General features: G+C 44.9%; 1 long non-coding RNA gene across 1 annotated transcript; it reads left to right on the top strand.

Moving 5' to 3' along the window:
- The first annotated feature begins 40,366 nt into the window (after positions 1-40,366).
- Positions 40,367-46,733, top strand: LOC309523343. The gene is made up of 3 exons (XR_014215313.1): positions 40,367-40,592; positions 45,750-46,073; positions 46,115-46,733. It is a non-coding gene; the product is annotated as an uncharacterized lncRNA (long non-coding RNA).
- The last annotated feature ends 25,356 nt before the right edge of the window (positions 46,734-72,089 follow it).

Raw genomic sequence — 72,089 nt, 5'->3', positions numbered from 1 at the left:
AGTAGGACTGTTTTCAGTCTCTACTTCCATTTCTTTGGCCTCATTTGGTGTTGAGCTCAGTGTGCCAGGTCTGTTGGAGGTCATCTTTTGTTCGGCAATGTTAGAGTCCTTTGTAGTACTTAAATAAAGGGTACCTATTTCGTTTGGAGCTAGTATTTGATATCTCAGCCAGGAATTTGTGGTCTCTTTACTGGAGTTTTTCCTTGCCATTTCATATTTTAAAGGAGGCTGGATTTGAAGCTCTGCATCTATAGATTTGAAAGTTCCATTAATAGCTCTCTTTTTGACTATGCATTTTGGGGAGAAGGCTGGTAAGTGTAAAGTTTGATTGTGTATTGTTTCTACTGCATTTTGTTGACCTTGTTGGTGAATTTCGGTCAATCTGGCCTGCAGTTTCGTCAATTTACTGAGTATATTTATTTGTTCTTTATCTGGTAGCTTGGTAAAATTACTCAGCAGATCTTCTTCTTCTGGGACTGTCCAGTCTATTGTGTCAAAAGCGAGGCTGTTGTTTGATGCTACAGTCGCTTGGTTTGGGAGCTCGGATTTTTCTTGCGTGATTTCCCGGGTAGCTGGCTGCGGTTTCTCCCATCTGCTGAGTTCTTCCACGGGGGTAGGGCAGATGTCGGCTTCTGGTGGAGTGGCCTTGTTCATCTTATTTTGTCTTTTAGATGCGATCAATGGACTGAGTGATATATCTTCGAAGTGTCGACGCGGAATAATTCCTTTCTGGGCTAAATGAGCCTTTTCCCTTAAGATTTTGGTTGGAATTTTATGACTACCAAATCTTAGTAGTACTTTTTTGGAGTATCCATCGTTAGTGAGCCTCTTGACTGCTTTTAAGTCAATACTTCCACCCTCAAGGCCTAGGAGCAGATTTAGATGGTGTCTGGCCCAGAAGGATGACTCCCAGTAAGGTAGAGGCCCTCTATATGGAAAAATGTGGAGAACAATCTCACATGGCTTCAATATCAGGTTGAATGAGTGAGGGGGGCTTCCTCTGGTTTTTGGCTGGTTTAGAGGTATAAATTTGTATTTGTTCTGTTTACCTCCAGGGCTTGTTAAGGATGGCAAAAAGGGAGTGAGTTGCCTCCTTTCATCTGGGTTATCCAGCTTCTTGGAGATGTTTTGTAATTGTTCAAAGATTTTTTGAACTGTTTGAGCAGTCAATAGGCAGCATTCCTCCAGCAGCTCCACCTTTCTACCAATTAGTGCTTGTGCCTCAATTATGGGAGTAGTAGCCTTGTCCTCATTTATCCCTAAGGATATCTCTTCAGCTGTCTTTCCATGTAAAGAGTTGGGGAAAGTTTTAGGAAGGAGTATGTGCTGTTTTTGAGGTAGCAGGTAATTATCTAGATTACTCTGTTTGAAGCCAGAGGGCTCTGCGTCAGTTTCTATATCAGGACACCTGAGTCTTTTGGCTCTTCTCGTTGCTAGATTCTTCTTAAATCAATGAGGTCAGACTTCTAAATAGAGTGATAAAGTGCTAAAATGCTAAAATTTTCAGGTCGCAATCTCATTCAATTCTCGTTCAGTCCTGGCTGGGCTGCTGCGAGGAGTTTTAAAACTGGGTCCAATTAGAGCACTCCTTTAAGGTATCCCCCCCCCTTCTTCTCGGTGTGTTAAAACAACTGGGATGATTGGGGGTCCACGAAGTTTGAGGTGGTGGGAAAAATTTGTGGTTTTATGGATTTGTAGTTTTTTAGGGTTAAAAGCCCACTAGAAGTCCTTAAAGATCCTTGGAGTAAGTTTGTCACGAAGAGTCAACGAGAAACTGGGAGGGAGTGCCTTAATGCCCGGGAGGGAATGATTGAGAGCCTTCGTTAAGACTTCATTAACTTCATTAAGACCCGGCACCGAGGAGGATAACATAAGATGTTCAAAAGCACAGCGAGGTAATGATAGGAAATAAGATCCAAAGGAAGGAGGGGAGACAGCAACAAAGGCATTTAGTTAAAAGAGTTCTTTGAGCTCCGATAAGAGCGTCTTACCTCGGCGCCATCTTGTGGAAAAAGCCGGGGCCTGCACTCACCGCCACAGCTTGAGGGCCTCCATTCAGGCCTCCGGGACAGAGCTGCTGCTGCTGCTTGTATGAGTGCTGGGAAGACCGCTCCCTTTTCTGCCAACTCCATCCGGTCTAGAGGGCGGGGCCTGCACTCACCGCCACAGCATAAGAGGCCTGAGAGAGGCTTCCGGGACACGGCTGCTGCTGCTGCTCACGTGAGTGTTGGGAAGACCGCTCCCTCTCCTGCCAACTACATCCGGCCTAGGGGGCGGGGCCTGCACTCATCGCCACAGTATAAGAGGCCTGAGAGAGGCCTCCGGGACACGGCTGCTGTTGCTGCTTGTGTGAGTGCTGGGAAGACCGCTCCCTTTCCTGCCAACTCCATCCGGCCTAGGGGGCGGGGCCTGCACTACCACTACAGTTTCGAGGCCTGAGCAGCCACCGGCAGCAATTGACAAAATGGTTTTAAATGTTTTAATTGCTTTTAATTTGCAGCACCTTAAATGGTGGTTGTTGTTTTTTATAATATTATATTATTTCATTATTTTATTTTTGCTTGGGGTGGGATAAGCATTTAGTCAGCGCTATTGTTTCTTGCTTTGTTTTGTTTTGTTCTGTTCTGTTCTGTTCTGTTTTGTTTTACTATTATTATTATTCTGTTAAATTATTATATAGTTTGTATTTTGCTTTTAAGGGGAAGGGTCATGGCTGCCTGGGAGTGGGCCTCAGCCAATAGATTGGGTGGGGCAGGTTCCACAGGGGGGGATGTATTGGGACACCCGATCTCAGTGATCACGGGCAGGAGGAGGAGTTATGCTAAGACCAGACCATGTCATTACCGAGGAGGCAGGTTTAGTCGTTGTTTGAGGACTATCCCTGCCTCCAGGTCTGGTCCTGACCGGAAGGATACAGTAATCAGCAAGGGAAACCCACATGACCTGAAAGTGTTGCTGTGCAATGCCAGGTCAATGATGAATAAAACCACTGCCATCCACGACCTGATTGTGGATGGAGGATTTGACCTGGCATGTGTGACAGAGACCTGGTTGGATGAAGCAGATGGGCCTGTCCTTGCCGCTGCTTGCCCACCAGGTTTCTCTTACGCACAGCAACCCAGGTCATGTGGGCGGGGAGGGGGGGTTGCAGTGATTTTTAGGAAGTCTTTAGTCTGCACCAGGCGTCCTATTGGGAAGACCCAGTTTTCTGAGTGCATGTTCTGGAAGTTGGTCAATAGGGGCAGTACAGGATTCCTACTGGTGTACCGACCTCTGCGCTGCACCAAGGATTCCCTGCTTCAGGTCGTGGCGGATATGCTCCTGGAGACACCTAGCTTGGTTGTCCTGGGGGATTTTAACATCCATGCCAACACGACCTTACAAGGGGCCGCTCGGGACTTCGTGGAAAGCATGGCCTCCATGGGGCTGTCCCTGAATAAGTTTGGCCCAACTCATAGCCGTGGACATGCCTTAGACTTGGTGTTCACCTCTATGGATGTTGGTGATCTGACACTAACTAAAAGCGAAACAAAAGAAGTGCCATGGTCAGATCACTTCCTGGTGCAACTGGACTTCTCCGCAACCCTTCCCCTCTGCAGGGAGGTGGGACAGATTCGGATGGTCCTCCCCCGCCACTTAATGGAGCCAAATGGCTTCCAGAGAGTGGTAGGGGATGCTTTATCCCAAGTTGATGGCCTTTCAGCTGATTCCCTGGTGGCACGCTGGAATGCGGAGTTAACCAGGGCTATTGACTGTCTGGCTCCGAAGCGCCCTCTCCGATTGCATGGAGCCCGGACAGCCCCATGGTTTCCCCCGGAGCTGAGGGTGATGAAACAATCGTTGAGACGGCTAGAGCGCCGGTGGCGGAAAACTCATTCTGAATCAGACCGGACACAGGTTAGAGCTCAACGTCGAGCCTACCAAGTGGCAATGGCGACGGCGAAGAGGGCCTTCTTCGCCGCCTCCATTGCATCTGCAGAAAACAGCAGCAGGAGACTTTTTCAGGTGGTTCGCAATCTATCGGAACCACCTGTACCACCAGGGCCTGGTAGGGACCCCAAGATCTCCTGCAATGCTTTTGCAAATTTTTTTTGCAGATAAAATCGCTCAGATTCAGAAGGAGGTAGACTCCACTGTGGGGCCAGGGCCAGGGCGGGAGAGTGCTAGAGTTCTGTCTGGTCCTGTTACATGGGATCAATTCCAATCTGTTACCTCCAAGGATGTGGACAGGCTGCTTGGACAAGTGAAACCGACCACCTGTCTCCTTGATCCCTGCCCATCCTGGCTGATAAAAGCGAGCCGGGAAGGGCTGGGCGATGGGCTCTGCGGGGTGGTGAATGCTTCCCTCTGTGAGGGAGCCTTCCCAGACCCGCTGAAAGAGGCGGTCATTAAACTGCTTCTTAAAAAAAGATCTTTAGACCCAGCCAATTTGGCCAACTATCGCCCAGTCTCAAATCTGCCATTCTTGGGCAAGGTGATTGAGCGGGTGGTTGCTGAACAACTCCAAGCACGCCTGGAGGAAACGGACCATTCGGATCCCTTCCAATCAGGATTCAGGCCTCACCATGGGACTGAAACTGTCTTGGTCGCGCTGATTGATGATCTCCGGCGGGCTAGGGACAAAGGTGAGAGCTGTTTCCTAGTTCTGCTGGATCTCTCAGCGGCCTTTGACACCATCGACCATAACATCCTTCTGGACTGTCTAGAGGGGCTGGGAGCTGGGGGCACTGTCATACAGTGGTTCCGCTCCTTCCTCCTGGGCCGTGTCCAGAAAGTGGTGTGGGGGATGAGTGTTCAGACCCCTGGGCTCTCACTTGTGGGGTGCCTCAGGGTTCTGTCCATTCCCCCATGCTTTTTAATATCTATATGAAGCCGCTGGGAGAGATCATCAGGGGGTTTGGACTGGGTGTTCATCAGTATGCAGATGACACCCAGCTCTACCTCTCCTTTAAATCAGAACCAGTGAAGGCGGTGAAGGTTGAATCCTGACAAGACAGAAGTACTGTTTTGGGGGGACAGGGAGCGGGTTGGTGTGGGGGATTCCCTGGTCTTGAATGGGGTAACTGTGCCCCTGAAGGACCAGGTGTGCAGCCTGGGAGTCATTTTGGACTCACAGCTGTCCATGGAGGCGCAGGTTAACTCTGTGTCCAGGGCAGCTGTCTACCAGCTCCACCTGGTACGCAGGCTAAGACCCTACCTGCCCGCGAACTGTCTCGCCAGAGTGGTGCATGCTCTAGTTATCTCACGCTTGGACTACTGCAACGCGCTCTAGGTGGGGCTACCTTTGAAGGTGACCCGAAAACTGCAATTAATCCAGAATGCGGCAGCTAGACTGGTGACTGGGAGTGGCCGCCGGGACCACATAACACCGGTTCTGAGAGATCTGCATTGGCTCCCAGTACGTTTCTGAGCACGATTCAAAGTGTTGGTGCTGACCTTTAAAGTGCATGTTCTGGAAGTTGGGCAATAGGGGCAGTATTGCTGTACCAACCTCCCCGCTGCACCAAGGATTCCCTGCCCAAGCTGCTTCAGGTCGTGGTGGATGTTCTCCTGGAGACACCTAGTTTGGTTGTCCTAGGGGATTTTAACATCCATGCCGACACGACCTTACAAGGGGCCGCTCGGGACTTCGTGGAAAGCATGGCCTCCATGGGGCTGTCCCTGAATCAGTCTGGCCCAACTCATAGCCACGGGCATGCCTTAGACCTGGTGTTCACCTCTATGGATATTGGTGATCTGACACTAAGTAAAAGCGAAACGAAAGAAGTGCCATGGTCAGATCACTTCCTGGTGCAACTGGAGTTCTCCGCGACCCTTCCCCTCTGCAGGGAGGTGGAACCGATTCAGATGGTCCGCCCCCGCCACTTAATGAATCCAAATGGTTTCCAGAGAGTGGTAGGGGATGTTTTATCCCATGTTGATGGCCTTTCAGCTGATTCCCTGGTGGCCCGCTGGAATGTGGAGTTAACCAGGGCTATTGACTGTTTGGCTCCAAAGCGCCCTCTCCAATTGCATGGAGCTCGGAGAGCCCCGTGGTTTTCCACGGATCTGAGGGCAATGAAACAATCGTTGAGACGGCTAGAGCGCCGGTGGCGGATAACCCATTCTGAATCTGACCGGACATGGGTTAGAGCTCAATGTCGAGCCTACCAAGTGGCGATAGCGATGGCGAAGAAGACTTTCTTCACCGCCTCTATTGCATCTGCGGAAAACAGCAGCAGGAGACTCTTTCAGGTGGTTCGCAATTTAGTGGGCCACATGATCTCCTGCAATGACTTTGCAAAGTTTTTTTGCAGATAAAGTCGCTCAGATTCGAGAAGAGGTAGACTCCACCATGGGAGCAGGGCCGGGGCGGGAGAGTCTAGTCAAGTCCTGTCTAGTCAAGTTGTGTGGGATCAATTCCAATCTGTTACCCCCGAGGATGTGGACAGGCTGCTTGGACGAGTGAAACCAACCACCTGTCTCCTTGATCCTTGGCCATCCTGGCTTATAAAAGCTAGCCGGGAAGGACTGGGCGATGGGCTTCGTGGGGTGGTGAATGCTTCCCTCCGTGAGGGAGCCTTCCCAGACCCGCTGAAAGAGGCGGTTATTAAACTGCTTCTTAAAAAAAACATCTTTAGATGCGGCCACAATGGCCAACTATCACCCAGTCTCAAATCTTCCATTCTTGGGCAAGGTGACTGAGCGAGTGGTTGCTGAACAACTCCAGGCACGCCTGGAAGAAGCGGACCATTTGGATCCCTTCCAGTCGGGATTCAGGCCTCATCATGGGACTGAAACTGCCTTGGTCGCACTGGTTGGTGATCTCCGGCGGGCTAGGGACAAAGGTGAGAGCTGTTTCCTAGTTCTGTTGGATCTCTCAGCGGCGTTTGATACCATCGACCATAACATCCTTCTGGACCGTCTTGAGGGGCTGGGAGCTGGGGGCACTGTCATGCAGTGGTTCCGCTCCTTCCTCCTGGGCTGTGTTCAGAAAGTGGTGGGGGGGGGAATGAGTGTTCAGACCCCTGGGCTCTCACTTGTGGGGTGCCTCAGGGTTCTGTCCTCTCCCCCATGCTTTTCAACATTTACATGCAGCCGCTGGGAGAGATCATCAGGAGGTTTGGGCTGGGTGTTCATCAGTATGCGGATGATACCCAGCTCTACCTCTCTTTTAAATCAGAACCAGTGAAGGCGGTGAAGGTCCTCCGTGAGTGTCTGGAGGCGGTTGGAGGATGGATGGCGGCTAACAGATTGAGGTTGAATCCTGACAAGACAGAAGTACTGTTTTTGGGGGACAGGAGGCGGGCAGGTGTGGAGGATTCCCTGGTCCTGAATGGGGTAACTGTGCCCCTGAAGGACCAGGTGTGCAGCCTGGGAGTCATTTTGGACTCACAACTGTCCATGGAGGCACAGGTCAAATCTGTGTCCAGGGCAGCTGTTTACCAGCTCCATCTGGTACGCAGGCTGAGAGCCTATCTGCCTGCGGACTGCCTCGCCAGAGTGGTGCATGCTCTGGTTATCTCCCGCTTGGACTACTGCAATGCGCTCTATGTGGGGCTACCTTTGAAGGTGACCCGGAAACTACAACTAATCCAGAACGCGGCAGCTAGACTGGTGACTGGGAGCGGCCGCAGAGACCACATAACACCGGTCTTGAAAGACCTACATTGGCTCCCAGTACGTTTTCAAGCACAATTCAAAGTGTTGGTGCTGACCTTTAAAGCCCTAAATGGCCTCGGTCCTGTATACCTGAAGGAGCGTCTCCACCCCCTTCGTTCAGCCCGGACATTGAGATCTAGCGCCGAGGGCCTCCTGGCGGTTCCCTCATTGCGAGAAGTGAGGCTACAGGGAACCAGACAGAGGGCCTTGTCGGTAGTGGCGCCTGCCCTGTGGAACGCCCTCCCATCAGATGTCAAAGAGATAAATAATTACCTGACATTCAGAAGACATCTTAAGGCAGCCCTGTTCAGGGAAGTTTTTAATATGTAATGCTGTACTGTTTTTAACACTGATTGGGAGCCACCCAGAGTGGCTGGGGAAACTCAGCCAGATGGGCGGGGTATAAATAATAAATTATTATTATTAAATTATTATTACAGACCATTCCCTTCTGTATCTGCATCCCGTCAGGTGGAAGCATAAACATCTCCTCCCCCAAAATCCCGTACAAAAAAGCTGTATTAATGTCATGGTGGGAAACATGCAGTTTCTCCTCCTCAGCGATCTTGAGCATCAGGCGAATGCTCTCATATTTGACTGTGGGAGAGCAGGTCTCATGGTAATCCTGTCCTGGTACCTGTGAAAAACCTCTGGCAACCAATCTGGCTTTGTGTCTGACAACCTTGCCATTCTGGTCTGTCTTGGCCTTGAAGACCCATTTGCTGCCAACCAGTCTCATCCCTGGGACTACTGGTACCAGTTCCCAAGTTTGGTTCCTGTTCAAGGAATCAACTTCAGCCTTCATGGCATTAAGCCAAGGCTCAGCATCTTTAGAGGTTAACTCTTGAACCTCTTTGAAGCTTGAAGGTTCCCACACCTTCTCTGAGCTACTAAGAACAGCAGTTGCCGTCTTAGCATACTCATCAGCAAATCTCTTTGGAGGTCTGCCCTTCATGGCTCTTTCAGATCTGCGTACTAGACGCAAGTCTTCTGGACTCATCTCCTCTTTCTTAGGAGAAAAGTGACCAATGGTGAACAGTGGTTCTTCCAGTTCATTGTCAGACGCATCAGATGGTCTGACTGAGGCCTTTGCGCTCTTGTAGTCTGCTGTGTCATCACTGTCACTGACACCAGCAGCAGCGCCGCCCACTGAGCTGGAATCCGAACTCTGATCATCATCATCATCATCCTCATCATCTTCATCCTCATCAGCAGCAGCTTCCTCAGCTTTAGCTGCTTGCTTGACATCACCTTCTTCCTCCTCTGGGTAACTCTGGAAAATTCCCACATTCCCCCCCCCCACTTAGGATTGTACTCAACACTCTTTGTGAACTTAATGCACTTAGAGTCAGTCATCCATACCCTGTATGCACCTTTTTCGTACCCCATGAACAAACCATGTGCCCCACGCTTCCCAAGCTTGTTGCTTTGTGGGGTGTGTACCCACATGTCAGAACCAAAGATTCTCATGTGCTTGATGTTGGGTTTCTTACCAAACATCTTCTCATAGGGAGTACAACCAATAGGTGATGACAATCTGTGATTATAAGTGTAAGCAAAATTCGACAGAGCCTCCCCCCAAAACTTATCAGGGAGATTGGCATCATGCAACAAGGTTTTCATTCCTTGCAGCAATGTTTGATTTGCTCGCTCCGCAAGCCCATTCATCCATGGCGATCTAGGCGTTGACAAATCATGCTGGATTCCCTTCTCAGTCAGGAAAGCTTCAAACTGCTGAAAAGTGAACTCCCCGCCCCGATCAGTAAAGAGACAGCCAATACATTTACCGTGAACATTCTCCAACCAAGCACAGAATGCCTTGAACTTAGGAAACGCTTGTGATTTCTGCTCGAGCATAAACACATGAATGTACCTGGAAAAAGAATCAATTAGAACCATGAAGTACCTTGCTCCACCCAAAGTGGGCGCAAGTGGACCAACCAGGTCTGCGTGCACTAGCTGGTAGGGTTTGGAAGCCTGCCTGCTAGACTCCTTGCCTTTTGGAGCAACCTTCACCTTGTTCTCTGCACAAGATACACATTTCATGTGAAACTTACAGGGTTTGATGTTCAAACCCTCAACCATCTCTGGCATCTTGGCCAGTGCCTTCCAAGAGAGGTGACAAAACCTTCTGTGTGCATCGTGAATGCATCCTGCATGAAGAACTTTGTTAGTTTGTGCAACACAACAAGAATCAACATTAGACACAACAGCACCAGTGTCATCATAAGTTATACAGAACAATCCATCTATAAACTTTGCATGCAAAATGTCCTCTTTGCCTTTTCTGATGACACAGACGCTCCTCTTGAAGGAAATGTCAAAACCACGCCCAGTAAGCTGTGGGACACTGAGCAAGTTGTCTGCAGCGCCTGGAACATAAAGTACACCTTTGACGGTAGTGTGCAGACTTGCCAGTCTCACAGTCCCTTCTCCTGCGATTCGCAACGTCTTTCCGTCAGCCAGGTGGATCTCACCTTCTTGAGGTTTGAAGGAGATAAAGAGATGGCGGTCCTTTGAGATATGGCGGGTACTGCCTGAATCCACAACGAACCTGGCCTTGGCTTTTGGAGCAGTCTTTCCAGCAAGCAAAACCTTGTTTTCCACCGGCGTGGGCTTTTGCAGCTTGCCCCCCTGCTCCTGGCCATCAGACATGCCTTTAGCCTTTGGTGAGGCTGTGCCAGCAAACAAAGCCTTGTTTTCCACTGGCGTGGGCTCTTCACCCTCCCTCTGCTTCTGGCCATCTGCAGGCATCTGCCTCTGTTTACCTCTAGCCTTCCGGCCTCTGCAAAGGCGATGACCTTGGTTTCCATGAGAAACAGAGCTCTCAGCTGCCGACTCCTTGGCTCCCCCTGGAGGCTGGAATGCTGCCTGGGATGACGTGACAGTCAGCTCCCCCTGCAGCTTGCAACCGGTGCCCTCGGCATCCCTGCATTCACTCGCATTCTGGGAAACAGCCAGGACCTCCGATGCAGTGAAACTCTGGGCTGGGATGACTGGCTGGTGGGCTATTTTCAAAGCATTCCACATCTTACGTGCAGTGACGTTGCCAGCTAACGTTTTAATTTCCTCCAGAGAGACGGACAGGACTATTATGTCAATCGCCCTCAAATTCTGGGCTTTCCATCTATCTGTCAGAGGAACTGGAGGGGCTTCAGAGACAGTATGCCACACTCCAAACTGACGCAGCAAACTCTCACAGCATTTTGCCCAGGTTTTATAATTGTGCCGATTTAACTTAGGGCACTCAGCAGCCTCAGAAGCTTGGAAAAACTCCATACCAGCTTTTATTTTAGCCGTGAGTCTATTTCACTTCAGAGACTTGTTATCTCAGCAGCCCATTAATCACGAAGCCTTTGGCGCGGCTCCCAGATCCATTAGTCTGCCGGAGTTCAAAGGCAAACAGGAAAGCCTTACTTTCGCTTTTCCTCCACATACCTCTCAACGCAGTCTGTCGCAGTCTTACTCTCCTGTAAGTGCCGTGAATCTGGGCCCATAACCTGTTGTTGGGATACTGCCAGGGAGATAAAGTCCATCATGGCCCCAAGCCGTTTGCCGGACGATCCATCGATCTCCCGTAGGCACGCAGTATCATTGATTAGCGACATGAGTTTCTAGAAAATATCTTGCCACATTCCAGAGCTCATGCACACTCTTATCAGCAGATAAAGCACAGCCAAAAGTTGCACTCAGGAGAGCATTATTTACAAGCTTTATTCAGCGTTGATCAGAACAGAGAAAGACATGACTGTCTGCGTCAGTGTCTCAGACAGAGAGAGAAACGAAAGCAATAGATAACATAAACATCCTGTGAACAGGAAATACGCAGGCTGTGACACAAACATCCTGCTCCCTTTTAAGGTGGAACGGAAATATTCTAACAGCAGGTTCCACGGGGGGGATCTCAGTGATCATGGGTAGGAGGAGGAGTTACGCTAAGACCAGACCATGTCATTACCGAGGAAGCAGGCTTAGTCATTGTCTGAGGACTATCCCTGCCTCCAGGTCTGGTCCTGACCGGACGGATACTGGAATCAGCAAGGGATACCCAAACGACCTGAAGGTGCTGCTCTGCAATGCCAGGTCAATGATCCATAAAACCATTGTGATCCATGATTTGATCGTGGATGGAGGATTTGACCTGGCATGTGTAACAGAAACTTGGTTGGATCACAGGCGGGTGAAGCCTGTGAGCGTGGGACTCGGCGGGCACCTTTCGCGCCCCCCAATTCGCAAAGGGACCCAACTACGGGCTCCGGAGCGAAGCGGGGTGAGTGGCGCGGTGCTGTGAGTCAACTGCTTCTTCCGCGGAGCGAAGCCGCACAGCCGTTACCGGTGAGCGCTGCCTTCTTCCTGTGACAATTCGACTACAAAAAGCAACTACCTGTGAGTAGGACAAATTGGAAAGGGAAAAAAAGGAAGGGGAAAAAGGCTTAATTTGGCACCGAAGCGGGAAGGCATAAACAGGAAGTCCGCCTTCCGTTTCTTGTAAATAGACTAAAGCAAAGAAGCTGTAAGCTAAAGACCTGGAAAGCCGATTGGGAAGGACTATAATCCAAATGTCAAAATACGTGATCTCCCCCCCTTGGTTGCAGGAGAGGAGGGGGGAAAGGTTTGAACTATATTTTCCTGCAAAAGAGAGGGAAGGAAGTAAGAATCCACTGCTTAAAACCTGGGAACGGGCTGCCAATGGACAATAAGACTGCCGTATTGCGAAATGCGCTGTTTGTGAACAGAGTACTTTCTGACAGCTAGCTTTGCAAAGGAGATACATTGTTCCTGGCTGTCTCCTCCTGATCTTAAAGTGACTGAGAAGTAACTGAAATTGAAATTGTTGCTTATTTGGTGAAATGGGGGCTTAAAAAGAGTTATTTTTCAAAGCAACAAGTTTTGACTGTTACAGTGTCCCCCTAGAGGATATCTTTGAAATTGTTACAACAATTGGGCCAGGGGAATTTTCCACTACAAAACAAAGTATAGCTGTGGGATTGACCTTGGGTTCCAGTTAAAGAGTTATGGCAGATGGAAAAGAAAAAGTAGATCTGTTCCAAGACAAAACAACGAGGTCTGGGAAATCCTGGCTGCAGCGAAGAGCATCAACATCTGGCCCTTCTGCACCATCAGCGGCTGCAACTATACAATCTAAGTCAAAAGGCATGGCATCTGAAGATGTTTTAGCACTTGCACTAGGCAAAATAAATGAATCGCGGAAAAATTAAGTAAACAAGTGGCTGAAGCATCAACTAAAATTGATCAAAACACCATAAGCATTAACAATCTGGGACAAAAGGTGAACACTAATACAGAAACTATAGAGAAATTGTTACAGGAATCTACTTTGATCCGACAGATCGCTGAAGAAGCCAAGGAAAAAGCAGTTGCGGTAGAGGAGAAGATACCAGTCATACACAGGCAACTTGAGGATCACAGGTCGACGCTTTCTATGATTGAATTGAAGGAGAAACAAACGAAATTGAGGATCAGGGCTGTGCCTGAACTAGAGAAGGACAGTCTGACTGACTTTCTTACGCAGGAATTTGCAGACTTTTGGGATTTAGATTTGGAGAAGGAAGAATTTAAGATAGTGAGTGCTTTTAGGCTTGGAAGAGGGGGGAAGAAGAGCAGGGTGAGAGACTGCTTGATTACCCTCCGAACAAAAGAGGAGAGAGACAAAATTTTGAGCCTGCACTTTCAGAAGACCTTGGAAATACATCAGTCAAGGGTGGAGATTTTTAAAGATATTCCGAAATACCTTTTGGATCTTAGGTCCAACTACGGAGACTTGGTTGCCCTGTTGAGAAGTAACAGAATCATTTTTAGGTGGGAATTCCCCCCAAGGTCTATCTTTTAGCCTTAAAGGAAGAAAGATAAAAATAATATCAGTGGACGACAAAGAAAGATTTTTGAAAGATCACGGAGAAGACTTGCAGAAAGAATCTGGAGAAGAGCTAAGTGCATTGGACAGAGAACCGACAGACAGAAGACCAAAACAAAAAGCATCGGACAAAGGACTATTAAAAAGAGGAATACTAGATATAGCTACATGACCCTTTGGATTGGACTGCTCAGAGAAAGTGACAATAACACCACTGACAGAACAAGAACAAACACTTGGTGCAGTTGGAGGAAAAGCAGAGTAATTACATCATGGCTTTGCAACTATTAAGCTGGAATACTAACGGTTTGAACTCCCCTCAAAAAAGGAAAAGAGTCTTTCATTTACTAAAAAAGGAACAATTGGACTTGATTTGTTTACAGGAAACACATGTGGTAAGGCTACACAGAAAAGTATTGATTAACAAAAGACTGGGTCAAGAGTTTATTTCATCGGATAAAGTCAAAAAAAGGGGAGTAGTGATTTACGCAAAGGAAAGCCTATCACCGAAATTTATATTTAAAGATGACCAAGGAAGATTTGTGGCAACCGAAATTCAATTACAAGGAGAGAAATTCTTGATAGTAGGAGTTTATGCGCCAAATGAGGGGAAATCAGATTTTTTTAAAAAGTTGCATGAGACTCTGATGGACTATTTGGATTACAATGTGATCATGATGGGGGATATGAATGGAGTGGTATCTACAAATATGGACAAGGCACAGAGACAGGTAGTTACTAAGGATGGTAGGCTACCGAAAACTTTCTTTGAGATGACTGGCAATTTGGATTTAGTTGATATCTGGAGAACAAAGAACCCCTTGGGTAGAGAGGGAACTTTCTTTTCTGAAGCCAAAATGACATGGACAAGAATTGACCAAATTTGGTAACTAGAGGACTGGCTCCAAAGACAAGAAAAGTGGAAATTTGCCCTAAAACCTGCTCCGACCATAATGCTGTAAAGATAGAGATGAAACTAACACCAATTGGCTCTTTCAGATGGAGGATGAATGACACCTTGTTTAGGGATGAAGAAGTGATTAAGAAGGCCCAAAAATTATTTCGAGATTAATATGAATACTACTGTTGAAAAAAGAGTAATCTGGGACACAAGTAAAGCGGTTATGAGAGGGTTCCTGATACAACAGAATGCAATAAAGAAGAGAACCCAAAATGAGAAGAAAGACAAAATTCTGGAGAAAATAAAGGAAGGTGAGAAGAAATTGAGAGTAAAACCAAAGCCGCAAGAGATTTTGAGAGAAATAAAGTTACATCAAATACAATACATGAAAATGATGACTCAGGAAATAGAATGGAAAATTAAACAGATGAGACAAAAGACATTTGAGTCGGCCAATAAATGTGGGAAATTACTGGCCTGGCAAATGAAAAAAACACAAAAACTTAATACTGTTACAAATTTGGAAGTGGAAGGAAAGAATATACAGAACCCAGTGGAGATTAGAAACTGTTTCCAGAGGTACTTTAAACAATTATATACACAAGGGCCACAGAAAGAAATTGACATAGATCAATTTTTGAAAATAAATGGACTACAAAAAATATCTCAAGAACACAAGCTAATGTTGAATTACAAAATAACTGAACAGGAGGTAGAAGGTGCCATCCAGAATATGCAATTGGGTAAATGTCCAGGACCGGATGGCTTAACTTCAAGATACTATAGATCTCTGAAAAGTTGGATAATACAACCACTAAAGGAAGTTTGTAATGAAATTTTGGAAGGGAAAAAAGCACCAGAGTCGTGGAAGGAGGCGTACATCACACTTATACCGAAAATTGAGTCTGAGAAGACACAGCTCAAGAATTACCGCCCCATATCTCTCCTTAATGTGGATTATAAAATTTTTGCAGACATTTTGACTAAAAGATTAAAAAAAGTATTAGTGGAAGAGATACATAAAGATCAAGCAGGCTTTCTCCCGGGCAGACACTTGTCTGATAATACGAGAAACATAATTAACATTTTGGAGAAATTACAAGTGAACATTAATACCAAGGCAGTTTTGATATTTGTGGACGCGGAGAAAGCTTTTGACAACATTTCCTGGAGCTTTATGAAGAAGAACCTACAGGGGATGGGGGTTGGTCAAGGTTTTGGAAATGGTATAAGTGCAATATATTCTGAACAAAACGCCAAACTAATTGTTAACAATGTGGTGACGGAGGAATTTAAGATAGAGAAAGGGACACGACAAGGTTACACAATTTCCCCATTGCTTTGTATATCGGTGCTGGAGGTCCTTTTAAATATGATTAGAAGGGACCAATTGGTTAAGGGTATACAAGTCGGAGCTAAACAGTATAAATTGAAAGCATTTGCAGATGATTTAGTATTAACATTACAGGAGCCAGAATCTAGTACTAAAAGAGTAGTAGAACTGATTCAAGAATTTGGTCAGGTTGCAGGATTTGAGTTGAATAAGTTAAAAACTAAGGTTTTAGAGAAAAATTTAACAGCGATTCAGAGAGAGAGGTTTCAGAAGGAGACACGATTAACACTGGTTAAGAAAGTGAAATATTTGGGGGTTAACATGACCGCTAAAAATGTGAATTTATTTAAGGATAACTATGAAAAATGTTGGACTGAAGTGAAAAAAGACTTAGAAATATGGTCAAATTTGAAGCTTTCACTGCTAGGCCGTATCGCTGCGATAAAGATGAATGTATTGCCAAGAATGTTGTTTTTGTTTCAAACACTGCAAATTTTGGACAAAATGGACTGTTTCAAGAAGTGGCAGAGAGATATTTCCAGATTTGTCTGGCAGGGCAAGAAGCCCAGAATAAAATTCAAAATACTAATGGATGCAAAAGAAAGAGGTGGATTTGCCCTGCCAGACTTTACTATGAATCAGCCACATTTTGTTGGCTGAGAGAATGGCTGCTTCTTGAAAACACAGACATTTTGGACTTAGAAGGTTTTAACAATGTATTTGGGTGGCATGCATATTTGTGGTATGATAAGGTCAAAGCACATAAAGCATTTAAAAACCATATTGTCAAGAAAGCATTGTTTAATGTCTGGATAAGATATAAGGATCTACTTGAAAATAAAACTCCAAGGTGGCTGTCACCGATGGAAGCGAAGGCTCAGAAAAAGCTCAATATGGAGGCCAAATGGCCGAAATATTGGGAAATCCTGGAACAAGAGGGAGATAAATTGAAATTGCAGAGCTTTGAAAAACTAAAAAATAAAGTGCGAGATTGGCTTCATTATTATCAAATAATGGAGGCATACAATTCGGACAAGAACATTGGTTTCCAGGTGGAAAAATCAAAACTGGAAACAGAACTGTTAGATCCTAAAGTTAAGAATTTGTCAAGAATGTATAACTTGCTGTTGAAATGGAATACTCAAGATGAAACAGTGAAATCTGTTATGATTAAATGGGCACAAGATGTTGGACATAATATTATGATGGCTGACTGGGAACAGTTATGGACCACAGGTATGAAGTTTACGGCATGTAATGCCTTAAGAGAGAATATTATGAAAATGATATATAGGTGGTACATGACCCCAGTCAAGCTTGCAAAAATTTATCATTTGCCCGATAATAAATGTTGGAAATGCAAAGAAACTGAATCATAGAATCATAGAATCATAGAGTTGGAAGAGACCACAAGGGCCATCAAGTCCAACCCCCTGCCAAGCAGGAAACACCATCAGAGCACTCCTGACATATGGTTGTCAAGCCTCTGCTTAAAGACCTCCAAAGTAGGAGACTCCACCACACTCCTTGGCAGCAAATTCCACTGTCGAACAGCTCTTACTGTCAGGAAGTTCTTCCTAATGTTTAGGTGGAATCTTCTTTCTTGTAGTTTGGATCCATTGCTCCGTGTCCGCTTCTCCGGAGCAGCAGAAAACAACCTTTCTCCCTCCTCTATGTGACATCCTTTTATATATTTGAACATGGCTATCATATCACCCCTTAACCTCCTCTTCTCCAGGCTAAACATGCCCAGCTCCCTTAGCCGTTCCTCATAAGGCATCGTTTCCAGGCCTTTGACCATTTTGGTTGCCCTCCTCTGGACACGTTCCAGTTTGTCAGTGTCCTTCTTGAATTGTGGTGCCCAGAACTGGACACAGTACTCCAGGTGTGGTCTGACCAGAGCAGAATACAGTGGCACTATTACTTCCCTTGATCTAGATGCTATACTCCTATTGATGCAGCCCAGAATTGCATTGGCTTTTTTAGCTGCCGCGTCACACTGTTGGCTCATGTCAAGTTTGTGGTCAACCAAGACTCCTAGATCCTTTTCACATGTACTGCTCTCAAGCCAGGTGTCACCCATCTTGTATTTGTGCCTCTCATTTTTTTTGCCCAAGTGCAATACTTTACATTTCTCTCTGTTAAAATTCATCTTGTTTATTTTTGCCCAGTACTCTAATCTGTCAAGGTCGTTTTGAAGTGTGATCCTGTCCTCTGGGGTGTTAGCCACCCCTCCCAGTTTGGTGTCATCTGCACATTTGATCAGGATGCCCTTGAGTCCATCATCCAAGTCGTTGATAAAGATGTTGAATAAGACCGGGCCCAAGACAGAACCCTGTGGCACCCCACTAGTCACTCTTCTCCAGGATGAAGAGGAACCATTGATGAGCACCCTTTGGGTTCGGTCAGTCAGCCAGTTACAAATCCACTGAGTGGTAGCATAGTCAAGACCGCATTTTACCAGCTTCTTTACAAGAATATCATGGGGCACCTTGTCAAATGCCTTGCTGAAATCAAGGTAGGCTACATCCACTGCGTTCCCTTCATCTACCAGGCTTGTAATTCTGTCAAAAAACGAGATCAGGTTAGTCTGACATGACTTATTTTTCAGAAATCCATGCTGACTATTGGTGATCACAGCATTCCTTTCTAGGTGCTCACAGACTGTTTGCTTAATGATCTGCTCCAGAATCTTCCCTGCTATTGATGTCAGACTGACTGGGCGGTAATTATTTGGGTCCTCTCTTTTCCCCTTTTTGAAAATAGGGACAACATTTGCCCTCCTCCAGTCTGCCGGGACTTCGCCTGTTCTCCAGGAATTCTCAAAGATGACTGCCAGTGGTTCTGAGATCACATCTGCCAGTTCTTTTAATACTCTTGGATGCAGTTCATCTGGCCCTGGAGACTTGAATACATCTAAACTAGCCAAATATTCTTGTACTATCTCCTTAGTTATTCTGGGCTGTGTTTCCTTTGCTGAATCATTTGCTCCAAATTCTTCAGGTCGGGCATTGTTTTCTTTATCGGAGAAGACTGAGGCAAAGAAGGCATTGAGTAGTTCAGCCCTTTCTGTGTCCCCTGTTTGCATTTCACCATCTTCTCCTCTGAGTGACCCCATTGTTTCTTTGTTCTTCCTTTTGCTACGAACATACCCATAAAAGCCTTTTTTGTTGCTTTTAACCTCTCTAGCAAGCCTGAGTTCATTCTGTGCTTTAGCTTTTCTGACTTTGTGTCTACACGTGCTGGCTATTTCTTTGAATTCCTCTTTGGTGGTTTCCCCCCTTTTCCATTTTTTGTACACATCCTTTTTTAATCTTAATTCAGTTAAAAGTTCTTTAGATAGCCACCCTGGCTTCTTTAGGCACCTTCCATGTTTCCGTCTCATTGGTATTGCCTGACGTTGTGCTTTTAGTATCTCCCTCTTAACAAACTCCCAGCCATCATGAACTCCCTTTCCTTTTAGTATTGTTGTCCATGGGATCTCACCCAGCACTTCCCTAAGTTTTATGAAGTCGGCTTTCTTAAAGTCAAGAAATTGAGTCCTAGTATGCTTGGCTGCTCCTTTCCGCTGTATAGTAAACTTCAGAAGAGCATGATCACTCGTGCCTAATGATCCTTCCACTTCTACCCCACTAACCAGGTCATCAACATTGGTTAGGACCAGATCTAAAATGGCTGTTCCTCTTGTTGCTTCTCCCACTTTCTGGACAATGAAGTTGTCTGCAAGGCCAGTGAGGAATCTGTTTGACCTTATGCTCTTGGCTGAGTTTGACGTCCAACAAATATCCGGGTAATTGAAGTCCCCCATTACTACTATCTCCCTTCCTTTTGCATGCTTGGCCATCTGTTCCAGGAAGGCATCATCTATGTCCTCCGTTTGGCTTGGGGATCTATAGTAAACTCCCACAATGAGGTCTCTGTTATTCTTCTCTCCCTTAATTTTGACCCAAATGCTCTCACTTTGGCTTTGAGGATCTAAATCTTGGATCTCTTCACAGGTATACACATCCCTGACATATAACGCCACTCCTCCTCCTTTCTTGTCTGGTCTGTTTCTCTGAAATAGATTGTATCCCCCCATTATTACATTCCAATCGTGGGACTTATCCCACCAGGTTTCAGTGATGCCTATTATGTCATATTTAGTTTGCTGTACCAAGAGCTCAAGCTCATCTTGTTTATTTCCCATGCTTTGCGCATTAGTGTACAGACATTGAAGTCCATTAATCATTCCCCCGTGTCTCTTATTTAAGGATTTTTTCCTCCCACCACTAGGTCCGCATGCTGTTTGCTCCATTTGGTCTATGACATTGGGATGATCATCTTCATTAATTGATAGACTCCTACCTTCAGGAGCACTGTCTCCCTCCCCCACATTAGTCAGTTTAAAGCCCTCCTGATGAGGTTTCTGAGATTTTTGGCAAAAACATTTCTCCCAACTGTTGTGAGGTGCAGCCCATCACTTGCCAGAAGTCCATCTTCAAGAAACTGCAGTCCGTGATCTAAGAATCCAAACCGTTCCTGTTTACACCATTTGCGAAGCCAGCTGTTCACTTCCACTATTTTCCCCTCTCTCCCTGGGCCACGTCGTTCAACTGGGAGGACAGATGAGATGACAATTTGTGCATTTAGTTGCTTCAATTTCCTGCCGAGAGCCTCGTAGTCTCTTTTGATCTTCTGGAGGCTATTGCTTGCAGTGTCATTGGTTCCCACATGAACCAAGAGGAAGGGGTATTTGTCAGTGGGTTTTATGATTCCTTGCAGTCGTTCAGTTACATCTTGGATCTTAGCCCCGGGGAGACAGCACACTTCCCGAGACATCTTGTCAGGCCCACAGATCACTGCTTCTGTTCCCCTCAGTAGGGAATCCCCTATCACCACTACACGCCTCCTCTTGGGTTTGGTCGCGGTTCTTCCGTGAGCTGTCCGTTCCAAGGTCGCCTGCACATTCCCTGAGGACTGACTTTGCTGCTCGTCTTCATATACCTGATCGACTGTAATGAGGGAGAGATCCTCAAATGGAGTCTGCTCTTCGTCTTCCATGCTAGGGGAGAGGACCTCAAAGCGATTGTGTATTTCTAAGCAATCAGAGTGAACCCTGGGCCTCCTACTTCTTTGAGTCACGTTTCTCCATATATCTGGCTCCTGTGTTGGTGAACTAGACTCCTTCTCAGGGGAGTCCCCTGTCTCCTCCTTGGTGGAGACGGTGTGCTCTGTTGCTTCCAAGAAGAGCTCCAGCTCTCTAATTCTTTGGAGCGTAGCTACACGTTCCTCCAGTTGCTGGACTTTGTCTTATAAGAGGGCAATCAACATGCAATTGCTGCAGGTAAAGCTGCCTGCAACCTTTGGCAAGATGGCAAACATTGCGCAGGAATCGCAGGCGACTGCAGCTGTTCCCTCCCCTTCCATCTTGAGATCGTGTCGTTGGGGTTGGCTACAGAGGTCCTCCATCATAAAAAGCTTGAAGACAGGACAAATAACTTCCCCCACACAAAAAAACACCTAGATCTCCCCCAACAAACGTTTGAGAATAGCTCCCCTAAATCTAAAAGATGGATCTAACTGCGCGCGCCACTAGGCGTGCGCCGCTGCCCTGCAAACTCTGATAAGCTCCTCCCACAGCTAATCCCCTGCCTCAACAGAAACCCTGCCCCCTCTGACCTTTACACAGGGAAAACAGCTAATCAGCCACAAAGAAACACACACACACAAGAAAACCCTTTTTGCTCCTTCTTCAACTGATGCCCTGCAAACTCTGATAAGCTCCTCCCACAGCTAATCCCCTGCCTCAACAGAAACCCTGCACCCTCTGACCTTTACACAGGGAAAACAGCTAATCAGCCACAAAGAAACACACACACACAAGAAAACCCTTTTTGCTCCTTCTTCAACTGATGCCCTGCAAACTCTGATAAGCTCCTCCCACAGCTAATCCCCTGCCTCAACAGAAACCCTGCCCCCTCTGACCTTTACACAGGGAAAACAGCTAATCAGCCACAAAGAAACACACACAAAGAAACACACGCACACAAGAAAACCCTTTTTGCTCCTTCTTCAACTGATGCCCTGCAAACTCTCAAACTCTGAAGGTACATTCTTTCACCTTTGGTGGACGTGCCCAAGGATTAAGGCTTTCTGGGAGATGATCTATAATGAAATGAAAAGGGTATTTAAATATACCTTCCTGAAGAAACCAGAGGCCTTTCTCCTGGGCATAGATGGCCAATTGGTGCCAAGGAAGGATAGAACTTTCTTTATGTATGAGATCTCTTTTAAAAGTGCTAGTCTAGGGAGTCAAGATGGTGACGAAGGTAGTCACCAAGTAAGTTTGCTTACCCTTTTCAAAGTTTTAAGTAGTTTTAAGTGGTTTTTATCTTCCCGGTTTTTTTATCCGAGAGTTTTAATGATCTGCTGGCTGTGCTGGCTTTTATCTGATAGTTTTAACGAACTGCTGGCTGTGCTGGCTGTCTTTTATTATCTGTTTTTATTACCGCCACGGCTGTCGCCGCCTCCCTAATCTGGGAGAGATAAGTGGAAGGCAGTATTCTTATGTGGAAGACTAAAGGATTTAAGGTGCTCCCCAGCACAATGCCCACGACGGGTCCCCTGCAAAATTGATTTATGGGTCATGGAAAACGCCCAAGAGACTCGGACGAGGCGTTATCTTCTCCGAGGCCTAAGCAATCAAGGAAGGGTTCACTTAAAGGAGGGAGAGGCACCGAGGAATGTACCTACTCAATAGTAAATCAAAATCGTTTCGAGCCCCTAATTGCCTTTGAAACAACATCAAAAGATGAAGCTCCTGAGACGCTACAAATTGGAAACGCTAATGGTAATACAAATGGGGAGGGTCCCTATCCGAAGGAGGTGTTGGTAGCCGATTCTGCGGACTGCTCAGGATGTGAGCAACTCCATCTAGTAATTAGAACTCTAAACTGTATATTTAAGAAAATTGATGGCCTATCCTCTCAGCTGCATAGCCTGCAGCAAAAACTGGATGACCAGCCGGTTCAGACAGCCCTAGATGGGGCAGTAGATGTTCCATTGTGCCGGCAGAAAGCCCCACCAAACACTGATCGTATGAAGAACTGCAAATACAATCTCAACCCCTCACTGAATCGCCAATCCCTGATTCTACACCCAAGGAAGATTTCCCTAACCTTCCGGGAAAGGGACCCAAGTTGGGCAACGCTACATGGGACTAAAGAGCACCTCAGATGGCTTCTAAAACTCGAGACATCACAAATAGATCTTGGTGCTGTGCTTCCCTTAATCCACCAGAACAGATACCAGAGAATAATGCTGGCTTTCCACTCTGCAAAAATCCCCTCTCTCATTATTCAGCAAAAATTGTTTTTGAATAGTCTTGGCATTTTTCCAACGAGAGTTTTCATGGACTCCATAATTAGACCCCTCCTATCGGAGGGATTAATCAAGGAGACGGTACAACCTTCCCATCCTGAACCACAAAAGAGGGCTGAGCTGTACACCTCATGTCCGGGCCAGTCCCATAGTACCCCCACTCCTTCAACTAAACACTATGATTGTGCCAGTAACTCTTTGACACCGCAGGAGGAAAGAGAGCTTATTGCCTCCTATGGAGAGTTACCAGCGAGGGAACAACAAGAAATTATAAATAGGCTGGATTCACTTAAACTTCAGCTCCTAAGTATCACCTGCAACGGAGTTCCTAGGAATAATACCCACTCTAACTTAGCGGTGCCATGCCCCATGGAGGTGGTAACAACAAGCCCCCAATATCCAGCATATAAGGTGCCATCGGCATTGGATGGGAAGGGCTCACGGCTGGAGGCAGACTCTTCTCCTCCCCTTCACACTGGTAACTCATCCCTGCTTTTAATAGACTTAACTGTTCCCTCTGAGATTAACCGATCAAAGAATGAATCTCAGGATAACACTCCCCTGGATAAATCGTCGCCCCTGCATCCCTCCATGCCGGACTTGGAATCAACATACATTGAAGACCATCCACGACCTGTGACGGTAGTGGCCACTCCAAGTCAGGCTTCTCCACCAAAAATCCAAAAATTACGTGAGGAAGACACTACAGTGTCGAGAGTCAACACAGAGTGGACTGAAAACCCAGCAGGACATATAAATCAAATGATCACAAGTGTATCGGTTAGATCCCCAAAGAGGACGGCTCCAGCGGACTTGGCAGGAGCCTCCCCAGAGCCTAGTTGGGCTCGACAGCTAAAAACGCCAAATATTATCTCTACTCACCAGGATGCTAACTCTTTTCTGCCCCCCCCCCCAAATTCTGGCCCTTGTGATTTGATCGTGCCACAACCGGATCGCACCAGAGCAAAAGACTCACCACAACTGGCGCGCACCAGAGCAAAAGACTCACCACACCAGGACGTTAACATTCAGCAAAGGAAAATAACGGACTTCTTTAAGGGAGCGTCCTTGCTGCATAAGAGCTCCCCACAAGAATTTAAATGACGGTTAGCCGGACAACCCAAAAAACCACCAATATCGATCCTCTGTTGGAACATCGCTGGCTGGCGTAGGAAAAAATGTGACCCAGAATTCCAGTCGTATATCAATTCGTTTCATATCATTCTATTGCAAGAAACTTGGGAGGAGGGTGAAATTGTCATAAATGGATTCGACCTTATATCTCTTCCAGCTTGCCCCTCCCAGAAAGGAGGACGCCCGAAAGGTGGTCTAGTAATTGGTACATCACTGAAGCTGCATTTTAAATTTTCATTAGTTTTGACTGCTCCCCGCTATGCTGTATCCGGGTTGATGTCGGGGGGGGGGGGAAGTATCACTACTAATCTCCAATGTCTACCTCCCGCCAGGTGGTTCGTCCCTTGAACTGCATGATAGATGGGAAATATTAGAAGATCATTTAGTATCATGCCGAGTCAAATATTCCAATAGCCAATCCTTAATTGGGGGTGACTTTAACGCATGCATAGCAGCAAATTGGGCTGATTTAACTAAAGCTAAATGGTGGTCAGCTCCATGCCTCGAAAATTATGATTTGATACATGCCTTGAGGAGAACCTCAAAAGATTCAAGTAAACGAGGCTGGTGTACTCCTTTACCAAATGGCTATTCGCTTAAACCTAGCACCCCTGAATGGTTGCTGCCCTCCCGATATACCGGGGGAGTATACTCACCTACGCATAAAATCAAATAGTGTACTAGATTACCTCTTAGCCTCGAGTGATTTGATGCCGAAAGCTCTCTCTTTTAAGATTGACAATATTCAGTTCAGTGACCACCTCCCACTGGCTGCTACGCTTGACCTAGACTGGCACGGGGACGAGTACAGTCATCCAACTCAATTAGACACTAACACAGAAAACCTGGTAGAGGGTATTAATACGACATCACGAGTGAAGGGGATAAAGTGGTCTGCAACGCAGGCTCAAAAATATTCTGAATTTTTTCAGCAGGAGATCTTACAAACCTATTCACCCCTTGACATAACTTCATATGAACACGACCAAACTATTAATCTATTTGCCAATCTGTTGAATGACCTCACGTCATTCTTTACTGTCCCAACCCACCTGGCAAATCGGGCCCACTCCAAGACAGGTGCACTGTGGTTTAACCGTAATTGCAAACAAGCCAAACAACATATTTGTGCTATTTATAATGATTACAAATCCTCAGGGGCGACTATGCTTCCCAAGGAGTACTATCAGGCAAAATCAGCTTACAAATATGTGCAAAAAAGGCCAAACAGGAATGGCAACTGAACCGCTGGCATGCTCTTATAGCTGCCTCAAATACCCGTAATTCCCGAAAATTCTGGCTGTTGGTTAACAGAAAATCTAAAAGATACCCCCTAACAGTTATCCCTGCCCCAGTCTGGGAATCCTTTCTAAGGAACTATTTTGCCTTACCAGACCTTAATATTAATACAATTGATGGATTCTATGAGCAGCTCCCTCTTTGGCCACCCACTGACCCGGAAGAAATCCACGGACTCATTTCTAATCTCAAAGTTGGAAAAGCCCCCGGTCCCGACCTAGTCCTGGCGGAAGCTATAAAACTTCGCGCAGACTGGTGGGCGAAAATCCTGGCCGTTACTTTTGATGCCGTAAACAACAGTGGGAAGGTTCCAAGAATATGGAAGGATGCGATTATTATTCCAATTCATAAAAAGGGCTCAACAGATGATCCGGGAAATTACAGGAATATCAGTTTATTATCAATAATTGGGAAAATATATGCATGGTTCTTGTTATCTAAGCTTACTAAGTGGGCCAAAGAGAACAACCTGATTGGGCCTGAACAGGCTGGTTTTAGATCGAATCAGTCAGCGGTCGATCATGTCTTAGTTTTATACCACCTTGCCCGGAAATACTCCACCCCAAATAGAGGCCAACTTTGTGCGGCCTTTATTGATTTAAAGGCCGCTTTTGACAGCATCCCCAGAGGACTACTTTGGGGAAAACTAGCACGATGGGGAATAGACAAAAGACTTTTGTTGCTAATAACTAAATTGCATGATGGATCGGCCGCTAGGGTGAGAATCACTCCGGCAGGCAACCTCTCAAATCCAGTAACCATCAATAGAGGTGTTCGTCAAGAATGTATCCTTGCTCCGACCCTTTTAAATCTATTTATAAGCGATATGAGGGCGCCTCTGATAGATTCTCAAGAAACGATCCACGCCCCCGTCTTGCCCAATATCGTTGCCCCCTCCTACTCTACGCAGACGACGCAGTGATCCTATCTTTTTCAAGAGTTGGCCTTAGGAGGGCCTTAAAAATTTTCGATGCTTACTGCAAATCAAATTTTCTTACAATTAATCATGCAAAGTCCGAAGTCCTAATTTTCACCAAGAGTCGAAAAACCTATAATTGGAGAATAGATGGGAAAGCCATAGACCAAGTTTTTAAATTTCAATACTTGGGAGTCCTTCTCCAACACAACATGGGCTGGAAGGTCCATCTTGTATATGTATTAAATAGAGCTAAAGCCCTTTCCTTTGCGCTACTGCGTTTTTTCTTTTCAGATGGGGCTTTCCATATTCCTTCAGTGTTAAAAGTTTTCAAGGCAAAGGTGATTGCAACAATAGCATATGCAATCCCAATATGGGGGTCCTTTGTTAATCTAACCCAATTGGAGGTAATTCAAAACCAACTGCTAAGAAGGTTGCTAAAATTACCCAGGTGTGTAGGCAATACTGCTATACGACTCGAACTAAATGTGACATCTCTAGAAACCACACTATGGAAATGCATCCTCTGTTACTGGTTGGCATTATGGCATAAACTCCCAAATCTCCACTTGATACAGTGTCTCTGGAGAGATGACTTCCCTAGCCCTTGGGCAAAAATAATACATGGGAAACTTGTGTCCTTAGGACTATCTCCATCTGAACTACTAGAATTGGATTTAATTTCTGCCAAGAGAATTATAACTCACAAATTAGAGGAGATCGATTTATAATTTAATATTGCGACAGGTGGTGGCACCTGTTCGCCGATAAATCTTGGCTTAACACCACCAATGAAACTTCCATCTTATTTAACTACCTTAGCCGTGGTGATGCACAGGTATGCCTTTATAAAGGCTAGATGCAATGTTTTCCCATCAAATGTGTTGGGTAACAGACTCTCCAACGGACAGATCTCACTCCTCTGTGACTGTAAAAGTGGATCTATAGAATCGTTATGTCATATAATCTTCTGTTGTCCATTACATTCGGCTTCACGGTCCAAGTTTCTGGCCCCATATTTATCGAGAATTGCTGACAGACCTCAGGAAGCCCAAATAATATACTTATTAAACGACGAAGACTCAAGTAGATCCCTTGCAGTCGCTAGATACCTGATTAATGTCTTATTTCATAAGAGGAGAAATGGATCACTGTATGACTCTGACAGCTTAGCCAAACTTAAGAACCATCAATAAGTGCCAGAACTAAGACGCATATCCCCAAAATCCGAGGGATTTGAATTGCGGTTGATATAGAGGGAGCTTATTGTATATAGTGTTTACCTAATTGAAGTAAAATTGGTTTTATATGGGTGTTTTAACTTGGAACTGTTTAAATTGTTTGTTTATGGATAAATTTTGATGTATTGTTTTATATATGGGCCAATGGCCGTAATAAATCAAATCAATCAGCCACAACAGCAGCAAGAATTCTTATTGCAAAGTACTGGAAGACACAAGATCTACCCACCCTGGAAGAATGGCAGATGAAGGTGATGGACTATATGGAACTGGCGGAAATGACTGGCAGAATCCGAGACCAGGGAGAAGAGTTGGTGGAGGAAGATTGGAAGAAATTTAAAGAGTATCTACAGAAATACTGTAAAATTAATGAATGTTAGAATGATGTTGGAATGAAGCTAAGGGGTTTTTAGTAGTAATGCTACAAGGAGTATGTAAAAATGGACTGCTAACAGATGAGAATATACAGTTATTACATATTAAGACAAAGGTCTAAGATAAAAACAAAGAGGGAAAGGATTTGCTGAATTAACTTACTGAACTGGAATACAAAAAAAGGGAGGTGTGAGGAGGTCAGGGAAACAAGTGAATGAAAGACAAGATATGGAAAGATTGATTTGTTTTTAATTGTTTTTACTTTTTTGTATTTTGTATTTTCTTCTTTTTTATTCTTTTTTCTCTCTTCTTATTATTACTATTGTGACTTCTTTTTTATTTTTGAAACTCTAATAAATATCTTACAGAAACTTGGTTGGATGAAGCAGATGGGCCTGTCCTTGCCGCTGCTTGTCCACCAGGTTTCTCTTACGCACAGCAACCCAGGCCTTGTGGGCGGGGAGGGGGTGTTACAGTGATTTTTAGGAAGTCATTAGTTTGCACCAGGCGTCCTATTGGAAAGACCCAGTTTTCTGAGTGCATGTTCTGGAAGTTGGGCAATAGGGGCAGTATTGCTGTACCAACCTCCCCGCTGCACCAAGGATTCCCTGCCCAAGCTGCTTCAGGTCGTGGTGGATGTTCTCCTGGAGACACCTAGTTTGGTTGTCCTAGGGGATTTTAACATCCATGCCGACACGACCTTACAAGGGGCCGCTCGGGACTTCGTGGAAAGCATGGCCTCCATGGGGCTGTCCCTGAATCAGTCTGGCCCAACTCATAGCCACGGGCATGCCTTAGACCTGGTGTTCACCTCTATGGATATTGGTGATCTGACACTAAGTAAAAGCGAAACGAAAGAAGTGCCATGGTCAGATCACTTCCTGGTGCAACTGGAGTTCTCCGCGACCCTTCCCCTCTGCAGGGAGGTGGAACCGATTCAGATGGTCCGCCCCCGCCACTTAATGAATCCAAATGGTTTCCAGAGAGTGGTAGGGGATGTTTTATCCCATGTTGATGGCCTTTCAGCTGATTCCCTGGTGGCCCGCTGGAATGTGGAGTTAACCAGGGCTATTGACTGTTTGGCTCCAAAGCGCCCTCTCCAATTGCATGGAGCTCGGAGAGCCCCGTGGTTTTCCACGGATCTGAGGGCAATGAAACAATCGTTGAGACGGCTAGAGCGCCGGTGGCGGATAACCCATTCTGAATCTGACCGGACATGGGTTAGAGCTCAATGTCGAGCCTACCAAGTGGCGATAGCGATGGCGAAGAAGACTTTCTTCACCGCCTCTATTGCATCTGCGGAAAACAGCAGCAGGAGACTCTTTCAGGTGGTTCGCAATTTAGTGGGCCACATGATCTCCTGCAATGACTTTGCAAAGTTTTTTTGCAGATAAAGTCGCTCAGATTCGAGAAGAGGTAGACTCCACCATGGGAGCAGGGCCGGGGCGGGAGAGTCTAGTCAAGTCCTGTCTAGTCAAGTTGTGTGGGATCAATTCCAATCTGTTACCCCCGAGGATGTGGACAGGCTGCTTGGACGAGTGAAACCAACCACCTGTCTCCTTGATCCTTGGCCATCCTGGCTTATAAAAGCTAGCCGGGAAGGACTGGGCGATGGGCTTCGTGGGGTGGTGAATGCTTCCCTCCGTGAGGGAGCCTTCCCAGACCCGCTGAAAGAGGCGGTTATTAAACTGCTTCTTAAAAAAAACATCTTTAGATGCGGCCACAATGGCCAACTATCACCCAGTCTCAAATCTTCCATTCTTGGGCAAGGTGACTGAGCGAGTGGTTGCTGAACAACTCCAGGCACGCCTGGAAGAAGCGGACCATTTGGATCCCTTCCAGTCGGGATTCAGGCCTCATCATGGGACTGAAACTGCCTTGGTCGCACTGGTTGGTGATCTCCGGCGGGCTAGGGACAAAGGTGAGAGCTGTTTCCTAGTTCTGTTGGATCTCTCAGCGGCGTTTGATACCATCGACCATAACATCCTTCTGGACCGTCTTGAGGGGCTGGGAGCTGGGGGCACTGTCATGCAGTGGTTCCGCTCCTTCCTCCTGGGCTGTGTTCAGAAAGTGGTGGGGGGGGGGAATGAGTGTTCAGACCCCTGGGCTCTCACTTGTGGGGTGCCTCAGGGTTCTGTCCTCTCCCCCATGCTTTTCAACATTTACATGCAGCCGCTGGGAGAGATCATCAGGAGGTTTGGGCTGGGTGTTCATCAGTATGCGGATGATACCCAGCTCTACCTCTCTTTTAAATCAGAACCAGTGAAGGCGGTGAAGGTCCTCCGTGAGTGTCTGGAGGCGGTTGGAGGATGGATGGCGGCTAACAGATTGAGGTTGAATCCTGACAAGACAGAAGTACTGTTTTTGGGGGACAGGAGGCGGGCAGGTGTGGAGGATTCCCTGGTCCTGAATGGGGTAACTGTGCCCCTGAAGGACCAGGTGTGCAGCCTGGGAGTCATTTTGGACTCACAACTGTCCATGGAGGCACAGGTCAAATCTGTGTCCAGGGCAGCTGTTTACCAGCTCCATCTGGTACGCAGGCTGAGAGCCTATCTGCCTGCGGACTGCCTCGCCAGAGTGGTGCATGCTCTGGTTATCTCCCGCTTGGACTACTGCAATGCGCTCTATGTGGGGCTACCTTTGAAGGTGACCCGGAAACTACAACTAATCCAGAACGCGGCAGCTAGACTGGTGACTGGGAGCGGCCGCAGAGACCACATAACACCGGTCTTGAAAGACCTACATTGGCTCCCAGTACGTTTTCAAGCACAATTCAAAGTGTTGGTGCTGACCTTTAAAGCCCTAAATGGCCTCGGTCCAGTATATCTGAAGGATTGTCTCCACCCCCATCGTTCTACCTGGACACTGAGGTCCAGCACCGAGGGCCTTCTGGCGGTTACCTCACTGCGAGAAGGGAGGTTACAGGGAACCAGACAGAGGGCCTTCTCGGTAATGGCGCCTTCCCTGTGGAACACCCTCCCACCAGATGTTAAAGAGAACAATAACTACCAGGCTTTTAGAAGACATCTGAAGGCAGCCCTGTTTAGGGAAGCTTTTAATGTATGATGTATTTTAATATTCTTTTGGAAGCCGCCCAGAGTGGCTGGGGAAGCCCAGCCAGATGGGCGGGGTATAAATAATAAATAACAATTATTATTATTATTATTATTATTATTATTATTATTATTATTATTATTTTATCTGTTTCTCCCTTCCACTCTCTATTCTCTTTCTGTACCTTCCTCACCCCCTCCTCCAAGTTAATTGTTCTGCCTTCAGTTCTTGTATGGTTTTTGACATCTCCATATTTTTTACAACTAACTCTTTCATTTTTCCTGTTAACTCTGTCACCATCTTTGCATTTTCGTCAATTTTCATTCCCATCCTATCCAGTTTTTGGTCCGTAGTCCTAGCATTCTCATTCATCTCTTCATTTCTAAGATGTCTCTTTTCAATCCCAAAATTAATTCTTTCATATCCATATGATATCTGAATCAATAGTTGACTTTCTGCTGCTAGGATTGGTAACAGAACTTGATGTCACTGTATTTGCAGATTTCTTATTTGTATTGGACATATCAAACCCAGTTTTTTAAGTTCAGTGATTGTTTTAGCAAATTAAATTGATAAACAAATTATATGGTTCAGTTCCACCTCTTACTATCCTAGTGGTAATAATCTGGCAATCACACCCCTAATCAAATTACCTTGTACCCTTAGTTATCTAAGGAGTGTTTAAGATTTTAACCACTGAAAAGGTATAATAACCACTAGGCAATGATCTTAGTAGAATCAAAAAAAGGAGGAGAGAGAAAAAAGGAAGAAAACAAAAACAAAAACAAAAAAGCAGCAGAGCAAAAACAAAACAAAAGTAGGTAATAATAATATTAATAATAATAATGTCGTTGTTGTTGTTTAGTCGTTTAGTCGTGTCTGACTCTTCGTGACCCCATGGACCAAAGCACGCCAGGCACCTCTGTCCTCCACTGCCTCCCGCAGTCTGGTCATACCCATGCCGGTAGCCTCGAGAACACTATCCAACCATCTCGTTCTCTGTCGTCCCCTTCTCCTTTTGCCCTCCATCTTTCCCTACATCAGGGTCTTTTCCAGGGACTCCTCTCTTCTCATGAGGTGGCCAAAGTATTGGAGCCTCAGCTTCACGATCTGTCCTTCCAGTGAGCACTCAGGGCTGATTTCCTTCAGAATGGAGAGGTTTGATCTTCTTGCAGTCCATGGGACTCTCAAGAGTCTCCTCCAGCACCATAATTCAAAAGCATCAATTCTTCGGTGATCAGCCTTCTTTATGGTCCAGCTTTCACTTCCATACATCACTACTGGGAAAACCATAGCTTTTACTATACGGACCTTTGTTGGCAAGGTGATGTCTCTACTTTTTAATAATAATAGAAGGAAGGGGAAAAGGGGGAGGGGGGAGCGGAAAGAAGAAGAACAAGACAGAAAAGGGGGAAAGAGAAAAAAAGAAAAAGGAAAGGAAAGGGAAAAAAGAAAAAAAAACCAAAGGAGGGAGGGAAGAAAGAACAGATAAAATCCTAAAATAAACTTAAGGCACTTTTCACTTAAAAATATAAAGACTGGGAGAGATTTTAAATAGAAGAAAGAGATAATTGTATAGGGTCATAACGACAAATCCTCATTAATTTGTTTCCATTTTTTTTTTTGGGGGGGGGGATATTCTTTACTCCAATCTCTTTTGTTTCTTATCCGATAATGTTTTAATCTATACTGTCACTTCCAACCTCCAGAAAATAAAAGTTCTTTTCCTGACATTGGCTCTTTTCAGGCACTGTTTTCTATATACCTCGGGTTTGACCTCCTCTTTCACTTGCGTCAACTGTATGGTTAAACAAAGCTCTTCTGGTTAGTTTTCCCAGCTGGTTTACATGGCTGCAGAACTTGCGTAAATTTAATTAATATAGAAAGTCATTAATGCCGCTTTTCAAAGTTATAGTCACACTAACCGGGTATCTAAACTCGTTGTTGTTCTGTGGAAGTTCTGCTGCCAGGACACCCCAAAAATCAGGCTTTCTCACCGGGGGGAGGGAACGCTGTTACCGATGCCTGTGGTCTCCTTCCCGAACCTCTAGGTCCGTTTTTGGAGACCTTCCCACATCACAGTGAATCCTTCTAGGTTCTGGAAGCCCTCCTGAACCTTCTGAGGGGTCGTGAAGCCTTCCAACCCCTCTTTCACCCCTTTGGTGAGTGTGTGTCTCCCAGAGCCCAAGAAACGCGCGTCCGGAGTCGAGCTGCAGCAAACCCAGAAGCCCAGAGATTGGTATCAGAAGAATGCAGAGTTCTTAGAGTTGGTCAAGCATTCAGCAGCCACCTTGCAAGGTTAAATGGCCATGTTTTAACCTTGCATTGGAATTTCTCTACCCTCTCCTCTTCCCTTCTGCCCCCGTCCCCTCAAAATTTGCTTCAGAAGGTTGGGAGACCCTCTAGAGCAGATGGGAGGCATGAAGAGAGGAAGGGTAAATCCCTTTGCATTACTTCTAGAAAGTGCAGGGGCTTTGGTTTGTTTTCAGGAGATAGTATTCTGCGGATGAGTAATATATCCCTCAGTTTATACTTATCAGTTGATAAGTGCATCGTTTTAGTTCCCATCTTTAAGATGAAGAACTGAGCTAATGAGTGCCTCTCAGTGGGCTCACTTAGCTTGCAAATGGTGTGGCTTGCTAACAGAAAATATTTTGGGGGGGCTCCATATAGAATAACAGTAGTTTTGTTTGGGTGATGGACTCTTGATTGCTCTTGAGGATGCCCAACATTGCTGCATTCTAGACCCAGTATAAAAGTGACTTGACCCAAGGACACTCAGTGCTTCTTCAACAGATATAAATTTGCAAGTCTTCTCTATTCTGCTATTGTAGCCACAGTAAGATGCCTTTCTCCAGCTGACATTCACAGTGGTGTTAGCACTTCGTTAAGAATCCTTGCACCTATGTCTACCAGATCATTAATTCTAAAAAAATATATGATTAGCTACAATTTTATAGGTTTGCCAGAACAGGGCTTGTTTTTCTTTGCCAAGTGTATTTTAGCTTGCTAGTTGGCTTGCTAGTTACTTGTTAATGAGGGGAGATGATATGGCTTTTATTCTGACCATAACAATGTAAAAATATGACTTACAGGAGATTTGGAACGTTTTTAGAGACTCTTGGTACTCCTGTGTAATCTGTTAGAGATTAAGAGAAGAGATGCTGGCCAGCTCTCAAACAGCACAAACCATTGTGGCATCCTAATGGGTTAACACATGACCCAACTGTAAGGCTGCTGCTGTGGCCAGAGCCTGACATTAGGTTTCACTTAATGAAGCTTTATTCTTCTGGATATCTGTGCTTTCCCAAATGTGGGTGCTGCATGTTCAAGTGTACATACAGTTGTAACCCACATACGATTTTTGAGGTTTCTTAATGGTTATGATGCAGCACATGTACAATAGCATAAACTTATCCAGTTAAAAGCACTGATTGGACTAATTTACATTGTCCCATAAAATTGTTCAATATTGGCTGAGGTTAGAAAGGAGAACCACAGATGACTTGTGGGGTGAAGATAGCACTGGTCAACAAAAAAATTGTTGCCTGCGTTTTTTTCAGATGATTTAGGACGAATCTGATGTGCTGAATCCAAAAATCACATTGGTTTTGCTCAATCAGGTCAAGTTTTTGAGCTATGGCCACATGTCGGTTTTTTTACGTTTTTGTTCACATGTACACTTGTGTGTGTCAGTATCTCAGCTCACAGTCAGAGGTAAACTGGCCTCCCCCGGGCAAACTGAGTGAGATACTTGTTTACCTTCCGTCTGCGTCTCCCGGCAGGCTAGGTCGTAAACCGGCGATTCTCCTCGTTAGATGTGAGGAGAACACACCCTCTGCTTCTCTCTCCTTGCTATCCCCCCCGGGAGGGGAAATGAGACAGACAGGAGTCCTATTTACAGGTCTTTTTATTCCTGTCATTCAGCAGTACATAGAAACGTGACTGCACCCTTCAGACTCCATCAGAAGAGTCACAACTCCGTCCCTGTACTTCCAGCACAGGTCAGATGACACTCTGAGCTAACATCCGGTGCTCAGTACAGAGAATAGACTCCCCCTTTTTCCCAACAGTACAGTTCGAGACAACAACATCCTGTTTTACATTCCAGCCATCTGGAGCTGGCTTTTGCATTGCTGCTTTTATCCAACAATCTCCCCCAAAAGCATCAATTGGCAAAACATGATCCAGAGAAGAGAACAAACAGTTGTTATACAGATAACAGTCCCCTGTTGTTTCAGTTCCACCCTTGGAACTCCCCACCACTGGTTTCACCAGTTTACCTCTCTGGTTGTCTGGCTTCCAAGGAATGAGTGCTTTTGCATTACCTTGGTTAGCTACTCTCTGTTGTGTCTTTGTCTCTGACTTAGACACTGCTTTAACCTGCTTTGAGTTGTTAACAATAGCAACACATGCAACAGCTAAGTTAGCAAACTCTTTTGAGTACCTCTTTGGTGGTACACCCTTTGTAACTCTCTCAGACCTGCGTATGAGGTGCTGATCATCTCTGCTTACTGGTTCAACCTCTGGACTTTGTTGAGAACCAGTAGCAACCAGTGGTTCTTCCTTCACCTGTGAAGGTCTATCCATTGTGTGAGATTTTCTCTCGATGACTGTTACAACTGAACTCTCTGAGTTATCACTGTCATCATCAGTACCACTGTAATCTGTGTAAATCATAATCATCTGAATTGTCATCTGTGGGAAATGTGTGTACAACTACCCGCTCTTGTTCCGGAGCACTCTCTAGAAACTTTGTGAGAATCACCTGACCAGATTCAGACAAAATTACTCTGTAGAGACCCTTTTCATATCCCACAAAAATGCCTCTGGCATTCTTTACTCCACCTGGAGCTTCTTCTTTTTTTTTTTTAGATAAATTTATTGTCATTGTCCGTATATACACAGTATACACAACAACGAAAATCAAACACCCACCCAAAGACCGGGTTCACATATACATTTGCACGTATCTCCGAACTCTCATCCTATTTAGACATAATCTATAAAACATAACATAATCCAGAATATAGCATGACCTATTAAAAACATAACATAACCTAAAACCTATCTCATTCCTTCCACTCCCTACTTACTAAACCTTGCAACTGGCCCTGAGATCATTATTTAGTGCAATCAGAGCTCTTGGATAGAAACTATTCAGAAGGCGTGTGGTTCGTGTTTTCATTGTCCTATATCTTCTGCCCGAAGGCAATAGTTCAAAGAAGTTGTGAGCAGGGTGGGTGGGATCTCTCAGAATATTATGTGACTTCTTCAAGATGCGAGACGTGAAGATCTCATCCAGGGTTGGTAGTCGGAGCCCAATAACGTTCTGGGCAATTTTAATTGTTCGCTGTAAAGCTTTTTTATCCGTTTCAGAGCTGCTCCCATACCACGATAATATACTATAGGTTAGGACACTCTCGATGGTACTATGATAATAGGACAGGAGTAGGTGCTGGGATAGATTCAGTCCCCTGAGCATTCTCAGGAAATACAACCTCCCCTGCACCTTCCTCACAACCATATTAACATTTGCAGTCCATGAGAGGTCCTCCGAGATATAAATGCCCAGGTATTTAAAACTACCAACCCTCTTCTGTTCTCACATGAGACCCGAAAACCTTGAAATAGGCAACAGAAGGTTTTCTATGGAACAGCTTCTCAAAAGGAGAACTTCCCAACTCTTTTGAGACTTTTCTCACCCACACGTGAACATAGGACGCTAGCGACTCGACCCAATATTCATGTGGCAAATGTGAACTCAGCAATTGCGCATGCATCCCCTTTTGCAATTCTTTGTTCACCCTCACACAGACCCCCCTGTTCCACGCTTCGGCTGAAACAGCAACTTTGTGGTCTATCCCTTTTCCATCCAGGAACTTCTGAAACTTCTGTAACAGAAAAACTTGTTTCTCATCTGTGAAAAGACAATCAATGTTAGCATTATGCATATTTTTAACCTTGTCACAAAACTCCTGAAACCTTTCTAAGGTCTCTTGTGGTTTTTCCATCACAAAAACCCAAGAATAATTAGTGAAACAATCCACACACACAAGGTAATATTTTGCACCGCCTCTAGAGGGTTCTAGAGGACCAATTACATCAGCATACACCCGCTGAAATGCTCTGTCGACCTTGTTGGTCACCTTCCTGGTGCTCACACTGGTCACACCTGCAAGAGAGATTTCGTTAGAATCAGAAGAATTACATTTCATGTAATCACTTTGATCAAAAGTCAACAAATACAGTCCATCTTTCTCTCTGGCAGTAAGATACAGTTCTCCATCTTTGTAGATCTTGCAGCTCTTAGCATCATAGGTCAGTTTCAGTCCTTTCTTTGCAATCTGCGACACACTCAGCAGATTAAATCTCAGTTCTGGAACCAGGTAAACATTGTTTATAGTCAAGTTCAGACTCTCAAGATACACAGTCCCAATTCCGGTCGCTTTCAGCTCCTGACCATTGGCCTGTTTCACAGCGAAGCTTTGCTTCTTAAACGTCGAAAACAGTTCTCTGTGCGGACACATATGAACCATGGCGCCCGTGTCGATTACAAACGAGTTCCCCACCTCTGGTGTGGTTCCTTTCGCCATCAAAGCCTTTGCAAGTTTCACCTGGTACTTGGTACGGCTTTTGCCTGACGCCTCAGGCTTCGTTGAGCTGCTCTTTGCTCCTTCTGACTGGCATGGCTTCCTACAGTTTCGCTGTAGATGCCCAGTCTGTCCACAATTGTAACATCGGACAGCGCTTAATGCTACACCATGCTCTCTAGTAGCATCAGCAGCGGGGAGATTTGAACTCTGTTCTTCCCTCCCCCTGTCCTTCACTTCCAGTGCAGCAAGTCTATCGTGTTCGTTCAGGACCACCGCACACACACTCTCCGCGGTCAGGTCTGCCGCAGGTAGGGAACCAAGCTGACTGGCAACAACCTTGTAAGTCCGATTCAGACTGTTTATCATCATGAAGCAAAACACTTCCTCCTGTAGATTGAAATTGCGTTCTACCATCTGTTGGCGCAGAAACTTCATTTCTGTCAGGTGCGCTTGAACATCTCCATCAGGCGCTAGTCTCAGATTGGTCAACTTCTCAAAATACAGCAACGCTGAAGAACCAGCATCTCTCTGATGTGTTGTACGCAGCGTGTCCCAAACCTCTTTCGCATGCTCTAAATTCTGAATATGCACCAATTGCTCATCTGAGACACACAGAATTATAGCAGTCCTGGCCTTCACGTTCCGTGACTCCCAACCTCCGGTTGGTGCTGCAGGGATGGGGTTTTCAATTACATCAAAAAGCCTCTGATTCTGCAGCAGGGCCTTCATCTTTACAGACCAAGATGAATAATTGTCATTATTTAAGGGAGGTGGGTAAGGCAGAGCTCCCCCCTTCTTGGCATCCATCTTGAAGCCAAGCCTCTCTCTCACTTTCCAGCCTTGCTAAAACTCCAATAGCCTTTGGTGGATTTGTTTACTGCCTTTCCAGGCAAACTGCAAGCTGTTTCTCAGACCTTGCACAGCATCGAAAACATAGTCAAAACAATCTTTCGCTTCCCAGGCCCTCTTTCAGAGCCATCTGCGCAGTCAGTAAATTTCCACGTCTCTGACGGGCATCGCTTAGCAACTGTGCATACAGGAAAGCTTATCTCAACCACAAGAATTCGTGGAATGCAGGCTGAGCCTCTGAGCTGCAGGCCTCTCCTTCTGGAGCTGTTGTTTTTCTCAAACGCAGCTCCCGTGAACCAGAGAATAAATCATTCTGCGTTCACACTTTTAGCCCGAAATGCAGCATACCTTGAGGTCCGTTGCTTGGAAAACACTTTCCTCTGGGTCCAGCCGTCTGTTCAGCTTCTGGCTGCTCTCAGACGTTTATCTTCTCCCTTGGAGCAGAGGAGGACAATCCACCAGCCTCTCATGCAGATGTTCGATGAATCGCAACCATCCGAATGCTGCCATATGTCAGTATCTCAGCTCACAGTCAGAGGTAAACTGGCCTCCCCCGGGCAAACTGAGTGAGATACTTGTTTACCTTCCGTCTGCGTCTCCCGGCAGGCTAGGTCGTAAACCGGCGATTCTCCTCGTTAGATGTGAGGAGAACACACCCTCTGCTTCTCTCTCCTTCCTTTCCCCCCCTGGGAGGGGAAATGAGACAGACAGGAGTCCTATTTACATGTCTTTTTATTCCTGTCATTCAGCAGTACATAGAAACGTGACTGCACCCTTCAGACTCCATCAGAAGAGTCACAACTCCGCCCCTGTACTTCCAGCACAGGTCAGATGACACTCTGAGCTAACATCCGGTGCTCAGTACAGAGAATAGACTCCCCCTTTTTCCCAACAGTACAGTTCGAGACAACAACATCCTGTTTTGCATTCCAGCCATCTGGAGCTGGCTTTTGCATTGCTGCTTTTATCCAACAGTGTGGAGCATTTTAGAAGAAGTTGGTGGGTGTAAAATGCCATGTCGAATAATTGTTTTGATTGGAAATGATTATTTTAATGACAAGAAGTATTCAGGTCCGATAGTTCTGGGTGATTATGTCAAAAAGGGATCAGTTTGAAGTCATAAAACTTCGAAATCTTCCATAAATTGGTGCGGCAAAGCATAAAGTTATTTTGGTATTAAACTTGGTGACCAGGATAAAGCTTGGGCACCACACATGGTGTGCAAGGCATGCACCAAGACTCTACGTGGGTGGACCAATGGCAAGAGGATTCTGAACTTTGGAATTCCCATGGTTTGGAGGGAGCCGACAAACCATGTCACTGACTGCTACTTCTCCGCTGTTGATGTGACTGGGATCAACAGAAAGAACCGGAGCAGCCTCAAGTATCCTGATCTTCAATCAGCACCTCGTCCTGTAGCTCATTGTGATGAAATTCCAGTGCCTATCTTCGGAGAACTTCCTGACATTAGTGACGAAGATGCCTCCAGTGTTGAAGGACATGAAGAAGAAGAAGTGGTTCTTGAAGATGATGCTCCACATCCATTTTCCCAAAAGGAGTTGAATGATCTAGTTCGCGACCTCAGCTTGTCAAAGGACTCTGCCAAACTGTTGGCATCCAGATTGAAGGAAAAAAACCTCCTCTCTGACAGTGCTCACATCAAGAGTACCTCCGTTTTTTCTCGGAAGAGAAGGACTTGGTGTACTGTGCAGATATTGCACAGCTTCTGCTCAAGCTTGGAGCAGAACCCAAAGTTTGGAGACTGTTCATTGACAGCAGCAAGCGATCACTGAAATGTGTTCTGCTACACAACGGCAACCAGTTTGCCTCTATACCCCTGGCTCACTCAACTACACTGAAGGAGAACTATGAAGCGGTGAAGTATGTGCTGGAGAAAATTGGTTATGATCAGCATAAGTGGTTTATTTGTGTTGACCTGAAGATGGTGAACTTTTTGTTGGGACAACAGTCTGGCTTCACCAAGTACCCATGTTTTCTGTGCATGTGGGATAGTAGGTGTTGGGTGTAGTGAAGGGTTAACCTTCTATGCCTCGAGCCTGAGAGGTGGGGCTTACAAGGGAAGTAAGCCAGGACATGACGAAAACAGCTTGGAATGCTGTGAGCTGAGTGGAAATCGAAAGCACTTTGTTCAGACGCTGCAAGCAGAGAGAGAAGATGCAGCTTAACTCGGATGGCTGTTGGAAATTGTAAATACGCTATTTTGTTTCAATAAAGAGACTTTAGGACAGAAGAAACATTTGGGACTGATTTACTGCTCTTTCGACACACGACCGCTGTGCAACTTTGCTAATTGCTAATTGCTTTACGACCTGCAGAGGCTCGCAGGGGGAAGCGTGCTGGACGCCGAACAATAAAGCAATAAATCTATCCAAGAGGTTATGGCTGGTCAACGCGAAGCATGTGAGAAAGGGCTTTGAAGCTTTATTTGCTGGACGTCAGTTTGATCGACTGCCAAGACTTCAAAGGGCAGATCGGAGGAGGCTGACGGAGCAAGGGAGCTGCGATGCCAGGTCTTTCCGGAACACCCAGTTGGCAGAAATGAGTGAGTACTGCAAATGCCACAGAAGGGAGAAAGGAGGCATGGCACAGCCCCAAGGGCATGGCTTTGAGTTTAAACTGCCATGTCAGAAACTGAATAGTCAAAATTGGCTACAGTGGAGTTTTGAAGTGGAACTCTTGCTGGTGGGAGAGCAGCTCTGGGATTTAGTCCAGCCCCCACAGTATGCAGCTGGGAAAGCAGAGGCTGAGAAGGCTGCAGTGCAAAGTGACTTGGAGAAGCGTGTGCTTGCTTTTTTGGCAGAAAATGTGGATGCTCATCTAGTGCCAGTTGTCCTGGGTGCAAGAAGGCCAGAGGCCGCTTGGCAATCACTCCGAAAAGCCTGTGAAGCTGGGGTGGGAAGCAAGGGCCGAGACGTGGCTGCATCCGAAATGGAGAGGCAAGATGGCGTCGGCCACATTCTTGAGAGCCAATGCACAGCTGGGAGGAGCTGGGAGCCCCCACAGGGGGGCGAAGGGACTGTTGCTGTTGCTGTTGCCTGGAGAGAGGCCAAGAGTTGGGAGCCCCTTACCCATCAGAGGGGGTGCAGGAAAACATCCTGGAGGCCCCGTGAGCAGTGGGGGGGGGGCAGTGAGCAGTGAAAGCTCAGAGACTCCTCTTTCTCCAAAAGCTGCCAAGAGTTGTTTACGTCGTAAGCTGGAGCCTAGCCGTGCGAAGCTGAATGCTACAGGAGGCTTCAAGGTCGCACAGCTGGGAAGTTTGCTGATAGCGGGCGGCTATCAGGAGGAGCTGTGTGAGAACGCTGAGACAAGTCCGGTTTCCAAGGCAACTGTGAGAGTTGCATCTACGGAAGCTGTGAAGGTTGTGGGCAAGTCTTCCTGCCCGGGGGAGTCTGTTGCCGTGACAACCAGGGAGGACATCTGCAAAGGCCCCAAGGAGGGGGGTAGCGAGGAGATTGTTGCCTTGGCGACCCAGGAATGTCAACAACAAGACTATCTTACTGTTGTCATCAACTCTGGAGCCACGGACATGCTAGTGCCATCTAGTGGTATTTTAAGAAATTGCAGGACAGTAAAAACTGATAGGTTTGTGACGATCGCGGATGGAAGTAGAAGAAGGCTAACAGAGACAGGCTTTTTCTTCTGTCCCTTTCTTAAGCATGAAGTCAAAGCTTATGCAGTGCCCGGTTTAACTAACTGTTTGTTAAGTGTGCATGATTTACTCCCTGATGGTTATCATGTGTCTTTTGCAGGTACCAAATGTGAGTTTTCCAAGGATGGGAAACACGTGTACACAGTGCAGTCTAAAGGCAATTTGTTTGTTGTAAATGTGCCTTTTTCTACAGGAGAGGATGACACCGAAGATGTGAAGGGGCAATGTGTGAATGTAGCGCCCCACCATGGTTGTTCGCATATTTGGCACAGACGCTTCGCCCATCTGAATTGGGGGTATCTTAAGAAAGCACCAGAACTGACACAAGGGTGCAAATTTAATGCTTGTGAGAAATTTTTAGATTGCGATGCATGTAAACAGGCGAAAATTGTGACATGCTCCTATCCAAAGTCAGAGAGACAGACCACACAACCCTTTGAATTAATTCATGCAGATTTGTGTGGCCCCATGTCAGTTGAGTCACTGGGGGGATCAAAGTATTCTATGCTTCTGGTTGATGATTTTTCGAGGTCTGCTTGGACCTTTGCTCTGAAAACAAAAGGGGAGGCGGCTAAAATGATCAGGGATTGGATCACCGCAGTTGAGGTAACCTTTTCCACCAAAGTGCGTGGCTTTCAAAGTGACAGAAGTGCTGAGTTCACTGGTTCTGCTTTACAGGATTTCTTCAGGGAGAAGGGAATTAGCCACAGACTGTCCGCTCCTTACTCTCTGCAACAGAATGGGCTGGCAGAGAGAAAGAACAGGATGGTGGAGGAAGCTGTGTCTGCGATCCTGTGGGACGCACGGGTACCCCAGAAATATTGGTCTGAGGCTTGGATATTTGTGGTTCATACGCAGAATAGAGTGTACAACTCTAGTGTAGGAAATACACCTTATTTCTTGCTGCATGGAAAGAAGCCTAAGGTACACTACCTTCATGTGTTTGGTTGTGAGGCCTGGGTGCTTATTCCAAAGGCTCTACGCAAGAAAGGTGAGCCAAGATCTAAAAGAATGATCTTTGTAGGGTATGAGCCTGGCTCAAAGGCCTGGCGGTTTGCGTACCCAAGTGGAAACCAATCTAGGTTGGTTATCAGCAATAGTGCTGAGTTCTGTGAACAAGCCGGGTGGAAACGTCTGCACACTAATCCAGACGTGATTCCACAGCCGTTCTATGACTCAGACGTTGAGGAGGAAGAGGAACTTGTTGCTGGGGACCACGGTCCAGAGCAACAGGGTCCACCACAGGGACAGAGTCCAAGGCAGGGACAGCTCAGGATCCCTCAGAGGGGGGAACCTAGAACACCTCCTCAGGCAAGTGTCAAGTTTGAGCCAAAGATTGAGCCTTCCTCACCTGCTGGACCAGCTGTAAGGCCCAAGAGGCGCAGCAGGTCAGAGGGGGAAGACACTGAAGTTGAGCATGATTTAGCTGGACCCAGTGAAGCAGCAGGGTCACCAGGATTCACACTGAGGAGATCAGCGAGGACAAGGAGACCTCCTGATCGGTACGACGCTTCAGGCGTCTGGGTAGGGTCTGCCAGATGTGAACCTGAATCCTTCGAGGATATTCAGAGTTTACCTGAGGAAGAAGCAGGTAAGTGGCACAGGGCAATGGACAAAGAGATGAAGTCCATGAAAGATCTAGGTGTGTACTCACTCACAGAGTTGCCACCGGGAAAGCAGACTGTGAGTTGCAGGTGGGTTTACCGCTTGAAACCCACTGACACTGGAGAGCCACAGTATAAAGCCAGATTAGTTGCTCAAGGATTCACTCAGAGAAAGGGAGTACACTTCACAGAGGTGTATTCGCCAACGTCACGAGCGGAGACTCTGAGAACGCTTTTAGCTTGTGCAGCACAGAGAGGCTGGAAGGTAAACCACTTTGATGTGGATGTTGCCTACCTAAACTCAGATCTCCAGGAGGAGCTGTACATGATTTCTCCTCCGGGGTTTGAGAACTTGAGACAGGGTGTTGTGTGGAGATTGCACAAATCCATCTATGGATTACGCCAATCTGCTAGAAACTGGAACATGTGCCTGAATGAAGCCTTAGAAGAACTAGGTTTCAGAAGAAGTGTTGCTGATAGTTGCCTTTATTTGAGAGAACCAGGTGCAACACAAGAGTATTTGCAGATTTGGGTTGATGATTTGTTATACTTCTCAGATACAGGTGAACAGGCAGAGAAGTTTGCCAGAGAGCTAGGTAAACGGTTCAAGCTTAAGCAGCTTGGTGCTGTCAAAACTTATCTAGGTGTCAGTGTTGACCGAGCACAGGATGGAAGCTTCTTGCTCAGCCAGAGAGGCAAAATTGAGCAACTGCTTCAGAAGTTCAGGATGAGTGATTGTGCAGGAGTGAGAAGTCCTATGGAGACTAGTTTTGTGAAAGACAGCCAGCAAGTAGAACACGCTGCGTTTGAAAATGCTGAAGTGTTTCGGTCAGCCCTAGGGAGTTTGTTGTACTTGTCCCAGTGGAGCAGACCTGATATAGCGTTTGCTGTCAATCTGCTCAGCAGGGAAGCTTCAAACCCTAGTGTGCAAGCCTGGAATGGCATCAAGAGAGTTCTGAGGTATTTGCAGGAAACCAAAGACTTTTGTCTTAGGTTACCAGCACAAGGAGAAGTCAAATTGACTTGTTTTGTGGACTCGGATTGGGCTAATCTTGAGGATCGCAAGTCTGTGTCTGGCCTAGTGGTGAAGTTTGGAAACTCAGTAGTTGGCTGGAGGTCCAAGAAGCAAAGTCTTATAGCGCTCTCATCCACTGAGGCTGAGTTCAGTGCTCTTTCAGAGGTATGCAGAGAAGTAGAGTTCTATGCTTGCTTAGTGCAGGAACTCTGTGAAGTGGATTGTCTGCTGATACGTGTTTTCGAGGACAATCAACCATGCCTTCGTTTGGCCGAATCGGGTCAGTTCAAGGCCAGAACTAAACACCTAGACATTCGCTTCCAGAATGTGTGCCAGAGTGTTCAGGAGGGATTAGTTGCGCTGAAGTACTGTCCCTCTGCCAAGAACCTAGCTGATGGGTTCACGAAGCCACTCTCCTTCCAAAGACATGGAGAGTTTTGCGAAGGTCTGGGTTTGGGACGACCAAGGGTTGATTCTCCCCTCAGGCGCGAGACAAGAGAGGGTTTGGGTGTAGTGAAGGGTTAACCTTCTATGCCTCGAGCCTGAGAGGTGGGGCTTACAAGGGAAGTAAGCCAGGACGTGACGAAAACAGCTTGGAATGCTGTGAGCTGAGTGGAAATCGAAAGCACTTTGTTCAGACGCTGCAAGCAGAGAGAGAAGATGCAGCTTAACTCGGATGGCTGTTGGAAATTGTAAATACGCTATTTTGTTTCAATAAAGAGACTTTAGGACAGAAGAAACATTTGGGACTGATTTACTGCTCTTTCCACACACGACCGCTGTGCAACTTTACTAATTGCTAATTGCTTTACAACCTGCAGAGGCTCGCAGGGGGAAGCGTGCTGGACGCCAAACAATAAAGCAATAAATCTATCCAAGAGTAGGGACCATGCTTGGCATTGCACGAAGAAGGACTGGCCTGTGCGGGAGGAATTGGTGCCTTGCAAAGAAAGGAACGTCATCAACGACCCTCTGGTGGACAGAGACAGAATACTCTTCCCACCGCTACACATCAAGCTCGGCTTAATCAAGCAGTTCTGGACAAGGATGGTGACTGCTTCACTTACTTGTGCCAGGCTTTTCCAGGATTGACCATGGAGAAGTTGAAAGCTGGCATCTTTGACGGTCCTCAGATCTGTCAGCTCATCAGAGATCCAGAGTTCGGAAACTCAATGAACGAAGTGGAACTGGAAGCGTGGAAGGCATTTGTTCTGGTAGTGAAGAACTTTCTGGGCAACAATAAGGCCAGAAACTTATTGAGAACTTGTCAACAACATGCTGACTGCTTTCAGAAACCTGGGCTGCAACATGAGCGTCAAGATGCACTACCTATTTTCACATATGGACCGGTTTCCTGAGAACCTGGATTCAATGAGTGACTAGCAGGGGGAGAGATTCCATCAGGACATGAAAGAGATGGAGACCAGGTATCAGGGTCGCTGGGATGCAGTCATGATGGCTGACTACTGTTGGACTCTGAAGAGAGACCTCCCTGCCGCTGAGCATTCCAGGAGTTCCAAGAAACGGAAGTTCAAGCCCTGAAGTTTGAAAAATGGTGAAGCAACATGCAATTTACGTGTACTTACCTTTATCAATGCCCACCATTCAGTTTACAGTAATCAATGTTTCTATCAGGTAATCAATATATGTTGTTGGAAAAACATTTTTTCCTCTTAAAAACATATTTAGGATGATATGTGTTGACAAAAATCAGCTGATAATGCCACAAAAATGTAATCGATTTTGTCACAAGATCTGATTTTTTTCAAATCAACATAGCGCAAAAACCTGACCTGATGGAGAGAAACGGATGCCATTTCCTGATTCAGCAGTGCAAAAATACCCTAAATCAATTGTAGAAATCTAGACAACATTCAAAAAGTAAAAAATTGTTGCCCAGTGTAGCCATTCTGTTGTGGAAATGCTTTGAACACAGATTCTGTAGCACTTCACCTTAATGTGGCTTCAAAACAATGTATGGAATGCACAGACTTTTGCACCATGCAGTTATCTGAAGAGAGTGGGCACCACCCCTACATACATCCCTGCCAGCCCCATTTCCACATGATCCACTTGCTGGAAGAACATCTGAAGAAAAGAAGCCTATGAACATATGCAGAGCTTCAACTGCCAGAGACAGCCTATGCACATTTTTTGGGCTTCCATGGACAGTGTGAGGGGGGGCTGATTGCAGCCATGTGACATCAAGGGCAGGGCTAAATGACCCTTTCAACATGCCTTTCCCCTTCAATCATTAAATGGACTGTTGTTTTCATCTTTGTAGAAACTCACATAGTATAATTTTCTGTCACATTCAAATGAGTGGCTTGTACTATAGCAGGTGTTCTCAGACTATGTTCCCTTGAATTCCAGGGTCTCTTGATAAGTGGCCCAAAATGTCTGCCATTACCAATCTTTCTGTGCAGTGTGCAATCTCAGGAATGTTGGATATTCTGTAAGTGTTGGTTGCCCAGTGGGCCATGGTTGTACTCTGACCATGCAGTGTATCCCAGAATCCTCTGCAGCATGCTGAAGTTATGCAGCAGTTACTGGTGAATTCAACAGCAGTAAAGTGGATGTAAACACTCTTTCTATAGGAGCTCTGGAAAACATTTCAATTCTCAGAAAGTGCATGCAGCGCTTGGCTGTAAATAACCCCTCAAATCAAATGGCAGTCCGTCTCCTTTTTGGAACTAAGTTCTTCAACTGAACTTAGAATGGCATTATTTCCTTTTTTTTAAATAGATATTTATTGAAGTTTCAGAAATTATATAAAGAAAACAAACAAAACACAGACAAAAAAAACAAGTATAATTTCAATCCCTTATTTTCTTATACCTTACTTCGCTGACCTCCTCCTACCTCCCCTTTCTGTATTCTAATTTCAAATTATTTATTCAGCAAATCCTCTCCCTTAATTTCATTTAGTTTTTAACCTTGCTTTTCTTTTAACTTAAACATTACTGCTATAAACCACTTAGCTTCTAAACCGCCATCATTCTAACATTCATTAATTTTGCAGTGTTTCTCAGCCCTTCCTTCAATTTGTTTTTGATAACCTTATTTTCATTTAGTTTAGTTCATTAAAAAAAAGAAGAGAACCCAATTTTACCTTGTCCAAACTTAAACATCGAACTTATACATCAGTTCTTATTCTTAAAACATTTTTTCTAAGGACGACCAAGATTCCCTTCCACGAATTTCCCAATTTACATAACAATAACAAACAAAGTAAAAAACGAAATAAATTGTAATTATGAACCCTTTGGATTCCCAAACTCCACCCCCCTTTCCTGGTTTCAGCCCCCAACAATGTCCATCAGTCTTAATCTACTATCAGCCTGGAGATCTCACATCCGAGGCTCTTAATGGTCTCTCAGTTCCTCTCTGCCGGTCTTTTTGATAGACCTTGATATTAAACACCAAATCTTGGAGAAGCTCTGGCCCAACAGGGTCCATATTTTTTCCAGCTAGGCCTCCATACTTGAGAGTAGAGCCTGTCAGGAAAAAGCAGCAATGCAAAAGCCAGCTGCAGGTGGCTGGAAAGCAAAACAGGATGTTGATGTCTGCAACTGTACTGGTGGGGAAAAGGGGCAGTCCATTCTCTGTACTGAGCACCGGATGTTAGCTCAGAGTGTCATCTGACCTGTACTGGAAGTGCAGGGGTGGAGCAGTGACTCTACTGCCGGAGTCTGGAGGGTACAGACACGTTTTCTCTGTACTGCTGAATGACAGGAATAAAACATGTAAATAGGACTCCTGTCTGTCTCTTTCTTCCCCTCCCTGGGGAATGCAGGGAGGGAGAGAGGAGGAGGGTGTGTTCTCCTCACGCTTGAGGAGGACCGCCGATTTACGACCTTGCCTGCCGGGAGACGCAGACGGAAGGTCAACAAGGATCCCAGCCGAATGCCTGGAGTGAGGCCGGTGTACCTCTGACCGCGGCTGGAATCCTGACAACTGGTAGCAATTCCGGTGGTTCTGATCCATGGAAATCTGCATGAGAGGTGGATGGATCATTTGCCATCCTCTGCTCAAAGAAGATAATGTCTGCGTGCAGCCAGAAGCTGAACAGACGGCTGGACACCAAGAGGAGGTGTTTTTCCAAGCAACGGAGCTCAAGGTATGCTGCATTTTGGGCTAAAAGTGTGAACGCAGATTGATTTATTCTCTGGTTCACGGGAGCTGCGTTTGGGAAAAACAACAGCTCTGAGAGGAGAGGCCTGCAGCTTGGCAGCTCTCAGCCTGCATTCCAGAAATTCTTGTGGTTGATAAGCTTTCGTGGAAAGTTACTGGCAAAGGGGCTGGACTGTGAGGCTGAGCCTGGGAAAAGCAAAACAAAACCACGGAGTGTTTTGGCTACAAACTTACGAGCTCTTGGAGGGGACTTTCCATTGCAGCCAGCGTTTAGCTGCCAGGTGCCAAGAGCGTAAACAGCTTGCAGTTTGCCTGCCAGAGAAGGCAGAAACAACTGTTGGATTTTAGAGCTTACTTGAGAGTGTGAGCTGAAGGCTTGGATTCAAAATGGATGCCAAGAAGTGGGAGACTTGCCTTGTCCATCTCCCCTGACCAGAGACAGTTATTCATCATGGTCTGGATGGATGACTACCCCAGAGGGGGTGGGCCAGGATGATGCTGGCCAAGTTCCTAAGAGCTCATCGAAAGCTGAGGAGAGCTTTGACCCCAGAAGGGGGAGTGAAGGAACTGTTGCTGAAGGAACTGTTGCTGTTCCTGTTCAAGAAGCAATGGATGTTGCTGACAGGGGGAGGGAGGAACAGAGTTCTGACTCCCCCACTGATGATGCTACTGGAGAGCGTGCTGTAGCATTGAGCGCTGTCCGATGTTGCAATTGTGGACAGACTGGGCATCTACAGAGGAACTGTAAGAAGCCACGCCAGCCAAGAGGAGCAAAGAGCAGCTCTACGAAGCCTGGAGTGAGGCCGGTGTACCCCTGACCGCGGCTGGAATCCTGACAGAGCCTATGGGGTGTTCCATTTCTTGTTTCTTGCTCCTTTCCAGTTCAAAAATCCGCAAAGCTCTAACCTCCACCTTAATCACATTTGTAATCCTTAGGTCTTCTGATCTCCACATAAGAAGATCTCTCCATTTCTCAATCTCCAATTCAGGCCGGGCTTTCCACATCAGATTTTTATTTTCCTTTATTGCCATCATGCCAGGCCTCAAAGTAGAACTCTCTTTTAACATCTGCACACCAGCTCCTCCTTCCTTTTCTTCAGGGGCGACATATTTCTCCTTCTCCATATTCTCAAAACTCTCGGATTTCTCTATTTGTCCAGTTAAATAAGCTCCTTGTTTCCAATCCTTATCTGATCCAAGAATGTTATTTACTGTTAAGTCCAGAGTTGAAACATTTGTAGCCATAACCTCAACTTGACCTTGTAGCTTTCCCAAGACGACAAATGCTCTGTCCAATTCAACCTGGATTTTCTCTCCTCCAGCCATTTCTGTAATGTCACTAAGTCCCTCTAGGGGGATTTTAGTTCCTTAATATTCTTTTCAGCTCGAGTCCAGAAATCCAGTTATTTTGTAACAGCCCTTCCTTATTGTCAACAAATTGTAACAAATTGTAACCAATGTAACCGGCAGAAGCAACAAAAACAGGGTTCTCTTTTTCTGTCTTGACAGCTGACTTGACAGCTGTCAAGCTCTTCAATACTTCATCAACAGGCTCTCCCACGGGGCGATCCCGGGCCCGGGGGGGGGGTGGAACTTCAGCTCTCAAAAGCAGTTCTTAATCCTCCAGTAAAAATTCTTGTAATATCAAACCGTGAAATTAAAGTCTTTTGCGAAAAAGAAAAGAGAAATTCTCTTGACCTTAGCTAGCAGGTCCTTTGCTTTATGTTGTTTACAAAGAGGGGGGGCGGACTTCCTTTTTAACCCTTCCCCGCTCGTTCCTAATTCAAACAATTTTTTTTCTTTAGAGCCCAAATTTTCATGTTACTCACGGGTTGTTACTTTAAAATCCGATTGTTCAAAAGAAGAAGTCAGCGCTCTCCGACAATAGCTTGAGGCTTCACTCCACAGAAGAAGAAGCAGTACTCTCAGCACCGCGCCGCACCCCGACCCTGTTCCGGAGCCTTTAAAAAGGCTCCTTCGTGGATTTGGGGGGGCGCAAATGGTGCCCGCCGAGTCACCACGCTCACAGGCTTCTCCGTCTGTAATTTTTTAGGGTCCCCGCTTCGCCGCAGCGGCAAGACCCGATCCTGCAGAGCCGATTCCCTCCGGAGCTCGGAGGGAATCCGCCATTAGTCGCTGGCGCTAACCGGAAGTCTCCAGAATGGCATTATTTCCACTTGTTGGGTACACAAATGTTATAATCACACTTATTTATATATGGTGAAGACTTCTTTCATGAGAAAGACTTGAAGCTTCTATGTAACACCAAGTTCATGGTAATAAGAATTTATTCACCTCTTTGCAGGCATTTAATAGTGTTCTGTACCAGTGTTTCACATTTAAATCCTTAAAACTAGTTTATAGCCCTCATGGTCTCTGAGAGATGTTTTGAAAAAGACGGTGTCAGAAGTTGCATTGAGGAGAATAAATATGTAATTTCCAGAAAGTTTGAAGCCATGGACCCCCTCCTGTTGTTCCTCAGCTTTTTTGTGTGTGTTGGGTAGTGGTGGCGCAAACTTTGGAACAAATTGAAATATGCACTTAGAATCATAGAATTGCAGAGTTGGAAAGGAACACAAGGGTCATCTAGTCCAATGTCCTGCAATGCAGGAATCTTTTTGCACAACACGGGGCTTGAACAGACGACCCTGAGATTGAGAGTCTCATGCTTTACCAACTGAGCCGTCAAGCCTAAATTATTTTTCTGCTTTAAAAACATAAACTGCAACACATAACTCAGCACATCAAGTGTACTTTTTATCATTTCAATGAAAACTAAAGAGCAGTCCTATGCATGGTTTTCCTAAGAATTAAGACCTAGACTGTTTAGGGAATCTTGCTCGCAGGGAAGCATACATAGGATTGCAGCTTCAAAAGAAGGAGTGCCTTGCAATGCAATTCTATATGTGTATATTCAAAAGTAAGCCAACTGTAGGATTGCCATATATCCAGAATACCTAGAATACTGTAGTCAGAATGTTAATGGAAAAATCTGAGGGCTCCCTTGGACAAAAAACAAAGACACCAACCAGGATTACTTGGAGCAAAACAGCAGCCTGTAGGCTTGGCCTTTATTGATCTGTTGCAACAGGGTGCTCCCCTCACCTGCAGGAGAGAGGAGGGACACAGAAAAATGGTGTGCAAGGCCTTATAAAGACTTTTGAAATTGCCACCCTGTAGATCAAGACCACCCCCAGAAACATCATACATACATCACAGAAGGGGTGTAACCTAAGACCACCCCTCAGATACATCACACCTACATCACAGAAAAGGCGGTCTAAAACAGAAATTTTAATATTGTTTATCTCCTGTTGTTGTTTATCTCCTGTCTGGCAGGTTACTGTTGAATGGTTTCTTTACATGTAAAGGTTCATCATTGTTCCACCCGATGTGTGTGTCTTTAAGGGGCCGGAGAAAGGGCCAGAGCAAGATAACGAGACCCAGCTTTACAGCTGTGAAACATAGCAGGTGCTGCTGAGTTGTATTTGATTAAGGTGTGTCAGCATCTGGGTGTAGTATATAAGGAGCAGCACCTAGCTCTCCCATTACCCTGGGGGATGGGTTGGTGGTTGGGTCATGTTTGTTTGTTAATATATTTAGTGCAAATGGAGTTTTTGTTTTTCTTATTAAAACCTTCTTTAAGTTATTTTTGAGTCCTTCCTTTTTAATGCATGGTCTCCCCAGCAAGCTCTCTGCAGCGTTACTATACTGCAAAAAGCCAACATCTTTGGTTATGGGCCCAGCTGCTGAGTGGATGACTGCATATTTTTGGACTCTGAGAAAGGTTTGAAAACTCCTTCTCCTGTTAGCGTAATTCTGTGGGTCTGGAAGAGTTCCAGAATGGTTGACCGGGTTCCTGAAGCTGAGAAGGCTCTGGTCTTCCCACAGCTAACAGATGAGAACTATAGTTTATAGTCTTTTCGGGTGGAGGCGCTTTTGATCTCTAGAGAAGTATGGACCTATGTAACTGATGACCCTCCTGACCCTGTGACCAATGCTTGGTCGAAAGGAGATGCAAAAGCCAGGGCGATAATTAATTTGGCAGTCAGCGACCAGCAAGTAGTCTATATAAGAAATAAGAAAACTGCCAAAGAAATGTGGTACAGTCTTGCAGCAGTGCATGTTAGAAAAGAGTCAGCGTCTGCATTGACGTTTTTCAAGCAGTTGTACCAGACAAAGTTGCAGCCTGGTGGTGATTTGGCAGCACACTTGAGACGTTTGGAGGCAATACGCGGCGAATTAATTCGAAGGGACATGGAGATACCTGATATTCAGTATGTTTTTATCATCCTTTGTTCCCTTAATGAGGACTTTGATGGTATAGCTAGCCAGATATCTGCCGTTCCACCAGCACAATTAACTGTGGAAAGGGTAATGGCAAGATTAATGGGCGAGTTGGATAGAAGGGAGGCTTGTGCCATAAGCACTCCTGTTTCCAGAAAGAATGAGGAACACCATATGCAAACCTGTGGTGATACAACTGCATTTAAAGCTGCAAAGCGTTGTTGGTTCTGCAATAAGCAAGGACATTTTGCAAGGGGCTGCAGATCCAAAAGAAAGCAAAGTACTCCCAAGCCTGTTTCTGTTCGTCAGTCACAGTCGTCAGCCCAGCAGCCGGCATCGTATAGCAGAGACAGAAACGAGCCGCGAGCTTTTCATGCTCGGACAACAGATCGTAAAAGAATTAAAGGTGCCAAGTGGAATTCTTTTATTGTCGACTCAGGCGCATCTCAGCACGTCTGCAATGACCGAAGCTTGTTTATTTCTTTCGAAGAGGAAAATGGTAATGTACATTTAGCCAATTCACAAGTCCTGCAGTCGCTTGGCAGGGGTACCATTAAACTTGACTCTTTAAACATTACAATAGCGAACTGCATTTACTGCCCGTCAGTGGACAATTTATTATCAGTAAGGTGCTTTGCTCATCAAGGGATAACTGTGCGTTTCTTAAAGTCAATGTGTGAGTTTTTCGATGGGAACAAACGTCTATTGTATGCCCAGGAATCTGATGGTTTATATAGACTGTATTTTCGCACCTACTCACAATCGTCTATAAATTGTAGAGCAGCACAGTCAAGCCAGGGGTTGAGGAATGTAAGGCCACATTCCGGGTGTGTCCATCAGGCGCACAGACTTTTAGGACACCTGAATTTTGCTGATGTAATTAAGACAAAGAATATTGTCAATGACCTCAACTTAAAACCATGTAAATCTTTATGCAATGTCTATCCTGTTGCAAGAATAAGATTAAGGTTGCACGCAAGGGTAGGTGCTCAGATACGAAAGTAACTGAGCCATTTGAGCGTGTACATTGTGATTTAGTTGGGCCACTCCCACCATCATTAGGAGGTTCTAAGTACTGGCTTACTCTCATAGACCAGTATAGTAGATATTGTTGGACTTATGCAATAGCTGAGAAGTCCCAAGCATTTGAGAAGTACAAGGTTTTTTACAACTGGGTAAAAACTCACTTTAACAAACCTATTAAGAACCTGTTTTCTGACCGGGGCGGGGAATTTGTTTCTGAGGATTTTGAGAAATTCCTGGAAGCGCAGGGGACTACTCATGAGTTATCTTGCCCCCGAAGTCCCTGGCAAAATGGGCTTGTTGAAGTTGTGCAGCGTGACCTGCAGGCAGGGGTTAAAACTTATCTGCACGATGCTAATCTGCCCAAAGTCTTTTGGGCTGAAGCGCTCCATGCTTTTTGTTATGTTAGAAATCGCAGTTATCATTCTGGTTTAGATGTCACCCCCTATGAGAAGTTGTTTAAAAAACGCCCTAATCTGAAATACCTACGTATTTGGGGTTCAGATGTAATTATGCATTATCCCGCTAAGCAGAAATTGGGTGAACGTAGTGTTCAGGGAAAATTAATGGGCTACCAGCAGGGGGCGTACAGAATTTACATACCATCAACTGGCAAATTTCATATTACCAGAAGCATGATACAAACTGTAAATTGGAATGGGGTTGCTGTTTTCCAAGATACTGATGGTATAAATGATACTGAGGAAGAAGAGGAAGCAGCAGCAGCAGGAGGAGGAAATGGTGATTCTGAATTAATGGAAAAAGACAAAAAGCCTGTTGAATCTGATAATTTGTTTGATGATTTAAAGTCACAGGCACCTGAGGGGAGGTTAGATTCTCTTGAGTTTTCTGACCGTGAGCTTAGCCTACAGTCACCTCTTCAGTCTGACAATGATGATTTACAACCTGAAACTAGTAGTTCACTGAGTCCCATTAAGTCTGAGGAGTCTGACTCTCCTTCCGGACTGAGACGTTCAGATAGAAAGAGGCAGAAGCCACAACGTTTTGCAGATGAACATTTTAATACTGTGTATGCCAATAAGGTGGTTTTTGAGCCAAAAGGCTACAATGATGTTCAGAATTTACCTAAGCACCAAGCTGTAAATTGGTATAAAGCTATGAACTCCGAGATAGCTTCTTTGAAAGAGCATAACACTTGGTCTCTTGTACCACAAACCCCAGATATGAGACTTATTGATTCAAAATGGGTTTATAGAGTTAAAATGAATGACAAAAATGAAGATGTAAGGTACAAGGCAAGACTAGTTGCTAGGGGCTTTCAACAAATTCCAGGCGAAGATTATGATTTGTGCTATTCACCAAGTGTAAAATATGAAACAGTTAAGCTTTTGTTAAAAGATGCATCACAATGTGGAAAAGCCCACTACGCAATGTTTCTCTGCTCTTAAGAGAGTGGTAATGTACCTTAAACATACCAAACATTATAGGTTGCAGTTTACAACATGTATTGACAAAGGTTTTGAAATTTTCTGCGATGCATCTCATGCAGTAGAACAAAATAATTGCAGGGGTGTGTCTGGTATGGTGTTTTGTTACAACGGTTGTCCATTTGAATGGAAGTCCCAGACACAAACCATTATTTTGTCTCTCCACAACAGAGAGTGAATTATGTGCATGCGTTCAGGCCACTCGTGATGTAGAATGGTATCTGCAAGTATTTGCAGACCTACAGATGCAAGTAACACTACCAGTAAGAGTTTACCTTGATTCCCAGAGTGGACTTGCTATCCTGTGTTCAGAGACCAATACGCAGCGCACTAGAGTCTTAAGATTACGTTTAGAATTTGTAAAGAAACTAATTGCTGATGAAATGGTTGTATTTACATATGTTCCAGGTGACAATCAAATTGCAGACATTTTTACAAAAGCACTTCCAAAGGCTACACATGAAAGACATGTACAAAGTATGCTTTATGTTTTTGTTCCACAATGATGAACCGCAGGGGAAATGTTGAATGGTTTCTTTACATGTAAAGGTTCATCATTGTTCCACCCGATGTGTGTGTCTTTAAGGGGCCGGAGAAAGGGCCAGAGCAAGATAACGAGACCCAGCTTTACAGCTGTGAAACATAGCAGGTGCTGCTGAGTTGTATTTGATTAAGGTGTGTCAGCATCTGGGTGTAGTATATAAGGAGCAGCACCTAGCTCTCCCATTACCCTGGGGGATGGGTTGGTGGTTGGGTCATGTTTGTTTGTTAATATATTTAGTGTAAATGGAGTTTTTGTTTTTCTTATTAAAACCTTCTTTAAGTTATTTTTGAGTCCTTTCTTTTTAATGCATGGTCTCCCCAGCAAGCTCTCTGCAGCGTTACTATACTGCAAAAAGCCAACAGTTACTTGATTAGATTTCCTGGGTAGCCTGGCCAGTCTTTTGTAGTGATAAATACTTAGTTCCTGGGCCATGTCACAGGCTCACATCCTATTCAAACACAGGCATACCCTTAAGACAGGATTTGTGAAGGAAAAGACAATGGGGAGGCTTTTCCAGTTTGACCTTGCAGAGAAAACATTTGCTCAGTTTAGGAATCAAAATGGTTCCAGGTTGGCCTTCCTGTGCTGAGCTATGTATGTGCTGTCGGAAATCAAGCCTTTATCAGGAGAAACTGGCAACTCTCCCAGGCACCTGGCTTGGTCTCCTGTTGACCCCCCCGTCTGCTTTCCCGGCAAGATCCAGGCAGAGGTCGCGATAGGCAATCCTTCCCAGTGTGAGAAGAACACACCCCTCTTTCTTGCCCCCCCCGGCAGGGGAAAGAGATAGACAGAAAACATATTTTCATGCCTTTATTTCTGTCTTTGCAGCGTTACAAAAAACATGACTGCTCTCTTCAAACTCCAGCAGTCGAGAGACAAAACAAACACTTCCTGTACAGCTCATATTACAGTCTGAGCTAATTCCAGTGCCCTCTGTTTCCCACGGACAGTCCCAACATCATGTGATGTTTTCAAGCTAGCAGCAGCTCGCAGCTGCATTGCTTCTATATCGTAACATACTCCCCCATATGAATCAATGTGCACTGCGAGCAAAGCGTGATCCAGAGAAGAAAACAAACAGTTGTTATACATATAACACTCCCCTGTTGTTTCAGTTCCACCCTTGGAACTACCCACCACTGGTTTCCCCAGTGTACCTCTCTGGTTGTCTGACTTCCAAGGAATGAGTGCATCTGCATTACCTTGGCTAGGGAATGTAGTGTTACACTTAGCAACTCCCTGTTGTGTCTTTGTCTCTGACTTAGACACAGCTTCAACCTGTCTTGAGTTGTCAACAATAGTAACACATGCAACAGCTGAGTTAGCAAACTCTTTTGAATACCTCTTGGGTGGTACACCCTTTGTAACTCTCTCGGACCTGCGTATGAGGTGCTGATCCTCTCTGCTCACTGGTTCAGTCTCAGGACTCTTTGGAGAACCAGTTCCAATAGTAAACAGTGGTTCATCCTTCACCTGTGAAGGTCTAGCCATTGTGTGAGATTTCCTCTCAATGACTGTGTCAACTGAGCTCTTTGAGCTATTACTGTCACTCTCAGTATCACTGTAATCAGTAAAATCATCTTCATCATCTGAATTGTCCTCAGTGGGAAATGTGTGAACAATTACTCTCTCCTGTTCAGGAGCACTCTCTAGAAATTTCGTGAGAATCACCTGACCAGATTCAGACAAAATTACTCTGTAGAGACCCTTTCCATAACCCACAAAAATGCCTCTGGCATTCTTTACTCCACCTGGCGCATCAGATTTCACATGAGACCCAAAAACCTTAAAATGGGCAACAGAAGGTTTTCTATGGAACAGCTTCTCAAAAGGAGAACTTCCCAAACCTTTTGAAACCTTTCTCAACCAAGTGTAACAAAAACACAATAACGATTCCGCCCAATACTCATGTGGCAAATGTGAACTCAGCAATTGCGCCTTCATCCCATTTTGCAATTCTTTGTTCACTTGCACACAGACACTTTTGTTCCATGCATCTGCTGAAACAGCAGTCTTGTGCCTTATCCCTTGCTTATCCAGGAAATCCTGAAAATCCTGTAAAAGAAAAACTGGCTTTTCATCTGTGAAAAGACAATCAATGTTAGCATCATGAACATTCTTAACCTTGTCACAAAACTCTTTAAACCTTTCTAAGGCTTCTTGTGGTTTGTGCAATATGTATATCCACACATAATGAGAGAAATAATCCACACACACAAGATAATATCTTGCATTGCCTCTAGATGGTGCTAGAGGACCAATCACATCAGCATACACTCGCTGAAAAGCACTAGTTACTCTCGTCGCCTTCTGGACGTCCTTCGTCACGCCTGCAAGAGACACCATGTTAGACTCGGATGCATTACAATTTATGCAATCACTTTGATAAAAAGTCAACAAATACAGTCCATCTTTCTCTCTGGCAGAAAGATACAGCTCTCCATCTCTGAAGATTTTGCAGCTTTCTCTATCATAGAACAAACTCAGTCCTTTCTTTGTGATCTGCGAAACACTCAGCAGATTGAACTTTAAATCAGGAACCAAATACACATTGTTAATAGTCAAGTTCAGACTTTCAAGATACACAGTTCCAAACCCAATCGCTTCAAGCTCCTGGCCATTGGCCTGTTTCACAGTGAAGCTTTGCTTCTTAAACGTTGAAAACAGTCCTCGACGTGACGTCATGTGTTGCATGCAACCCGTGTCAAGAACAAAAGCGTTCTCCGTTGAAAATTCGGCTTTTGTTGACAGCAATGCTTTTGCAGGTTTCATCTGGGACTTGGTACGACTTTTGCCTGACGCCTCAAGCTTTGCAGAGCTCCCCTTAGCTCCTTTCTGTTGACGTGGCTTCTTACAATTCTGCTGAAGATGCCCAGTCTGTCCACAATTGTAACAACGGACAATGTTCAAAGCAACAGCCTGTTCTTCACTTGCAGTAGCAGTGGGGGTGTCAGAACTTCGAGCTTCTCTCCCCCTGTCTTTGACATCTATTGCAGCAAGTCTGTCTCTCTCATTGAGAACCACTGAACAAATTCTCTCCACCGTAAGATCTTGGGCAGGTAGAGAACCCAGCTGACTTGCAACGGTTTTATAAGTCCGATTAAGGCTGTTAATTATCATGAAGCAGAATATCTCTTCCTGTAGAGGAAAATTGCGTTGCGCCATCTGCTGGCGTAAGAATTTCATCTCTGTCAGATGCGCTTGTACATCTCCATCAGGCACTAGCCTTAGATTGGTCAGCTTTTCAAAATGCAGCAATGCTGAAGAACCAGCATCTCTTTGATGTTTTCTACGCAGCATTTGCCAAATCTCACGCGCATGTTCCAAATCCTGAATATGCACGAGTTGATCATCTGAGATACACAGAATTATGGCCGTCCTGACTCTCACATTCTGTGAATTCCAACCTGGCGTTGGTGCAGCAGGGATGGGATTATCAATCACCCCAAAAATCCTCTGATTCTGAAGCAGGGCTTTCATCTTTACAGACCATGAGGAATAATTGTCATTAGTCAGTGGAGGTGGGTAAGGTAAGCCTCCCCCCATCTTGGTATCCATTTTGAATCCAAGCCTCAGCTCTCACTCTCGAGCCTGTAAATTCCAAGAGCCTATTGGCTGTTCACTGCCTTTCACCTGGCAGCTAAACGCAGGCTGTTTTGAAAGTCCCTCCAAGAGCAGTGAGATAGCAGACAAAACAAACGCTGTTTTCCCAGTGTTTTCCCAGCCTCTCACAGTGCCAGCCTCACTTCCGTGTTGGCTAGTAACTTTCCACTTTACTGACGTTTCGTTGCTTAGCAACTGGACATTCCAGGCTTGAGCAGCAAACCTTATCAGTCCCAGGAATGCAAAGAATGTGGCTCTCTCAGTGCTGTTTTTTTATCCAAAAAGCAGCTTTTGTGAACCAGAGATGAATCAATCTGCGCTCACTCTTTTAGTTCATAAATCAGCATACCTTAGGGGTTCTGTTGCTCCTGGCTTATCAGCAAAAACGTCTGCTCCAGTGCTCAGCCGTCCTTAGTAGCTTCCATCCGCATACTACCATAACTTCCTTTATCTCCTTGCAGAGGATGAATACGCTCCATCAACCTCTCTTGCTGCTTTCATGGATCGATGCCATCGGCTCCGTGCTACCAGATTTCGGAAATCAAGCCTTTATCAGGAGAAACTGGCAACTCTCCCAGGCACCCGGCTTGGTCTTCTGTTGACCTCCCTGTCTGCTTTCCCCACAAGATCCAGGCAGAGGTCGCGATAGGCGATCCTTCTCAGCATGAGAAGAACACACCCTCTTTCCTGCCCCTGTCAGCAACGCCCTTGAGCCAGTGCCACCAACTGGATTCATCCACTTCATCCCCGACTGGGCTAGGCGAGCTGGGTAGCACTTCCAGAGACCACCTTCTGCACAGGAACAGGTCAAAGTGCTGTGGACTCACAGCTTAGAGTTGTGAGCACCGGATTCACTTCCACAAGTAGACAGTCGTCACACAGCAGAGTATAGCAGAGTCTAGCAGAGTATATAAACAACTCGGAGAGCAGCTCTGTAGAATATCTTCTTTATTCTATCTACAACTATACAAACTATATACAGAGCTTAATGAGGTCTAAGCATAAATGAATGCTCAACCGCACTGAGTGCCTGCAGCTGCTCTTAGCAGCAACCTTATCTCTGCACACGATCTCTAACACTCAGTCTCTCTCTCTCTCCGACACTGACTGACTGACTGATTTGGTGCTGGAGCAGAATAAGTAGAGAGCAGAACACGCCGCCTCCTCTCTGGAGAATCAGCAGACTCCTCAGGAGATTCTTGGATATGGGAGGGGTGAAATCTCCTCATCTTCCCCCATTTCATCCGACCATTTCAAGAATCTTTAACATAACTGCAATTTACACACACACTCCAAAAGTTGTTCTCTGCTTACAACTTTGGTTAATACATTTGCAGGTACCTCTCTTCCCCTTTATCTAAGACATTTTAACACATCATTAAACAGTTACTACAATCACTCTGTGTCTATTAGGAAAGAGTTAAAACATAAACCTCAATCTGTAGTTCACACAAAATGCACATTGTGAATACTCAAATGAATAAGCAGCTTCTAGAAAAATCTTCATACACGTTTCTCTTTCTCACATGCAAATTAACATTGCTCATTTAGGCAGATTTAAACAAACCACTTTCAGTACTTAAACACACGCTTGCTCCTTCAATCCTGATCCTTTAAACATATTATACATGGACCACTTTAGGTCAGGTAAGGAAATAAATGAAGCGTTTTGTACTATTACTCTCAGCACACTTCATGCCTGGTTTAAAAACCGCACCAGAGTTGCATGTGACCGCAGTCTTGGCGAACTCTTCAGAAAACCTTTTGGTGGTACACCCTTGGTTGTTCTCTCGGATCTGTGCAAAACTCTCTGATCCTCTTGTTCTGGTGCTTCCTCCTCTTTGGGAGAATGGGGAGCTAAAGTATATGAAGCTGCTAAGTCTGAATCTGCGTCAGACTCTCCTGAGGCTTTTGGGCTCTGATAATCTGTGCTACCATCCGAATTTACATCGGCATCAGGATTATCAATCACATCAGAACTTGCCTCCCTCTTAACTGTCTTTGCCCCTTTTGCACCATCATCACAAATGGGATGGCACTGAAAAACACCAACTCTGTCCCATTGTGGATTGTCCTCAATACTCCTGGTCAACCTGATGGTTTTCGTGTCTGTGATCAGGACACGATAAGACCCTTTCTCATACCCTAGGAAAACACCATGTTCTCCACGCTTGCTCAGTTTGTCACCCTGCGAGGTGTGCACCCAAACCTCTGACCCAAAAATTTTAAAATGCTTTACACATGGCTTTCTTTTGTGAAGCATTTCGTATGGGGTGCAATTTACAGCAGACTGGTACCTTCTGTTATACACGTGACAGAAAAACGAAAGAGCTTCGGCCCAAAAGGGATTGGGCAGCCCCGAATCATGTAACAGCGTTCTGATTCCTTGCTGCAGGGTCTGGTTTATTCTCTCACATACAGTGGTGCCTCGCAAGACGAAAACAATCCGTTCCACGATTCTCTTCGTCTAGCGGTTTTTTCGTCTTGCGAAGCAACCCTATTAGCGGATTAGCGCTATTAGTGGTTTAGCGGTTTAGCGGCTATTAAAGGCTTAGCAGATTAGCGGCTAAAAGGCTATTAGCGGCTTAGCAGCTTAGAAAAGGGGGAGGGAGTGAAAAAAATTGCAAGACTCGCAAGACGTTTTCATCTTGCGAAGCAAGCCCATAGGGAAATTCGTCTTGCGAAGCGCATTGAAAAACGGAAAACCCTTTCGTCTAGCGGGTTTTTTGTCTTGCGAGGCATTCGTCTTGCGGGGCACCACTGTAAACCATTCTGCCAGGGTGATCTGGGCGTGGCAGTCCTATGCTCAATGCCCTGTTCAGAAAGAAAACTCTCAAACTCCTCTGAACAAAACCCACCTCCCCTGTCAGTGAAAAGACAACGTACGTTCTCATTATGTACATTTCTGAGCCATTTACAAAACTGGCGAAACTTGGTAAAGGCTTCAGACTTTTCCTGCAACATATAGACCCAAACATATCTTGAATAGGAGTCTATCAAAACCATGAAAAACCTTGAATTGCCTCTAGAGAGCGCTAGAGGCCCCACTAAGTCTGCATGAATGACTTTGTATGGTTTCTTGGCCTCTCTCCCAGACTCTGTGCCTTTGGGAGCTTGCCTTGCCTTATTCTCAGCACAAGAAACACATTTCATGTGGTAGGGACATTCTTTCAACTTCATACTCTGAACCATATCAGGCATTTTTGCTACAGCCTGGAAATTCAAATGACCATAAGCACGGTGGTAATAATGAATACATTGGTCATGCAACTTCTCATTCTTATCAACAGACAAATTGCAACACTCTTTCTCAGTTGCTTCTGCAGTACCTGTACCTGAAACAAAAGGCAATTGGTACAGACCATTTACACATTTTGCATATAGAATGAGCTAGCCATCTCGACGAATTTCACAGCGAGATTTAGCAAACACCACCTTAAACCCCTGACGATCAAGCTGGGAAACACTCAACAAATTCTCCTGAATATCAGGCGCATACAGGACATTCTTAATTGTTGCATTCAGGCTCTTTAAAAACACAGTTCCCTTAGCCAAACTCGTGAGAACAGTCCCATCTGCTTGATGAATTTCTTTCTCTTGCTTCTCAAGCTGAACAAAGAGATCCTTATCTTTGGCCACGTGGTTTGAACAGCCAGAGTCGATCGCAAAGAAACTCCGGCCACGTTGATTGGAGCAGCGTGAGATCAAAGCCTTTGAAGTAGCAGGTGCTTGGGGATTTCGTCCTTCTCCCCCTCTGCCTCTGAAGTTTCCCTTCTTCTTTGAAGTTTTCTTGCACTGAAAACTCAAATGGCCTTGTGTTCCACACGAAAAGCACGCCTCAACTTTAGTGCTTTAACAGCAGCAGTTTCACTTTCACTTTCCCCTGCTGAAGATTCAGGCACATTTTCAAGCACATTTTTAACAGCACCATTTTCCCGGCTTTCTCTAACAGCCTGTCTGCGATCCCACTCATTCAGGAGCACGCTAGACACATAATCTTCCGTTAGCCAGTCAGAAGGCATGGTAGAAATCTGGGCAGCTACTCCATCGTAAGAATCGTCTAGGCTATTTATCATCAGCATTGCAAACACAGCCTCTGAAATAGCCAGGTCTCACTGAACAAGGTCCTGTCTGAGACGCTTTAACTGAGATAGATGGCTAGGCAAATCACCACCTTTCTCCAACTGCAGCCTGCACAGCTTCTTGAAGAAAATCACACTGGAACCAGCATTCTGCCTCAAATGCATATCTCTCAGCTTATGCCAAACAGCTCGTGCAGTCTCTTGACCCTCTAAGTTTACCAACAAGTGGTCTGAAACACTCAAAACAATTGTCCCACGGGCTCTCATGTCTGCAGCATGCCACTCAGGCCATTCTTCTGCATCCTCATCGGGAGGGTCATCTTCTATCGTGTGAAATAGCTTTTCCCTCTGTAAAAGTGCTTTCATCTTGACCTGCCAGACAGCATAGGTCTCAGGCGTGAGGAGAGGAAAGGACAGAGCCATCTGGCCAGAATGTGCACAGGCCATGTCTGCTATTACTTAGAGCAAGACACTTCCCTCGTGCAACACAGATAAAGCCTTGACTCCTCCAGCCACTCTCTCTCCCACTCAGAGCGCAATTAACAGGCAAACAGGGATGCTATCTTCTTTCTTTTGCAGTCAGCAACATACCTCCATAAATCAAGCAGCAGCAACAGCAACAGCGGCAGCTTGAACACTCTGCTCCAAAACAGCTCTGCTTCTGGGCACCACAAATCAGTCCAGCATGCAGCGTCCGTTCCGTCGTCCGGCAATCAGCAACAGAAACCTCTGGCGACTGGGATGACTGGGACGACTGGTACAACTGGAACAACGACAGGTCAGACGACTGGGCCCATAACCGATGTCAGCAACGCCCTTGAGCCAGTGCCACCAACTGGATTCATCCACTTCAGCCCCGACTGGGCTAGGCGAGCTGGGTAGCACTTCCAGAGACCACCTTCTGCACAGGAACAGGTCTAGCAGAGTATATAAACAACTCAGAGAGCAGCTCTGTAGAATATCTTCTTTATTCTATCTACAACTATACAAACTATATACAGAGCTTAATGAGGTCTAAGCATAAATGAATGCTCAACTGCACTGAGTGCCTGCAGCTGCTCTTAGCAGCAACCTTATCTCTGCACACGATTTCTAACACTCAGTCTCTCTCTCTCCGACACTGACTGACTGACTGATTTGGTGCTGGAGCAGAATAAGTAGAGAGCAGAACACGCCTCCTCCTCTCTGGAGAATCAGCAGACTCCTCAGGAGATTCTTGGATATGGGAGGGGTGAAATCTCCTCAGCCCCCCCCCCCCCGGCAGGGGAAAGAGATAGACAGAAAACGTATTTTCATTCCTTTATTTCTGTCTTTGCAGCGTTACAAAAAAACATGACTGCTCTCTTCAAACTCCAACAGTCGAGAGACAAAACAAACACTTCCTGTACAGCTCATATTACACTCTGAGCTAATTCCGGTGCCCTCTGTTTCTCACGGACAGTCCCAACATCATGTGATGTTTTCAAGCTAGCAGCAGCTCGCAGCTGCATTGCTTCTATATCGTAACATGTGCTTGGTTGGTACACTTATGAACATTACCATATATTTAAGACCATAAAATTCCTATCACAGAGGGACTTCCGGCGGATCGTGAAGTGAAAGCAAGCGGGATCGCTTGGCTGCAAGCGTATCCAGCTTTAGAGAGCCTAAAGGGGGGTCTGCAAGAGCGCCACAGCCCCCCAAATACTCTCAGAAGGGAATCTGAGAGGCAGGGGTCCCGGCTTTGCCAGTTAAACACTCTCCCGGACGCCAAGTAACCCTCTTTTGGGGGGCGACGAGTGCGGCGGGGTTGAGACGTTGGCAGCGGGAAGCCATTTCCAGCTCTCTAAAGCGAAGCTCCAGGCTTGTGCACAAAGCGATCTGTTCTCAAAAAAGAAGAAATTGAATTGGAACATAAAATACAAATTGAGGGATCTAACTGGAACTAATTCGAGGCAGTAAGGTGGAAAAAAGGAGGTCAGCCTTACTGGGAATTTATATTTTGACACAAGAAGAATTTGCGGAACAGGAAAAACTGTAAGTCTCGGCAAACGGGGAGTTTTTATGATATACTTTGGACTTACTTTTTTTAAGAAAAGCTCTTCACAAAACCTCTGGAAGATATTTAAGGGGTCGAAAACTGGATGAAGAGCTTGCTTTAAACAGCACTTTGGGAGGTCGTTTGGTCTCGCTGGGAGAAAGCGTTGAAGTGTTGGAGTTAGTGAGACGGATTACTTTCACTTTTAAAAAATCTGCGCAACAGAAGTTAAGGGGTTTAAAACAAAGAGAATAACTAAAAATAACTGCTTTGGCTTAAAAAAGAAGATTAGAAATTAATCCTTGGAGATATAAATTCGTTATGCTCTAATTGGAGGAATTTTTAAGAGATTTTTAACGATAGAAAGACTTGTTCTTTCTGATGGACAATTCCCCCCCCCCCTTTTTACCACTAGCGAAAGGAAAGTTACAAAGTGCCATCTGGTCACCATTTTTAGAGAGATACCGTATTTTTCGCTCTATAACACGCAGATTTTTTCTCCTAAAAAGGAAGGGGAAATGTCTGTGCGTGTTATGGAGCGAATGTGTGGTCCCTGGAGCCGAAAAATGAGGCAAAAATCAAACCGCGCTTCAGGGAGAAGGGAAGCCTGAAGAGAGGAAGTGGCAGCTTTCCTGCATTCTGCCTCAGGGTCTTACTGCCCGCCCTCTCTGTTTCGTTACTGTGTTTGCTCAAACGGAACAAAGAGCAGGGGAAGCCCCTCCCCTCCAGGCAAGAAGAGAGGAAAGCAGAGCGTCCGTCCTTCTATCCTCTCCCTGCTCCGGAGGAACAATGTTTGTGAAGGGAAGAGAGATTACAGGTTCGGCTTAAAATTCTGATTTGACTTCCTGCTTTTTGTTTTTGGAGACACACAGCATTCAAATATGCTTTCTTCCATTTAAAGAGGGAGAGAGAGAGAGAGAGAGCACACGCTGGCTGGCTTGTGTGGGTGGGTGGGTGGAAACTTTTGCCTTCCTTTCCTCACGTTATAGCCCTCTCCTGCATTCTTAGCCTTCTGTGTTTTTCCTTCCCTCCCCACTTAAAATGTGGTTACAAAGCATGGATCCACATGGATCCTCAGGATCTTTGCATTGGGTCAGCCAAAATTCCCCATCAGAGCACATAGCATGTCCATGGCTACAGCCTGCCCCCCCCAAAAAAATCACGCACCCACTGTTGCCTGGGGCTGCAATGGTGCAAAAACGTGGTTACAAAGCATGGATCCACAGGGATTCTCAGGATTTTTGCATTGGGTCACCCCAAATTCACCATCAGATCACATGTCTGTGGCCACAGCATGAAGCACAAAAATGATACGTCCACTGTTTCATTCAGAATATTTTTTCCCTTGTTTTCCTCCTCTAAAAACGATGTGCGTGTTATGGTCAGGTGCGTGTTATAGAGCGAAAAATACGGTACTTTCTCTCTCCTCTTGCTACTTTGTTATGTCTGTGTATCGCAATAACTAGCGGAGAGGTTTGGATTGAATTGAACGCTCCTGTTTGTGGCTAACTGGATTAATTTACTTTTTGCATAATGGTTTATTTTTCCCTCACCCTCCTTTCTGGTGGATTTACATTTTGGACCCTGCAAGATTAAAGATTTTAATAGGTGGCTCCCTTTTATTTATTCGAAACCGTAAAAGTGGATTTGGCCATACAAGAGGCGTGAAGCTTTTGGATGATTTAAAAGAAAGTTTGATATTAAACCCTGAGTGGAATTGGCCGAACAAGTGGCAAGAAATCATATTCTTCCTTTTTTCTTTGTTTAAGATCATGGAAGCTCTCATTACATTTAAATAAACCCTTGCTACCATATTTGGCTATTATTTTTAAGGGACCAACTTTCTATATTAATATCGATATCGATATTTTGACTGATAATTTTCTTTGTTTCTTTTTTCTCTTCTCTCTGCTTATATTTACATGTTTAAAGGTCTAAATTGTTCTCAAGATTGATATTATTTTGTTATTAGATTGCTTTATATTGTGAAGTTTTAAGATTTCTTTCTGTCTTTAATTTTTCTATACATGACAATTTAAAGATCCCTGGTGAGTGCTCTGTTGGTTGGTTAAATTTAAAAAAAGAGGTGAAAATATTTTGGAATTGTAATTTGATTTTTATGTTGAATTTAAATTTGCAAAATTTTGTGTTGAATTTAAATTTGTAGAAAGTTGATTCTCCCCTCTTTATATTTTATAATTGGGGGAAGAATTTTAAAAGTGGTTAAAAATGACACATTTTCAGAAGAAAAGTGAGGGGGCAACACCGGGGGAAAGAAGGGGTTCAAGACAGGAACCAGACTGGAAAATAGATATAGCTAAAATGCTTGCAGAATTAAGGACAGAGATAAAAACAGATATAACAAGCAGTGAGAAAAATATTGAGAACAAAATAGGCCAAATCGAGACCAAATTAGAGCAAGTGGATAAAAAAATGGATGCTACAGTGAATGAATTAAAAGAGCAGATGAAAGGGATTTCTAAAAGAATGCAGAATCAGGAGGAAGGAATGAAGAGAATGAAATTGGAAATGAGAGAGTCCCCAAAGGAGGAGGAAAAAATAAGAGCGGAAGTATCTGAGGCGAATAAGACGCAAGAGGAGTTGTGGGACGCGGTTTCGATGAATGAACTTTGACAAAGAGAAACAAATTTGAGGTTCAGGTCTGTGCCAGAGGTTGAAGGCGAGAAAATCAAAGAAAAGCTGACAACAGGGATTGCTCAATGGCTAGATATGAAATTAGAGGATGTGGAAAAAACGATTCAAAATGCCTTTACGATTAAAACAAAGACAACCAGAGGGAAGAAATTCCCAGGAGACTGTTTAATTGTCTTCAAGGATAGAGAATTTAGAAATTTAATTTTGCCAAAAAATAGAGAAAAACATTTAATTATAGATGGGAGTTTCATAAAGACTTCTGAAAAAACGAGATCAATATAACGAGATGGTACAAGTTCCGAGAAAGAATGATATAGAATTTAGATGGGAGTTTCCAGAAGGCATTGCATTTACCTGTAAAGGAAAGAGGCACAGACTGACAAAACCGGATGAAGTCGACAAATTTCTTAGACGATATATGGGGCTGACCAGAGAAGGAACAGAATTAGAAGTTGCAGGAGCAGAAGGTGGTGAGGGAGAAGCCACGGACCAGGAGGAAGAAGAGCAAAGAAGCAGGAAAGATTTTTTAAAAAAGAAAAGAGAGGAAAAAAGGAAGAAGAAAAAGAAGAAACAGAAGAAGAGCAAGAGGAAGAGGAGAAATAAAAAGTTAATAAAAAGAATATTTAATTGATTGACATCATGGCATTGAAATTATGGACTTGGAATGTTAATGGAATGAACGATATAAAAAAAGGAATAAAGCGCAACAATATCTAAAGCAAAAGAATTTGGACATAATCTGTTTACAAGAGACTCATGTGAAAAAAATACACAGGAAAATCTTGGTTAACAAAAAATTAGGAAACGAGTTTATTTCATCAGACAAAAGTAAGAAAAGAGGGGTGGTCTTATATGTTAAAAATAAATTAGAAGCACAACAATTGTTTAAGGATGAAGAGGGTCGAATTATTGCAGTTCAAATCAATTGGCAGGGTGAAAAATTGATAATAGTTGAAATATATGCACCAAATGGAAGCAAAGCAGAATTTTGTAAGGACTTAGAAGAGAAATTATTTGAATATATGGATCAAAAAGTTATAATAATGGGTGACTTCAATGGAGTGGTGTCTATGGAAATGGACAGACTAAGAAATAAAGGTAAAACAAAAGAAGGGAAACTACCAAAAACTTTTTTTGATATGGCTGAGAATTGTAACTTGATAGACATCTGGAGATTGAGACACCCACTAGAGAAACAATTTACCTTTCATTCAGAAGTAAATCAATCAATGTCAGGAATTGATCAAATTTGGATATCTAATGAATTAATTTCAAGATTTACAAAAATTGAGATCCAACCCAAGGTTTTATCTGACCACAATGCCATCCAAGGTATTCTGAAAGGGTATGAAGAAAAATCGTTCAGGTGGAGAATAAATGAGAATCTCTTCGATGACCAGAAGATTGTGGAAAGAGCACAGAAATGTTTAACTGACTATTTTGTGAACAATATAAATAAGGAAACAAAAATTAATATGGTCTGGGATGCTAGTAAAGCGGTCATGAGAGGTTTCTTTATTCAGCAAAATGCAATAAAAAACAGATTGAGAGAAAGAGGGAAGAAAGAAATCTTAAGACAAATAATGGAGAATGAAAAAAAAATTGATTAACAGACCTAAAGATGAAAAAGTTAAGTAAAGTATAAAATTACTTCAGACACAATTCACTATGATAATCAATAAAGAAGTAGAGTGGAATATAAAAAGAATGAAACAAAAGAATTTTGAATTTGCAAATAAATCCGGAAAATGGCTGGCGTGGCAACTTTAAAAAAGGAAAGAACAAAATACAATTAAAAAGATTAAAGTAGAAGACCAAGACATTGAGAACCCGAAAGGAATAAGGAAAGGATTTGTGGACTTTTATAGAGATCTATATAAAAGAAAAGAGAAATCTAAGATAAAGATGATAGAAGACTATTTAAAGAAGAAAGGGGTGCAAAAAATTCCAGTGACAAATAAATTGAATGAACCAATTGGAATAGAAGAAGTTACAACGGCTATTAAAGAATTAAAAAGTGAGAAGACTCCGGGACCGGATGGATTTGGTGCAAGATATTATAAAGAAATGAAAGACATCTTACTTGTACCATTGGTAGAAGTTATGAACAACATTCTGAAAGAAGGACAAATACCAGAGACATGGAAAGAAGCATATATAACATTAATTCCCAAGCAGGACTCAGATTTAACTCAAGTTAAAAACTATAGGCCAATTTCGCTATTGAACAATGACTATAAAATATTTGCTAACATCTTGGCAAATAGAATGAAAAAGATATTAAAGGAATTGATCCATAAGGACCAAACAGGATTCCTGCCAGGGAGGCAGATGAAAGACAATATAAGAAACATAATAAATATAATAGAATATCTGACTATTGCATGTTGATTGCCCTCTTAAAAGACAAAGTCCAGCAACTGGAGGAACGTGTAGCTACGCTCCAAAGAATTAGAGAACTGGAGCTCTTCTTGGAAGCAACAGAGCACACCGTCTCCACCAAGGAGGAGACAGGGGACTCCCCTGAGAAGGAGTCTAGTTCACCAACACAGGAGCCAGATATATGGAGAAACGTGACTCAAAGAAGTAGGAGGCCCAGGGTTCACTCTGATTGCTTAGAAATACACAATCGCTTTGAGGTCCTCTCCCCTAGCATGGAAGACGAAGAGCAGACTCCATTTGAGGATCTCTCCCTCATTACAGTCGATCAGGTATATGAAGACGAGCAGCAAAGTCAGTCCTCAGGGAATGTGCAGGCGACCTTGGAACGGACAGCTCACGGAAGAACCCCGACCAAACCCAAGAGGAGGCGTGTAGTGGTGATAGGGGATTCCCTACTGAGGGGAACAGAAGCAGTGATCTGTGGGCCTGACAAGATGTCTCGGGAAGTGTGCTGTCTCCCCAGGGCTAAGATCCAAGATGTAACTGAACGACTGCAAGGAATCATAAAACCCACTGACAAATACCCCTTCCTCTTGGTTCATGTGGGAACCAATGACACTGCAAGCAATAGCCTCCAGAAGATCAAAAGAGACTACGAGGCTCTCGGCAGGAAATTGAAGCAACTAAATGCACAAATTGTCATCTCATCTGTCCTCCCAGTTGAACGACGTGGCCCAGGGAGAGAGGGGAAAATAGTGGAAGTGAACAGCTGGCTTCGCAAATGGTGTAAACAGGAACGGTTTGGATTCTTAGATCACGGACTGCAGTTTCTTGAAGATGGACTTCTGGCAAGTGATGGGCTGCACCTCACAACGGTTGGGAGAAATGTTTTTGCCAAAAATCTCAGAAACCTCATCAGGAGGGCTTTAAACTGACTAATGTGGGGGAGGGAGACAGTGCTCCTGAAGGTAGGAGTCTATCAATTAATGAAGATGATCATCCCAATGTCATAGACCAAATGGAGCAAACAGCATGCGGACCTAGTGGTG

The sequence above is a fragment of the Podarcis vaucheri genome (assembly GCF_965113315.1).
Source record: "Podarcis vaucheri genome assembly, chromosome: W".
Taxonomy (NCBI): Eukaryota; Metazoa; Chordata; class Lepidosauria; order Squamata; family Lacertidae; genus Podarcis; species Podarcis vaucheri.
Note: the sequence above shows the minus strand (reverse complement) of the source record. Positions and strands in the feature narration are given on the sequence as shown.